This window comes from Arachis stenosperma, chromosome 3, assembly GCF_014773155.1.
Source record: "Arachis stenosperma cultivar V10309 chromosome 3, arast.V10309.gnm1.PFL2, whole genome shotgun sequence".
In the NCBI taxonomy this organism is placed as follows: domain Eukaryota; kingdom Viridiplantae; phylum Streptophyta; class Magnoliopsida; order Fabales; family Fabaceae; genus Arachis; species Arachis stenosperma.
In genome coordinates this window covers 8,122,729-8,194,817 of record NC_080379.1, presented here as the reverse complement: position 1 = coordinate 8,194,817, position 72,089 = coordinate 8,122,729, and the positions used below count along the sequence as shown (strand labels likewise).

The 72,089-nt window shown below is 30.6% G+C and overlaps 6 protein-coding genes across 9 annotated transcripts in view; 2 read left to right on the top strand and 4 right to left on the bottom strand.

Annotated features, from left to right (window-relative positions):
- Positions 1-1,990: 1,990 nt before the first annotated feature.
- On the bottom strand, positions 1,991-6,075 carry LOC130966089 (uncharacterized). Of its 2 annotated transcripts, none has more exons than XM_057890848.1 (13): positions 5,731-6,075; positions 5,499-5,596; positions 5,137-5,219; positions 4,851-4,977; positions 4,483-4,549; positions 4,115-4,212; positions 3,934-4,018; positions 3,507-3,630; positions 3,118-3,219; positions 2,880-2,944; positions 2,623-2,704; positions 2,415-2,494; positions 1,991-2,302 (listed from the first exon to the last, which is right to left on the bottom strand). In XM_057890848.1, exons 1-13 carry the CDS (start codon positions 5,970-5,972, stop codon positions 2,245-2,247), a joined length of 1,311 nt encoding a protein of 436 aa, XP_057746831.1. In that variant the 5' UTR covers positions 5,973-6,075; the 3' UTR covers positions 1,991-2,244. The 2 variants fall into 2 exon arrangements, with proteins under 2 accessions (XP_057746831.1, XP_057746832.1); XM_057890849.1 differs by having other exon boundaries at positions 4,489-4,549.
- A 534-nt stretch (positions 6,076-6,609) lies between these two features.
- LOC130968352 (beta-adaptin-like protein B) lies at positions 6,610-13,514 on the bottom strand. Its single transcript, XM_057893568.1, has 15 exons — positions 13,256-13,514; positions 12,375-12,572; positions 11,880-11,993; positions 11,523-11,773; positions 11,055-11,190; positions 10,768-10,947; positions 10,553-10,645; positions 9,935-10,146; positions 9,752-9,815; positions 9,460-9,639; positions 8,823-8,915; positions 8,086-8,459; positions 7,606-7,795; positions 7,322-7,525; positions 6,610-7,145 (listed from the first exon to the last, which is right to left on the bottom strand). Exons 1-15 carry the CDS (start codon positions 13,340-13,342, stop codon positions 6,846-6,848), a joined length of 2,676 nt encoding a protein of 891 aa, XP_057749551.1. The 5' UTR covers positions 13,343-13,514; the 3' UTR covers positions 6,610-6,845.
- Positions 13,515-34,963: 21,449 nt separating this feature from the next.
- Positions 34,964-38,650, top strand: LOC130965442 (hexokinase-3-like). Its single transcript, XM_057890204.1, has 9 exons — positions 34,964-35,238; positions 36,018-36,168; positions 36,299-36,481; positions 36,745-36,819; positions 37,276-37,431; positions 37,510-37,608; positions 37,693-37,820; positions 37,955-38,036; positions 38,122-38,650. Exons 1-9 carry the CDS (start codon positions 34,964-34,966, stop codon positions 38,488-38,490), a joined length of 1,518 nt encoding a protein of 505 aa, XP_057746187.1. The 3' UTR covers positions 38,491-38,650.
- Positions 38,651-38,830: 180 nt separating this feature from the next.
- LOC130969842 (ubiquitin-conjugating enzyme E2 20-like) lies at positions 38,831-40,792 on the bottom strand. The gene is made up of 6 exons (XM_057895738.1): positions 40,345-40,792; positions 40,205-40,232; positions 39,895-40,122; positions 39,350-39,413; positions 39,190-39,249; positions 38,831-39,092 (listed from the first exon to the last, which is right to left on the bottom strand). Exons 1-6 carry the CDS (start codon positions 40,443-40,445, stop codon positions 39,046-39,048), a joined length of 528 nt encoding a protein of 175 aa, XP_057751721.1. The 5' UTR covers positions 40,446-40,792; the 3' UTR covers positions 38,831-39,045.
- A 645-nt stretch (positions 40,793-41,437) lies between these two features.
- On the bottom strand, positions 41,438-53,986 carry LOC130970707 (DDT domain-containing protein PTM). 3 transcript variants are annotated; one of them, XR_009082096.1, is made up of 11 exons: positions 52,083-53,986; positions 51,372-51,980; positions 49,820-50,978; positions 48,872-49,151; positions 48,660-48,784; positions 47,378-47,838; positions 47,243-47,271; positions 43,516-44,196; positions 43,119-43,318; positions 42,433-42,505; positions 41,438-41,987 (listed from the first exon to the last, which is right to left on the bottom strand). XR_009082096.1 is itself a non-coding variant. In XM_057896872.1 (10 exons), exons 1-10 carry the CDS (start codon positions 53,693-53,695, stop codon positions 42,500-42,502), a joined length of 5,163 nt encoding a protein of 1,720 aa, XP_057752855.1. In that variant the 5' UTR covers positions 53,696-53,985; the 3' UTR covers positions 41,989-42,499. The 3 variants fall into 3 exon arrangements, 1 of the variants encoding a protein (XP_057752855.1); XR_009082097.1 differs by having other exon boundaries at positions 41,438-41,899; XM_057896872.1 differs by lacking the exon at positions 41,438-41,987 and having other exon boundaries at positions 41,989-42,505; positions 52,083-53,985.
- An 18,089-nt stretch (positions 53,987-72,075) lies between these two features.
- The window catches only part of LOC130970815 (uncharacterized), a 1,225-nt gene continuing 1,211 nt past the window's right edge, over positions 72,076-72,089 (top strand). The window contains exon 1 of the mRNA XM_057897010.1: positions 72,076-72,089. This exon is cut by the window's right edge and continues 364 nt beyond it. The gene's annotated coding sequence lies outside the window, so the exon portion shown is untranslated.

Sequence of the window (72,089 nt, the reverse complement as noted above, 5' to 3'; positions counted from 1 at the left end):
TTGTTTCAATTTCTATATAATTCGTGAGAGCTAACTACGGTTTCCCAAACATACATGATACACCACGGTTTTATGCACACACCATCTTCTTCATAATATGTAAACTTTTGCTGCCAGGCACGGTTTATGTGTATTTGGGAAACCGTGGTTAGCTTCCACGGATTATATAGGGTGTGTTTGGCAAACACGTTGGGGAGGAGAGAAGCACGTTTGAGTTTCTTAAAAGTTTCACTTTTTTGTTTGGCCATTTTTATCTTCCTGAACGCATAAGTGATTCTGCTTCTAAACGCACGTTTAGGAGAAGCTAAAATTTGTAGCTTCTGCGTTTCACTTTCATGGTTGCTTGTTGTCTTTGGAAAATTAGGTGAAATTTTATTTCTTTTTTACTAAACCTACCCTTCATTTTCTTCTATAAAAAGATACTATTAACTAACTTTCATAATAATTTTTTGTAGTTCTTCTTACTTCTTCATATTTATTCGTTCCAAATTTTTTTTTATTAAAATAGTTCAAATTTGTTTTAATCACTAGCAAATTGAATATTTCAATTTTTTATTATTTTTAATACTCATTTTTATATTTTAATTTTTATATTTTTTATTGTATTTTTTACTTATATTTTTTATTATATTTTTTATTTATATGATAAATATTTTTATATTATTTGTGTAGTGTTCTGATTTCTCATGTTATGTTTTTATGAATTTTTTTAATCATTTATTATACTATTTTTTATATGTATTTTTTTTATGAAATTTTTTTATTTTTGTTTGGCTTTTTTATTTATATCATTGTATTTCTTTTATTCATATGACAAATGTTTTTTTTTAGGATATTTTTGTTTTTTTACATGAATTCTTTTTTTTTTTCTATCCTTTACTGCATTATATTTATGTTGCGTATGAAATTTTTTATTTTTTTAATTTTATTTATACGAATTTTATTTACTTTTTATTATATTTTTTTGTTCATATGATATATGTTGTTGATTTTATGGAATTTTTATTATTTCCTATGTGTATGGTTTTTTTCTATTCTTTGAAGTACTTTATTTTTGTTTTGTATTATTTTTTTATTTTTTATTCTGACTTTGTAAAATTTGTAATTGTAATTATTATATACTATGTTTATTATCAAAATTTTGTATAATATAAATTATGATCCTATAAAAAAGGACAAAATAAATAAGAAATTAATTATAAGTAACAACAAAACCATAAATAATGAAAATTTATAGTAAAAAATAATACTAAATTAAAGAATACTAACAGTACTAGAAAATTATAAAATATTTTTTTGTTTGATATTATAAAATTTATAGTACTCCCTTTTATATTTTTATTTTTTATTATATTTATTTTATTTATATGATAAATATTTTTATATTATTTTCGTTAGTATTTTGATTTTGCATATATAAAAAAATTATTTAAATTGATGTTTCTTTTAGTAATTTTTCATCTAAAAGTGATTTTGAGTAGTATAATCCAAACAATATTTATTTTACTACAATCAATTTTGATATAAAAATTGCCAAACAAAAATCACGTTAACCCAAACTTACTTTTCATCAAAATCAATTTTACAAAATCACTTTTATCAAGGTAGAGAAAATCGAGATTTTACGTGAAATCGAAAAAGTAAATAAAAAACGTAAAACGTAAAATCTTAACAAGATTTAAATCGTAAAATCGTCAGACTTAGTACAAATTTCATAAAATCGATAAACTCATTTAAAATCGTAATATCGGAAGATTTTAAGAGTTAAATCGAGATTCCAGCTACTATGACTTTTATGCAAACTCCCGTTTGCAAACTGAAATCCAAACACACATAGAAATTGAAACAAGACATACACGTAACCAATTTTCAATTGTTGTAATTAGGTAAAGGTTTCTCACATTTATTTTATATAGGTAAATTGCCCTTTATTTATATTTATAGTATTATAATAAAAAAAACTTTAAGAAACATCAAATACGTATGCTGAAAATTTTAAATGTACACGTAATATGATTAGCTAAAGGGTGTACTAGCAATGAGTTAAACAAATCAACTCAGCATTATACACTGGTTACAAATAAATAGTTTATACAGGAAATTCCATTAAATAGTTCTTCTATTCCTACGAAAGAATGAATCATCTCTCAAAGGACTAATGGACTATACATTCATTACATTGTACCCTACAGTGTAACATGAGAACTTTGCCGGATTTCACGTTTGCTTTGATACGAACAAGATTCAAACATATATTCCTAACCCGAGCTCCTTTGGATTTGTTTCAATCGTCCACGGTGACCTGTTTAGTACCAAAGAGAAGAGAAAAGAAAACAGCATAAATTCAAAATATCAAAGAAAGTCACCAGTTATAACTAAATATAGAGCTACATTTTGAAAGTTCATGAGTTCACCTGTTCATTACAAAATTAAATGTTCCCTGGCTAGCACGCTGGAGAAGAACTTCTCTGGCCTCAATTGCAAGTCCTTGAGCCTGCATGTGGAATTTGATCAAATAGTTGTAAGACAAAAAGGAAAATTCTGAAATCTTAAGGATACAGGTCTAAAATAAAATGTGGCCAAAGAATAAAGAATGATTGATAAAACAATGTATATGCATACTTCTTCAGGAAACCAAACACCAGGTTGTGTGCTTCCTTCAAGAATCGCAAGTGCAAATGCTGCTGTTGCAATTCCTACAGATCTGGAAGAATGTACATACTATGTTGATCATGATCATAACTAATTAATAGACCATATATTCAGTCTTTATAAAATTAACATCATTAAAGGATATAAATTTTACTGCATTATTTTTCCATTAATTAAAAATCATGCAAAAATTTAAAACGAGAAGATAAAAAACCGGAAAAACTTACACGGAAAGTTTGCTATGACTGAAGAGGCCAACCTTGCTGCGGCCACTTGAAAGCTCCAAATCAACCTGTCCAGAAGATAAGATGACATAATTGGCTACGTTTTTGTTAGTTTCTTGTATCTTATTGAACATCATAACAACAGTACTGCAATGTTTAAAGAGGAAAGAGGAAAAAAAAAAGAAAGGAACAGAAAAGGATTTTGAAGGAGCACTAGTTTCATCCTACTTATTTGCCTCACCCTCATTGATACACGTTCCCCAGCAATCCCATCAACTGCTCGAACAACAGGATCAAATAACTCAACCAACCTTTGGACTTTACTCCTGTCTCTCAAAAATTCCTGCATAATTACTTAAAAGTATTCACATTATAATTAATCCTCTCTTCGGCTCATAATATCTGTCACATTTAATTAACTTTTTTAAGTATAATATGTCGATCCTTTCTCGCAATTAAAAATATATGGTAGCTGTTTGTTTTCTGTCGGGAATGATAAAGATAAACTATATACCATCATGAATGTACTTTCTTGTATGCCAAGTGCAAATTCTGGGCACAATTCATTGTATTGAGATGACATGTTTAATGAAAACTGTTAGCAACAGAACTTATGGTTTGGGAGCATACCGGAGGAAAAAGATTGGTCATAGCTTCCATTCCCCAATTCCAGAAAAATGGTGCCGTTCCGAATCGAGCACTTACAGTTGGCACTCCTAGAATCTCATACGCACTTTTAACCTCTGGTAAATTCCTGAAAACCATGTATTGAAGTGGAATCCTAATTTCTGAAGAAAGCAAATATATGGGGATAATTAAATGAATTGGTTGAAGAATGAAGATCACATATCATATCATATCATAGATGAATATGATACAAACAGTTCCATGATCTTCTTGTGCAAGTTTTGTAAACTGAGCAGAATATCATCTCCACAGCTTTACAACTTAACTAATAATATGTAAAAGACTCAATTACGGTGTATAATTATTTTTCTTTTTAAACACAGTTCCACGGGATGTTTAGATTTCAAGCACTTCTATATCTATAACTTACAATAGATAAACATCTCTTTTGCCAATCCCTTTTCCAAAATCTACATTGAGCATTCCACTATATGGCTTCAGTTTGATCTTTTCTCCTAGTTGAACATTCCAGCATCATCATTTAAATCCTACAAACAAAATGGTAATTAACCTAGATAAAAACAAAAAACTTAAACTATGTAGACAACAACCTTTGCTATATGCAATCACTTCCTCTCCCAACAACAAGAAGCTAGTAGCTAATATGGTTGGACCAGCACCACCAGTTCCAGCTGTATAGTATGAGAACCTGAGAAAAAGATAGCAAATTATAAGTTGATAAATCAACAAGAAATCCCAGAAAATAAAGGGTCTAACACCAGATAAACTTAGTCATCACTCATGTCCTATTTTAAAATTCAGATTTTCATTCATTTTTCTGCTAAGCTTAATTTGTCTCAGCAGCAAAAAGAAAAGGCATATATACATTAGATTGATGAAATGGTTTGTTATGAAGATTAATGAAACTAGAATTGACTATAAACAATTTAGAGAGAGAGAGAGAGAGAGGATCGATCACCTTAACCTTTCTGGTTTATCTTCTTCAGTTTCAGTTTCTGCAGCACGGACTAGCTCTGCTGCCATGACTAAAGACAAAATTGTAGAAAGTTTTAGCAATACATATAGCAGCAACTGACCACTAAAATTACAATATGCGCTTCAACCCATATTGCCAAGTAAAAAAGAATGGCAAGCCCAAAATACATTCACAACAACAGCTTGTATCATTCTTCATAATCATCTGAAAAGAAAAATGCATTGCCGAGTAACAACTTTTGACATACACGTATTTTCCAGGTCAATTTAATATGGATTATTTGAAAAGTTATTCTTGCCAACACAAGAATACAGCATATAAATAAGCAATTAGCACTTAGCAGTAAGCACCATTGCTCACTCCAGGGTATATTCCTCCTGTTGTTATAGCTGGAACATTCGCAGCTAACGCTCTGCTCATAAAGGACTTTGCACGCACTGCATAGCTTGTGTCATCGCAAACATCAACATATGCAGTCTGCATCATGAAACATATCGAAAATGATAGTCAGGTGTTGCAAACATGCACATTTAAAAGGCAGGAACCAAGATATATGCCTGCATGTAGGTGCGGAGAGATTTTCAATATCATATATAACATAAGCAAGGATTAAATGTTGAATATAGAATATGGTACCTTAGTGTTTATGGCAGCTTCAAGCACACTGCATTTTTCTGCTTGTTGGAATGGCCCCGCGGTATGAACTACAAGATCCACATCTGCATAAAGCAGAGCTTTAAGATATCATTATCACTGAATTTTCCCATCAATATCACTATCACTCCAAACATATAAGCTTACATAACCGTATACCTGTATTACAATACAATATAAACTTTACGGCATTATCAACAACATCAATTCACCACACAAAATAAACAAACAAGCAAGCAAGTAAATGAAAAGCCAGTTGACAAAATGTGACGTTACTGCAACTACCTTCTTTTAAGTTTTAACTAACTAATACTGTACAATCTATTTAGAGTAGTTACGATTACCTTGCAGAGCAGTTTGGAGTGAATCTTGATCATTGATGTCAACCTGAGAAAAACCAGAATTGCCCCCGAGTTTTGCAACCAGAGCTTCACCTTTCTCTCTGTTGTTACCATACTTGAATAGAATTAATTGCTCTTATTCACAGTAAACTACGTTAGTAAATAGTAATTGTTATATACATAAAGATGCTGCTGAATAGCAGAGCAGATGATAACATGGAAGAGAGAGAGAGACCTGTTTCTGCCGGCGACGAGGATGCGGAGATCGGGGCAAAGGTTGGAGAGAGCAATGGCGGTGGATCCACCGACCCTACCTGTTCCGCCAAGAACCAGGACTCTCGAGTTGCGGGTCTTCTCCGGAAGCTGAACCCTCTCAAACTCAATGTTCCTGCTGCTTGTTTGGAGTTGGCTCTTGACTTTGAGCTTCGAATTCAGTGGCAACCATTTCATATTCAACGGCACTGCAGCTGGCGCCATTGAATTGAAGGAATCAATGAACAAAGCTCCCTCTTCTTTTTCCTTTTTCTTTCTAATTTCTGCACTGTATTATCAACTTATCATCTGCTCGTTTTCGTTATCTTTTGTAATTTTGTTTATATTTGGCTGTTGTGCTGACGTGGTCACAAACGCTTCTTACATACTTGGCAAAATTGACGCCACTAGAAACTAGAAAGTAGAAACCGTGCCATGTCGTCCCTTGCACTTACAACAAACAACGCATTACAACAATGCTGCGTCCCATTCAATTTAATTAATATGTTATGCTTTTTATTACGTACTAATTTAATGGCATTTTCAAACCGGAGAAATTAAGTATTCATCGTTTGAAAAACTGCAATAGAATCTCAGTCAGTATGAATTTTTAAAGACAATAGTAGCATATTTCAAATGAACTGCCACTAGAGATCAATTGTGTGTTTATGTAACTCGATAGAAATTTCTGCAATGTGTAAGTTCTTGTGCTCTAAGGTTCTCGAATCGAAATTTGAAATGTTTGTCTCTCCCATTTACCAACTCTCCATTTGATCTGAAATCTGAATAGAATGTTCGTTTCATAATATACTTCATCCATTTAAAACTCTACTACTGTTTGATAATCTAAAAAGTTCTCCAATAAAATCTAATACAAAAATGCTAAGAATCGAAATTATCATCATTTTACAAAGAAACCAGAATATTACACAAGCCAGCCAACCTCTCAAAAACGCCGTCTACAGGTCCAAAACTATATATCAATGGGTGAAATTTCTTTTTTGGAACTTACAAACCCCGTCCAGAATATGTAGCGAACATGCTAGCAAAAGCAATGTATAAACAAATTAAATTTAATAACAAAAACCAAAAACAATGTTAACTCTTGAGAAGGGTCTCAATGGCTTCAAATAAAAATGCTGACATTTCAGGGCTTGGCGTCTTGATTGCACTCTTGACGCCTGGACTTCCAACCACTGTGGTAAGTTCAATTAATAATGGTATCCCTCGTGGCATTTTAGCTGAGAAGTAAAATACATCTTGGTTTGCATTCTTGCGCTTTGCAATGAAGAACACATTTGATGCAGCCAAACGCTCCAGTGTTGCATCCACACTGCCAATCACTATGGCCGGGAAGTCCTTAGAAACCTCATTTGAATCAGGAAGAGACCTCCATGTCTGCAAGCACAGTGAATAATTCGGTTTTAATCTCTAAATTCAATTATTATTCTATGTTTAAAGATTCACATACTACTAGTCTTCTATGCTAAAAGAATCTTTGAAAATGATTTAAAGAATGGTAACTTATAGCCATTAACCAACATGATCAACAAGGGATCCAACTAAAGCCATACCTCTAGGAAAGCTGAACGTTCCATTTTACCGTCCTCAGTGAAAAATACATGGAATGGGATTTTATCGTTAAAATACCACACAGGCTGCTGGTTGTTTTTCACAGCAACCTGCAAAAGCGAGTTAGGAGGACCTTGGGACATGTTCTGGAACATAACCATAGGAAGGAGTGTTCTAGCCGATGTGCCCGGTTGCAGTTGTGGAACCTGAAAAACATTGAGCTACATATTAGAATTTAATTTAAGTTGATAGAAATATTCGTAAAAGCCATATAAGCAATAATAACCTGTAGGGGTCCACCAGCTGCAAGACCAAATGTATTCTTGTTAAATTGAATCATGAAGCCATCAAGTGGGACCTGAGTATTGTTCTCAAACAACATGCTGTAAAATACTTGACCATCTCGCCTAGTCAATTGTGCACTGATTTGTAAACCCTGACCAGTTGAAGCTGGAAGTAAAATAGGCAATGGAGGCCTGCAAGAAGCACAAAAGATATAAGATAATTCCATCGAAGGCAGAGTAAGGTTTCAGAAATTTCTTGACCATTACATATGTTTATTTATCCAGAATGCACATAACCCTATTTTAATATATTATAATACATCACAGCTTCATGTAAATCATTGTCGGCCACTATTTCAATACAAAAGCAATAATGTTCTAAACAAGCAAAAAATTAGAACAAAATATAGCCAACCATCTTATAGGAAATATCAAATAAGCAAGCCACAGTTTTGTGTCAAAATTATACATGTTTAACTCACCCAGAAGGAGTAGCTGGTTCATCAGTAGGAACAAGACTATTATCCATGCCCATCAAATCACCAAGTAAATCCGGCACAGGCACGGCAGGTGGAGGTGATGGCGGTGCAACAGACGCCGGGGTTGAAACAGCACCATTGGCAGGATTTGCAGAAGACGACTCAGAATATGCTGTTTCACTTCCCTCGGGATACTCTTCATCTTCAGCTTTCTGGGCTGAGGTGTGTGCACGGGTTACAAATGCATCTGGAGGCTTGTGATAAACTGAAGATAATGTAGCAATGTTGACAAGGAGCTCATCAAGTAGAGACGAATCAAGTTGGTTTGAGTCATCAGTTATCACAGGTTTCTCAGCTAACACAACATCCTTAGCTGCCTGAGAAAGACAAGTTAGGACCATTAAATGTTACAGCTCAAAATTGATATTCAAAGGAGAAGTCAAGTAAGAATTTGAAGGTTAGAGAGAGAGAGAGAGAGAGAGAGAGAGAGAGAGAGAGGGGAGTGGAGGGAGAGGGTTTGCATGTAGATAAACACTAATTATCAACTAAAGGTTGATCATAGGAGTGTGCTTAATACTTTGCATAGAATGGTAACACATTATGGACTCCTCCTTAACGAGTTAAAAGAAATAAACTTAGTTGTGCATCTAATCTTTAGTGCACTATGCACCTCAACTAATTAGCATGTTCTGACACAGATGCAGACAACAGAGACTTAATTATAATTCAAGAAATCAAACCTCAGGATCAGTTGAGAGAAGACGCCAATATATGTATGCACGATCTCGCAAATCAGGATTATCTGTCTCCATAGTGGCATTGTTCAAAACAACCTGTTCAAATAATTATGAAGTGAATTAGCATAGTATCATATGATGGATGCACATGAAGAATTGCTGAAACTTTCGGAAATTAATAGTAGATTCCCAGAACCAACTTATACAACTAACAACAAAATGGTAAACTTTTTGTTTTGCTTCCAACAATTTTAGGAAGAAGAAAGTATCATGGTCCATAACATACAGACAAAGGAATACACACAATTATCTAAGATATATCAATTTAGACTATAATTTTGAAGAAAAAGATCTCACAGATAAAGGTTTGCATATTAAGTAAAACAGAGGTTCTACAACTCAATTTTGACAGAGAAAGATCAATTTGTTTGACACCCTTCCTGTAGAATTCAGAGATGGCGTTTTGAGGACACACTGAAAATGGGGTGTGAAAGTGCTGTCTAGATAAAATTATATCAAGAAATTTCACTATGCTCTCCATAAAACTTCTAATTTTAGAATCTTTTCGAGAACTTCCATTGGTCCATAAATAAGGGGTTTAGTTTTTGACAAGTATGTTGTATGCAATATGAGGCAGTACCTGAATCATCTGTTGTGGGCCCTCAGTTGGTTTCTTAAGGAAAAGTTTGACAGTAGCGGTCAACAATTGTAGTTGGACTTGGGCAGGCTCTTCTGGGAAACTTTCTAAGAAACTTTCAAGAAGCTCATCAGCATTGTCAATTCTTTCCGCATATTCACCAATAATCCAAATCATTGAAGCCTATCCGCAAAGAAGACGAGACAAAAGACACACACACCCCAAAAAAAAAAAGAGGTAAGCATACATGGCAATGCATAATGGCTATAAGAAGGACATTCAGATAAATTAACACCTTGGCTTCTGGCTCGTCCAAAGTGTCTAAGCTCTCACAAAGTGTTGCAATTATGGACTCATATCTGCAAAGCGGAACAATGGTTCAACTAAACTCTGAAATATAATAGCATTTGTTTTGCTTTCTTCCTCCTTGCACCACCAAAAATAAATAAATATATAACAGATGAGAAAAGGATAATACGTGTTGGGGTATCTTCTAAATATATCTTTGATAACAATGATTGCCTCTTGAACCACATAATTTACTTTTATCTTGATTAACTCGAGCAAAACACTAATGCATCTTTCAGCAGCTCTCTCTAATTTGATTGCACAACGACCAATTGCGCGAACAGCCTTTCTAACAAAATCGACATCAACTTCAGTAGCATACTCCTTAAATTCCAATAAAACCTGCAAAATAATAACAAAGGACTAAAGAAATCAAAACTAGCCCTTTGCTTAACAAGTTAATATAATACATGAAGATGCAGCCACTGATAATTAATATGCAACTGTTAAGCTGCAATTCAGCACCAAGTGAATGAAAGATATACAAGTCTCATCAGTGTAACAAGATAACCTGCTATTTATAAAGAACATACAGAAAAGAACATATTTCATTAATGAAAGGACAGAAGGTACAAAGACGAACTACATAAAACAAGAAATAAGTAAAAATAGCTTGACATGAATCTCAACCATGGGACACGATGAGTTACTACAACATCTTTGGCCGAAAGGTATCTGTACAGTTTTCACGAAAATGCTACACTAATCATGTTCGGAAATATGAACAGCAGTATAATGTAAAGTTTACCTGGTCTATGTTTCGGTCTGATGCAAGCTTTATCATAATTTCCAACTTTTCCATTTTCACATAGATAGGATCATTGTACTTGCAGAAAAACACCTGCAGATATATAATAGGAGCTATATGATAAGCCCAATCGCCAAACTAGAGAAGACAAGTTCTTCACTAGTGCCCAAATGTGCTATTTCTTAATGAAGAATTCAACGGTTTTAGATCACCACCTTAATTTCATGGGCAAGAATTGTGGGTCTTCTTTGTACTATAAGATTGATATTCCGCAGGGCAACATATTGTATTTCCGGTTCTGCAGAGAGTAATGTCACAAGAGGAGGAGCCATCTTTTTACAGAGATTTCGAACCACATCAGTGCTGGTGATGAGCTCCATTTGTTGCAGGATCATCTACATCCCATTAAAAACTGTAGTTAGCAAACCACATAAAATGTGATCTTTAATGTGTAATGCAAGATAATAAGTAAAGGGGAAAAAAATAAATAAATAAAATTTACCTTAACAGCTGATAGTACAACTGCACAATTGGCATGCTGTAACCTTGGAGTAACTCTTTCTACTATGTTTTCAGCCTCACGAGCATCGGCTGCCTTGTATCTAGAGAGAGCATCCAAGATAAAAACTTGACCCCATCTGGTCATTAAGTAAAAACAAGAGATATTAGCTTAACTTAGAACAACATGGAATCGAATACGGAAATAGAAATGACAGGATGATGTACATGACAACAATAGCCCATTAACTGCAAAATAAACAAGACATTTTTAGCATGTTTCTGGTCCATGATACAACTGACTAGCTCAGGAATCAGGACCTTGTCAGGACTGGACTTCATCAAGATCATGCTCCATTTTCTTTCGATTATAAGCTCCACATTTTAAATAGAATGGTTTAAAAGGATATATCACCTTAAAGGGAACAAAATCATGACTAAAATTAGCTGTTAACAATACAACTAAACTTACTCTGTACATTCATTTAAAGCAGTGAGGAGCTTTGAGAGTGTGTGACTAGTGATCTCAAAGATGGGTCTACTACTGTGTTCCTGAATTTCAGCAAGTGCTGCAACAGCATTAGCTACAACCATTGGATTATTATCGGATATCAAATCCTTCAGAGAATCCAAAAATCCCCTGTCCTCAACTAATTCTGCATTTATGTCATAAAGCTTTGCAACGCAAATGGCTGCTGTCTTGCGAACATATGGATCATCATCCTGCCAATAAATATCATGCATAAGGGTTAAAGATGAGTAGCCTAAGAAAAACAGTCGCAGTTATCAACATAATCAGAAATCAAATTTCAGAGAACTATGTAAATACCTTTAGGCATCTTTGAAGGGGGTCACATAGATACTCAGTAATTTTATCAACTCGAATACATCCCATTGTCCGCACAGCTAAGGCTCGAATTAAAGGATTTGGATCTTGTGAATCCTACGCACCATTTTATATAATAAATAAAAAATAATCGCATCAGTCAACACTCAACACCAGAAATTCAGAATCACTTACAACAGAGAGTGTTCAGAAATGATTCGAAATCAATATGGCTTCACTTGAGATAAAAATTTCTGTTTTTCTTAATTAGAAAAATAAAATAATAAACCACCCTGAACCAGGGGAGTAGTTTCTGAATGAATAACTCATGCTAAATATAAGGTGTAGTATAAATTGGCAACACAATATGGGGAGCATCAGAGTGAGCAGGGTATACATAATCAAGAGAAACTACAACTCCAAGTAGTTAATGATCGCAAAGAGTACTAGGGGGCAGAAAACAAATTAACAGAATAATTGTCATTCTAGCTTTCTTACCTTAACAAATGTATTCACTGCAAGTATGGCAAGATCAGGCTGGCTCTTTGCATAATTTATGAGATATAAGTAGACCAACTTCTTCAGCTCCAAATTTTCAGTTTGCATGCAATTCACCACGTCTGTAAACAAGGATGAGACATCCTTCCCAACAGTCATTGCAGCAATCACCTTTTTCACAGCATCTTTTCTTTTATCCTACAAAACATGGGAGGAAAAAGTAAGAAAAAGAAGTAAGTTTCACATTTTTAATTAAAATTCAGTGAAATTTTCATTCAACCAAGTGAACAAAAAGAAAGACGACCAAAAAGGAAGGGCAACGATGTCAAACACATAAATGTAGAGCGATTCAGCATCAGAATAACAAAATAGCAATCACCATATGATCAGTTTTCAATCTGAACATACAAAAATTACATATTTAACCGACAAAATTCACAAAAGCAAATCAGGAACACAGCAGTGAGTTTCACAGTTTAAGGCACTAAATCTTCGGACTAATGTAAAACACAAATCAAAACAAGAAACTCAATCAACATTGGTATAAATCAGAATCTTCTCACTCATTCAATCGTTATCCTTTCCAGTTGCCAACTTCCGTGATGCTTATCCAGAGAATCAAGCTCTAACTACGACTTCGAAAAACCTAACGAAAACCTAAACTGCGCGGGAAGCACACAAATGCACTAAAATCAAGCATCCAACTCGGATCCAGAATCAATACAGGAATCTATAAATTCGAACACATGGCAAAACTACAAATTGAAGGAAAATCCCTACAGATCTACGGCGCTCGTCGCAAGAAATGAAATTACGGTGAACGGAATAAGATCGGAAATGAAAGGATCGCAGAAAATGGAAGGAGTGAAGAGAAGACCTACCTTGTACTGAGAATTGAGCTCCTCTTTGAGCTCAGGGATCTCACCCTTCTTTGTTGTAGAGAAATACTTGGAATCGTTCCGACTCATCCTCTTCTTCTTCTCCTTCTCCTCCTCCTTCTTCTTTCCTCAGCTTGCGTCTTCTTCCCCTTCGGAACAATGAAATGGAAGCAAAGGAAGAAAAGTAAAACCGATCCGATTTTTGTAAACGTTTTATTCAGCTGAGTCCAGCAGAGAGGGAGGTACCAGGAACGACGTCGTCTTTGCCATTAGCACCCAGTGCATAAAAAAGATTGATGCTTTGTCATTTGATTTATTTTGAAAAAACAAAATGATAGATGAAGATATTATGGTGCATAGTAATTTTAAAATAATTTTGCTAAATCACCAAAAAAAATAATAATAATTTTGTTAGAAACTAATTTTTTCTACTCAAAAAATAATGAATAAAGAAGATTAAATGACAAAGAGGAATTTAAAAGAGAAAAAAAATGAAGGTTAGCTAATTGTTGGTTAAAAAATTACTTCTTAATTTTTTCATTTAAAAAAATATCTATGCTCAAGTGAATTAATTGTATATTTGTATTGAGAAAAGATAGGAGTCTCAATTTTAGTGGAAAAATAATAAACGAAGTAAATTTCTTAAAAAACAAAAAGAGTGATTTCTTAAATTTTCAAAGTAAATCACTAAATTGAATTTCGCGAATAATTTTTTTCTATTAACTGACAAAGTGAACTTTAACATAATTCTCGTACATCTTCACGTATCATCTTGCAGCCTACTTATATCAATTAATTCTTTATTCATACTTTTCAATGCTTTAATATTTTTTTTCCCTCTAGCCATTTGAAAGTTGCTCAATTTTAATCAAATGCAAAAATACTCTTATCATTGATTTCAGAAATTGTTATTTGTTATAAGTTGATCATATTAATTGATTCAATTCAAAATCAAGTATAACTAAACTAAATCAAATTATATAAGGACAATAGGAAACATAAAATCAAGAGTAATTCTCGAAACAGAAAACTAAAAACACACCCAGTGTAAGGAATTAAGGATAGTATGAAGCATTAACCATATGCAAGTACGTCAAATATCAATGCATGCTACCATGCTACGGCAGCCGACCTCTAACCACATAATGAATTAACATTTTTTCTTTTTTTTTTTTTTGGTCAGAAAATAAGCGATGAGACTATGAATGAAATAATGAATGATTATTAGTGGGCCTTTGGGCCCATTTCCCTACCAAAGCAAAATTGGTCGACGGAATTCCCTCCAACCACAACTGGTATAACTAAAAAAAAAAAAAAACCTTCACTTTTAGATTTGACGCAAAAGAAATAATAAAAAAGGTTTGACCGTTTATACACCTACCTGCTTCCAGCCTAATGTGTTTTATTTTACTTTTTGCTTGTTAATTATACGATATATCAAGTGTCAAGACCAATAATGTTGAAAGTATATTCTTTATGCATAATAGAGAAACACAGGTACCATTTTTTATCCTCATTTTTTAGTGGGTGTTCAAAATTAGTTGGTGAACAATACAATTCGCGAGTTAGTTAAAAACTTAGCTGTTATCTAAGAAAAACTTGTAGTTTCATTTAGAAAAAAAAAAATTGCCGGGTGTAAGGTGTGAGTTTATTGAGTATTGGGCTGGAAAACTTTATATCCTATATACAATTTTTAACCATATCATGTGTGTTAAAATTTAGTTATTAAATTATTTATTTGTATAATATATATTAAGATAAAAAATATATTAAAAATTAGTTAAATAATATATATTTAGAGTGATACTATTAGTATAAGTGTTTTTTGTTGGGTCAACCGTGGAGAAATCAAGCGAGAGAACATAAGATGAGAAGACATCACATCCAACTCAAAACCTTAAAATGTCAAATAAATAGGTCTCTCATCTTATAAACTCCTCGCTCTTCCTTAGGGGAGGAGGGGTGCTTCACCTCGTTGTAGGATCAGAAGAAGCAGAACTCGGACCCTGCAAGTTGTGTCCCTCCGGATGTAAAAAAAATTACCCAGAACAAACAAAACGGAGGGTCCGAATTCCATGTTTCAAATTTCAAATTCCATCTGCTGCAAATCGGACCATGCGATTTGTGAAGCAAAATTTCATGACCAAAGAACTCGCATGGTCCGAGTTGTGTACTCTGAGTTTTTTCAATTTTTTAACACAAATCGGACCGTCCGATTTGTGTATTCTGAAATTTTTTTCAACTTTTTCAACACAAATCGGAGGGTCCGATTTGTGTACTCCCACAATTTTAAAAAACACAAAAAATTACCATGTTAAAGTATATCACTTATTTTACTTCCATATCAAAATTTTTTTGCCACTAACTTCAACACTCTTCACACTTGCAACATTAACTATCTCTCCCTCAAGTGTGAGCCTCCACATCAAGCATCAACTCCACTCTAGCTCCTCCACCACATATGAGTATTCGTCTATCACACCGCCGCAAAACACCGCGAGACACGTCGCCCGAACCACCTTTGCCAGGAAGACTTTCAATACTTCACCTTAAATATCCTTTAAAATTACCAGACCGATTAACCATTTGTTGGGCCAACCGTGGAGAGCTCTCGACTACCGAGAAAACTTTGGGGAAGAATCAAGCGAGAGAACATAAGATGATAAGACCTTAAGGTGTCAAGTAAATGTGTCTCCCACCAAAAACCTCCAATCAACATCTCCACCGACCAGAATGAAGAACAAGATGAGAGAAACTCGTAGTTAAAATTTCAAGCCGATCCAACGGTGAACAAATGAGAAACTGTCATTTGAAATTTACTGCTTTGGAAAAAAACAGAAATTCGGTTTCCCTTCTCTTTCTCTTTGGTGGCTACACTCTCTTTCTCTCAAAAAACCCCAAAATCTTATTAGGATTGTGGCACAATGGATGCAAAGAGATACCCTCAAAATGTTAAGTTTGGACCTTACAAAAGAGAGAAAAATCCAACATTTTTTTAGTTAAGTCTAATTAAGTTGGCACAAATCCAACAAATAAAAAATAATTTTTTTTCTAAAACAAAATAAAAAATTTATTATTTTCCTAAACAAGATTTTTGAACTTTAATTTTTTAAATACGATTTTTTTTGTATTTGACCCTGGCAAACTTTATAAAAACTAGCAAATTTGCTGTACCTTCTCCCGAATTTCCCCTTTAAAATTTTTAAAATACACGTTTTTAATCAATGTTATCGTCTTCAAAAGAGTATATAGATTTACAAATAGTATATAAGAGTATACAAAAATATACAGACAATAAGCATCGCTTCTTCAAAAATTTTTTTAATTACAAATTAAGAAAACAAGTCATATTTAACAATGGCAACCATTATTATCGTTTCAAAAAATATACGAATACACCAAAATAAGCCATATTTAACAAAGATTTTTTTAATTATAAATTAAAAAAATAATTATTTTCCAAAAATAAAACCCGACTTATTTCCATGTACTCTTATGTATTCTTATGTATTTTATTTTTAAGATAATTTACTAAAATAAAATTTTTGAATTGTAATATTAGCGAAATATAACTTTTACAATTTGGATACCAAAATACAATTTTTTAGAAATCTATACAAATTGTTGAAGAAATTCCACAACTTCTAAATACATATAAATCGTGGGTGGAGTTCCACAATTTATGTTCAAAAGTGATTTGCATAGTGAGCATAAACAATCTTTTTTGCATAAATTGCAAAAGCCATCAAAATCTCTTCTTCCAGTCTATTACTTAATCTTTTATTTTTTTTTCTTTTTTTTATCTTTTTCTCTGTTCTTGGCTTGTTTATTTTTTTTGTATTAGTTTTTTTTTGTTTTTTTTCCCTCTTCTTCCTCTATTTTATTTTTATATTATTATATTATATTTATTCAATCTTACAGTAGCCATTTTCTATTAATACAAATATAAGAAGATATTAATAAATGATATATATATTCTGTGTATGATTATTAAGTAGTAGGTAAGGTTAAAATGTAAAATGATAGACTTGGTATATATACTACCCACAAATAATATGAAAGTGTGATATTCTACAACTAACATCAAATTCATGAGTTAGTAGGTAATAATCTAACTATTTTGTATGAGTCTAATTTAATACCCAATAAAAAATTCATATATTATTTAACTGCCTTTCATAAATCCATTGAAATAACATGAGTGAGGATAAAATAACATGTCTATAATTTTTATAAATTATATATATAAAAAAACAACAAAAAAATTAACTAAGGTAAAAAAAAGAAAAAAATATTAAAAATACATATTCTAACTAATATATTCAATATATTGTTTAATTAATTTAATAATTAATATTAGTATATAAATAATATAATTGAAGAAGCAAATATTTTTTTTTCAAGAGTACATAAGAATATATAAGAGTACATAAGAATACACAGAAATAATTAGTATTTTATTTTTGATAAATAGTTATTTTTTTAATTTATAATTAAAAAAATTCTTGTTAAATATAGCTTATTCCCAGTGTACTCGTATATTTTTTGAGACGATAATAATAGTTGTCATTATTAAATATGACTTGTTTTCTTAATTTATAATTAAAAAAAAATCTTGAAGAAGCCATGCTTATTATTTGAGTATTTTTTGTGTATTCTTATATACTGTCTGTAGATCTATATACTCTTTGGAGACGATGACATGGATTAAAAACGTATATTTTAAAAATTTTAAAGGAGAGTTCGGGAAGAGGTACTGCCAACTTGCTAGTTTTTATAGAGTTTGTCGGGATCCAATGAACTTGCCTAAATATACAAAAAAAATCGTATTTAAAGAATTAAAATCTAAAAATTTTGTTTAGAAAAATAATAAATTTTTTTATTTTATTTTAAAAAAAACCAATAAAAAATATATATACATACGGTACCATTTTTTCTTTTCAAACTTGATAAGCACACAAATTTATTTACATAGTATATATATTAGCACAAAAATTTTTGCACACAGTGAAACTTTTATTAATATAGTATAACTTTTATATATAACACATAAATTTTTATCCATGGTATATAACATATATATTTTTGTCATGAATATAATTTATTAGTTGAGTGAGTTAATGTTTTAACTTTAAATTTTTTTTTTGTGCATCAAAATTTTATTTGCTATAGGTAAAATTTTTTTATAATATATACCAGAATTTTTGTGATGTATGTATATTATTAGTTGGGTGTCAATATTTTAGATATATAATTTTTTGAAAAAATTTGTATTATGTACCAGAATTTTAATGCTATACGTATTTTATTAGTTGGGTGTTAAATTATCAATATTTTAAATATGTAATTATTTAATTATTTTTGTACTGTATATCAAATTTTTTGTGATATGAATTAAAACTTATGTGTTTTAATTTTTTAAATATATAAAAAATAAAAAAGACAATAATTACAATTATAATGACAATGACAATGATAATATTGTTATTGATAATGAAACAACGTATATATACGTATATTTAAAAAAATTGCATTATGGCTTAATTAAATACTTAATTTAAAAAATGTTTAATTTTATTGATATATTTATATATAAATATATAATGACTTACTATAACTAATTTTCAATGTGTATACCATTTTTATTCTTTAACATCTTTTTCAATTATTTACTAAAAGATCGAAATACATATAACTCTATAATTCTCTATCTAGAACGTGAAAGTCCTATTCACAAAGATTCTTCGTAGCTAAAAGAATGCTTGTTAGTTAATTGGTGTTTATAGATTAAAAATATTTTTTTTTTAAAATAAAAAGGGCAAGGTGGTGGAGTGGTGGTACGGTGTGTGCGTTTCTAGCTTTTGTGCATCAGGGAGCACAGCAGAGCATTACAGTTGGACTTAGCGGGCGCCAGCTGGCATTGTCACTGTACGGATTCTAAGACGCAGCTACGGTCGCCGTTCCTGTCTTTTTCCTTGCCTTTTTCATCAGTAAAAATTTACATATATTTATCTTGATATAAAATTATTAATTAAAAATTTTAATATCTATTAACTATTAAATTTATATGACAATAATTATATATAAATATCTATTTTTTTTAATTGATTTCCCCTTAATTAGAAAAAGAAAAGAAAAAAACGCAACGTGATGTCTCTGAAAAATGGTACTCCTATTATATTATGAAACTAATTAATTATTCCGTCTTTTCCACTTTGGAAATAAATCATGAGGAGCCATATTAATAAGGGAGGAAAAATTGAAGTACCAAATCCCTTTGAAAGGTCTTTCATGTCACTGTCACCACCTTAGGTTAATATTGGATTAGCAATGAGCAATTACAAATTAACAATTAATAATATGCAATAATAATAAAACCCATAATGTGCTCGAAAGTTGGTGACAACTGACAAGAGTGTGGTGAGTCTGGGACCAAAAGACCCTCGAAGGTGTAATGAATTTGCGGTCTTGCCATTTGTCACTCTTTCACTTGTTTGGAACATTGGGTGACGATCATTTTTTGATCTGAATCTTGGTCTGCGTGCATCTAAATCAGTCTAATAAATAAGTGTGAGATTACTAAAATGCCTTCGTCGTTCGGTTGTGTACCTCTATGCCATCTCAGTAAATAGATCAAAATTAGTTGGATCAATCTGATTAACATTATTCAAAATTTAGACAGCCAAAACAAAATATTTGTTAAATCCTTTTCGTGTAGGGGTTGTTTGGATTTATGAAAAACAAAAAAAAATGAAAAAACAAATTTTTTGTTATTTGGATAGAAAATGAAAATTAAGTGGAATAAAAAGATATAATGTAGATTTTATAAAAAAAATTATAAACGAGATGTAAATAGAAAAAAATAGATAAAAATTAGTGAATTATAAATTTATTCTTTAATTAATAAATAAATAAAATATTTAAAAATATTAATATAATTTTATATTATTATAATTTTTTTATTTAAACAAAAGAATTTTTTATTTTTTTATAAATTTTTTTTATCTAAATAACACACAAATAATTTTATTTTTTTATTTTTTATTTTTTTATATCCAAATAAAGTGTTAATGCACGAAATTCGATTTTACTAAAAATCAATTAGGATGTAGTCAACTAAAAATTAGCTGATTAAAAAATAAATTCGTTATAAAATAAAAATAATTTTTTAATTTTTTAATTTTTTAAATTTTAAAATTAAAAAATTAAAATTATTTTTTAACTATTTGATTCTAATTTAATTATATCCTAATTAATTTTCTAAATTTTTTCCACGAAATTTGATGAGCGGAACAGGGGGTGATTGTCATTTTCTTTGAGAGGGGATATATATAGTTATTATTTAATTAATATCAATATTAAATTATTTTTAATAAATAAAATTTGCTAATTTATATGTATAAATTTCAAAAAATATTAACATAAATTATATTGATTGATATATACAAATTTTTTATAAATATATATATATAAATTATATATTTTTTATATATAAAATTATTATAAATATGGATATAAATTATTATTGACTAAATATTAATAAAAAATTATAATATTCATTGGACATGTAACATATTATATATATATATATATATATATATATATATATATATATATATATATATATATATATATTAATTTTGGCTATTATTTTTAATAAATAAATTTCATTATTTCATGTGTATAGATTCAAAAAAATATGGGTATAATTATATTGATAATTGATTTATATGTATAAATTCGAGTAAATATATGTATAAATTATATATTTTTATATACAAACACCTGTAAATATGGGTACAAATTGTTACTGATCAAATGTTGGTCCAAAATAATAATATTTATTGATGTTTGTTTTGAACTTTCGATACGATTATTAATTTATGCATACCAGTATGATATAAAAAGAGGACAAATAAAAACTTATCATGTAGATTATATTTATCCACATTAACATTTATTTTATATTTATTTAAAAAAAATATTATGTTACTATATACAAAAATATCTTCATTAATAGTTATAAAAAGACAAATATATTATTTTAATTTTTTTAAATGATTAAATAATTTTTTTATTTCTATCACACAAATACTCTTTTTCAATAACAATTAAAATAAAAAGCAAATCATCAAATTATTTCAAAAAAGAAAAACAAAGATTAATTAATCCTAAAAATAATGCTAATTTCAAAAAAATATATTATCTATGTTTGTTTTTGTATTTTACCCTAATTCATTGTTGTTGCTCTTTACCCTAACCCACCCAAAAAAAATTTTGTTTGATTGTGATTCTCTTCTTTTTTTTCCTAATAAGAATGCTTTTACTAAAATATTTTCAATATTAAAAGTGTCATCTTTTTTTAAGTTTAAATATTGCAAGACCCAAATATAGAAAATATACCATTTTTATTAGAACAGAAATAATTCGGTACAAAATTTATAAGAACCTCATCAATGTCAAAGGTTTATCTCCCTATCACTCTTATATTCATTGATTTTCACAAACTGAAAAGTCAGATTTTGTGTTTACAGAAAAGCCAATAAACCTCGTAAATCAATAACAAAAAAGCTAATATACTTTAGATGACGCGAGGTAGGGGACAACAACCCGACGACGTAAGGCAAGACAGAAAAAGTACGACGGTAAGATGCAGGGCAACAAAAGTAGGACAAGGCGAGGCATAAGCGATAACAGGACGGCGCGAAGCAGGAGAGCACGCAGTAGAGACAAGTTGGGAAGCAAGCAACCAGCGAGCAAGATGAGAGAGAAGACTGGGAGAATTGATTTTTTTGGGTAGGTTAGGGTAAAGAACAAAAACAAACACAAATAATAATTTTTTTTTAAATTAAAATTATTTTTAACATTAATTGATTTTTTTAAATAATTTGATGATTTGATTTTTATTTTAATTGTTATTTAAAAAAGATATTTCTGTGATAGAAATAAAAAGGATTATCTAGTAATTTAACAATAATAATTAAAAGGATATATTTATCTTTTTATAATTATTTATGAGGATATTTTTATATATATAATAATCTAATATCTTTTAAAAAAATAAATAAAAATAATAAATACTGATGTGGATAAATAGAGACTCCACGTGACAAATTTTTATTGATCTATTTTTTATATTGTATTAGTACGTATAAATTAATAATCGTACCGAAATAATCATTATATTTATGAGTAACGTAATAGTGCTCTCTTTATATACATATATATAAGCTAAAAATATTAAGTATTTTTATGACTTTTAAATTATTTTCTTTGTGAACTAATACTTTTATATTTTTTATGATAAATTAATTATTAAGTTACGAATTTTATTTTGTATTTTAATTCATTTGATAATAATTTTGTTTTCAAAATTTTATAAGATAAACAATTTTATTATGACAAGTCGGTCTCTCAAAAATGGATTGGAATTATGGTTCTGCATATCGAACCGGACTGGCCGGTTCAACCGAAAAAATCGGAAATCGGTAATCTAATCGGTCTGGATAAGGTTAAAAATCGCCAGACAAAAAACCGGCAAAAAATCGGTCGAATCGGCGGTTAATCGATGAACTGAAAAAACTGTCCGGTTTTTTAGCGGTTTTTGGTTTGGATATTAAACTTAAAAATGGCGTCGTTTTGAAGGTAAAAAAAAAAAAGAAGCAGCTAAACGCACGATTGGCAGGAACCCTAATCCTAATCTCAGTCTCTCAACTCTCAACTCTCACACTCTCAGAAGTCACGAGAGACACCATAGCCACCACGGGCAGACCCACCGTCGCATAGCCACCTAAGATGGAGCAGCCCCTCTTCGCCATCGCCTAGCCACCACCATCGCCACCGCATCCCACATCCCACAGCCCTTCTTCGCCGTCCTACAGCCCCTCTTCGTCGTCGCCAAGCTCCTCTCCTCCATCGTCGTCGCTGAGCTTGCCTCCTCCATCGTCGTCGCCGAGCTCGCCTCCTCCATCGTTGTCCTTACTCGCCGCCGGTAATACTCTGCCTTCTACCTCGCCTCCTGTTTAATTGTCGCCTCCTCTTTCCACCTCGCTACCTTCTGATTTTCTGTGATTGATTTTATGATTTATTAGCTTGCGCTTTGTTCATGATTTGTTATCTGTGCTTGATTTTATAATTTTTCTGTGCTTTATAGTTTGCGATCTGTGTTCATGTTTTGTTATCTGTGTTCATGTTTTGTTATCTGGATTCATGATTTGGTATTTGTTATTAATATCTGGATTCATGATGAGGTCATCAGAAAAATTCTGTGTGAGGTCATCAAAAAAATTCTGTGTTCATGATGAGATTATCAGAAAAATTCTTTGCTCCTTTACATGTTCACATTGTGTTTCCATAAAATTCCTTTAATGTTTAGCATTAAAAGTAGATGGCTACATGAATTGCATGTCTCTTCTTGCAATGCTGGTAAACTGTGCTACATGAAATACTATTGTTGCTAAGATAGGACAATATTCAAGAACTGCAAAATTCAAGATATTTACAACAGATCAAATATCAATTTTGTGCCTTAAAGAGCTACAATTCTTTGGTTGGTTATATAGCCTATGAACTTGTAACACTTGGGATTGATGGATTTGAAAGGATTATTAAAAAAAAGGCAACAAGGAGGTACAGATATATATGCCTGAAATAATCATGAGCTTGATGCATACTATTGTGCTAAAATTCAACTTTGCTTTGAAGAAAGGGGTTAGCAAGGATGTACCTAGATCATTTCGTGATAAAGGGTCTAATACTATGTCAAAATCTTAAATTGTTTAGTGACAGCTTATGATACATTTTATACATTATGGGTTTGTCATTATGTGCGTTTTTTTAGTTATAAATTTTGATGTTTGAAGTTGTTTGTGAACTTCTAATATTAAGTTATGGATAATTTATTATGTGAATTTTAAATTTTATTAAGTTAGAAATTATTGAATTTATATATTTAAAATTATTTTTAGGTTTTTTAATAATTTTATTTAATATTTTATTAAACCAGTTGAACTCTGGTTGAATCCTGATTGAACCAGTGAACCATTGAACCAGTGATCTCACCGGTTTATTGACCGGTCCAGTTCTCGCAACCTTGATTGAAATCGAATTTTCAAATTGCCTTCTTACATAGACAAGCTTGGTATCATTTGTCGAGTTAAACTTTAAAATAGTTTTTAAAATTTATGAATTGCACTGATTTAATCCTTGACTAAATAATTACATTATTTGTGTCTCTAAAATTGTAAAATATGCATCTAGTTGGCCCCCTCATCTCATTTCTGCCCATTTAATCTTGCTACCGGCAGTGACGCGACAAATGAGCACCACGTTGGAGCTTGCTTACCTCCACCGCTCTTGGACCCTAATCCCGTCAGAGCTTGCCTCTGCCATTGCTCAAATAAGAACTATCTTCGTCAAATGCAGGCCTTCGTGCTTACTGCAGGTCTTGTTGAAGATGATATACTCTCTCGCGATTCAGATATGCCTCTGCATCGCTTGATTTTTTTCTTCTTATGCCTACTTCGAATTTTTCATACCCATATGCACTGCCCTAGCATCTTTGTCTACAACAACATTATATAGACTTTCTCTTTTTCTAATCTCTCTCTTGGCCGGTGGAGCTGTTGAATCGACCTTCTCGATAGCATTGTCAATCTTCTAGAGCTTCCTGGAATTAAGTCGAAGCCATCTCAATCAGGCTCTAATTCTCCATCGACAAACACTGTGATGTCGAGCTCAAGCAAAGTGGTGCGGTTGTCGAGTTGGAAATTGCTGGAGAAAAAGGCCTGGGAGGCACCACCGTGAATTGCAAAAATGGTAAGATGGTGTCTTGCGAAACACGGTTGATGTTGAGAAGATTCTATAAGAACTCTGGAGGGATGCTGAAAGCGGAGGCAAGCTCCGGCGGGATTAGGACCCAAAAGCGGTGGAGGCAAACTCCAGCGTAGTACTCATTTTCCACGTAGTTATTGGCGACATGGTTAAATTGTCGCTAATGAGATGAAAGACCAATTAGATGTATTTTTTATAAATGTAGATATGTAAATAATGTAATTAGTAAGTTATGGACTAAATCAGTGTATTTTATGAATCTCAAAAATCATTTTAAAGTTTAACACATTATTTGCCACTCTAATTAATACAAAATAAAATGGGTATGTCTAAAACGAGCTCAACTATTATGTGCTTATTGAATGAGCCACATTTATAAAGGCCGTTAGATTTTATTAGATAAAAATCAAAGGCTAATATAAAACAAGAGCATTGATGGACGCTAATAAATATAGAATATCCTAGTACATAAATAAATGCTTTAAATGACAATACTTTAAACGGCAACAAAATCTTTTATTCTTAAATAATTAAATATAAAATATATAAATATAAAATATATGAGTATTTTTTATTTAATAAAATTTAATTATTATGTAATTTTTTTAATATTAAAAAATTATATTAAAATAATAATTTAAACAGTAACATAAAACTATAAAATCATTAAAATTTATTTTATATTACTTGATAAATAATTAGATTATTATATTCAAAATTTATTAACTAACTATTTTTATTAAAAATATTATTATATAATATAATTTTTTATAAAGATATTTTTAAAAAATAATTTATTTAAAATATTATATATAATACATGAAAATATTTTTTTTATTTTTTAATTTTTTTAGAAAAATAAAATAAATAATATAATTTTAAATACATACCTAAATAAAAAAGTTAATATTTTTATGTATTATATATAACGTTTAAAATAAATTTTACTTTTACAAATATTTTGATAAAAAATTATATTATATAATAATATATTTAACAAAGTAATTAGTTAATAAATTTTAAATATAATAAACTAATTATTTGTTAAGTAATATAAAATAAACTTTATTTATTTTATATTTTTATGTTGTAGTTTAAAATATCATTTTAATATTATAAAAAAAATTTGTATATAATAATTAATCTTAATGGATAAAAAACTTATATTTTTTTATTTATATTTTATATTTTTTAAAATAAAAATTTTTATCTTTATATAATAAAATATGTGATAATCTTCTTTTATATATATATATATATATATATATATATATATATATATATATATATATATTAGGGATGGTAAAACAGGTCGAATTCGTCGGGCCGACCGCCGAACTCGCTAAAAAATGTGGGTTGGGTTAGAATTTGAAATCTGTCAAATCAAAAAAATTCGCTAAATTATGTATATATGTTCTAATTATGTCACTTTATTTATTTTATTTTACAATTTCGTATATATGTTCAAATTATGTGACTTATTTTTTAAAATAAAGATGGTTCTATTGACAAATATTATTTTAAACAATTTTATTGAAGTTAAAAATTTTTAAAAAAATAATAAAAAGTTATATTATAATTTGGCTATTTTTTATTTGTAATTAATTGTTTAATTATTATTTTTTAGTTAATTTTAATTAATTTTATTTAAAAAAAAAACAAAGTCAAACGACTAGCATTTTGTACCCACTTTAGTTGGCGGGGCGGGCTGGCCCGTCCCGCTTAAGGTGCGGGGCGGGTTGGGGCGAGCCGGCCTAGTGAGGCGGTCCCAAAATCCTAGCCCTCTTCGCCTAACGGCGGGCTGGCGACCGGCGGGCATAGCCCGCCAAATATCCTCTTTTTTTTTTTTACTTTTAACTATTAAATAATATATATATGCATAAAAAATCTCTCATATTTTTTACTTTTAACTATTATAATTTCTAAAAGTATAAACAAATTATAATTTTTATATTCACAAACATTAAAGTCTTTGTAATTATAAATATCTAATAAATATAAATATAAACCAAGTTTTCATCCAAAACATAATTATAAATATTGTTCCCAAAGCAAAATAAACATAATCCAAAACATAATTATAAATATTGTCTCTAAAACAAAATAAATATAATCCAAAACACTCAATTTTCAACTTTATTCTCTTGTAAGTTAGGTTGAAGAAGTTGGACTTTGACCAAAAAATTGTAAAAATACCCCTTGCCACCCCTATATATATACTATCTAGTAATTTTTTATATATTAAATAATTATAATCATATAATAACATTGAAATCAGAAAACATATTAAATCTATTACAGTATAATTATTTAAAATATTATTTTAATATAATCTTTTAATATTATAAAAACATTTTGCATAAAAATTTTGTGAATTTGGCAAATTCTTTTAATTTGACCGGTTTCAAATCCTAGTCCGACCCACTTTTTTTAGCGAGTTCGGCGGGTCGGCCTGACGGACTCGACCCGTTTTGCCACCTCTAATATATATTAAGAAGATTATTACATATTTTATTATATAAAAGTAGAAACCTTTTGTTCTAAAAAATATAAATTAAATAAATACAAAAAATATAAATTTTTTTATTCATTAAGATTAATTATTATGCAAAACTTTTTTATAATATTAAAATAATATTTTAAGCTTTAATATAAAAATATAAAATAATTAAAATTTGTTTTATATTACTTGACAAATAATTAACTTATTATATTTAAAATTTATTAACTAATATCATATAATTTTTTATCAAAATATTTGTAAAAGTAAAATTTATTTAAAAAATTATATAAAATACATGAAAATATTAACTTTTTATTTAGGTATGTATTTAAAATTATATTATTTATTCTGTTTTTCTTAAAAAAATGAAAAAAATAAAAAAGTTAATATTTTCATGTATTATATATAATATTTTAAATAAATTATATTTTTTAAATATTTTTATAAAAAATTATATTATATAATAATATTTTTAATAAACTTAGTTTGTTAATAAATTTTAAATATAATAATCTAATTATTTGTCAAGTAATATAAAATAAAATTTTAATTATTTTATATTTTTATGTTAGTTATAGTTTAAAATATTATTTTAATATAATTTTTTAATATTATAAAATTTTTTTGCAATAATTAATTTTAATAAATAAAAAATACTCATATATTTTATATTTAATTATTTAAGAATAAAAAATTTTGTTGCCGTTTAAAGTATTGTGTATTAAAATATTGTCATTTAAAGTATTTATTTATGTACTAAGATATTCTATATTTATTAGAGTCCATCAATATTCTTATTTTATATTAGCCTTTAATTTTCATCTAATAAAATCTAATGGCCTATATAAGTGTGGCTCATTCAATAAGCACATAATGGTTGAGCTCGTTTTAGACATACCCAAATAAAACTAATGGATACGGACATCCTCAAAATTAAGAGTTAAAATTCTCTTAAGCGAAATTTCAAAACAAAAAAGTGACAAATTTATTTGTGAGATGAAGTTTTATGTATTTGTGTAATGTGCATAATTTAGAGCTTTTTCGGATAATAAGTCAATTTGATTTTTTAAATTTTACCTATTAAACAAATTGGTTATTGAGCTTTTAAATTGGTTAATTTAGTCTCTGAATTTTATAATTATTAAACAGGTTAAATTATATAGTTATTCCTTTATTTTTAGTAAAATTATAAATTAGTTTTTACATTTTAAAAGTTTGTAATTGGGTTTCTAAAAAAAATTAAAATTTGTAATTTAGTCTCTGCCGTTCAAAAAGTATTTGATTTAACAGAATATTCTCAACACATTCTCTATTTTAAACGTGTGAGCTGCACATATTTGACAATAGGAACCAATTTGCAATCTTAGTGAAAGTATCGAGACCAACTGTGTAATTTAACCATTTGAAAATGTCCAAAAACTTTCTAAGCTATTTGAACCCACCCCGTCCCTTCTCAGCTCTTTCACTCTCACTTTCTCACTTTCTAAAATGGCACCCCAACTCTAGTGTTCTCTGTCTCTCACCTCGGCTCACCATCACCGTGCCTCTTGTCTCCGTCATCGTGCTAGATCCACTAATAAATTAAATTGCTCTTTTTATGTTGATTTGTTACTATTTTTTTCTTAGACATTGAATTGTTCGCTTTAAGCATATTTGTGATTGGAATTGTTGTCTTTCATTTATCAGTGTTCAGTATTGGGATTGGAAGAAAAGAAAAAGTCACCACATGAGAGAGGCGAAATGGAGGAAGGAGGCGAGACCCGACTCGTGAACACAAATGCGGTGGATCCGGCGCGACGACGATAAAACGAGGTGAGAGACAGAGAGCGCTGAAGACTGAGGTTGGGGTATCGTTTTGGAAAGTGAGAAAGTGAGATTGAAAGAGCTGGAGAGGAGCGGAATAAGTTCAGATAGTCTAAAGAATTTTTTGTTATTTTCAAATAGTTAAATTATATGGTTAGTCCCCATATTTTTACTAAAATTGTAAATTGGTTTTTACTGTACAATTCACATGTTTAAAATAAATAATATTTTGAGAATATTTTGTTAAATTAAATACTTTTTAAATAATAAAAATTAAATTACAAATTTTATTTTTTTTTTAAATTCAATTATAAACTTTTAAAATGTAAAAATTAATTTATAATTTCACCAAAAACGTTGAAACTAACCGTATAACTTAATCTATTAAACAAGATAGTTACGTGATAATCCTCTTACATATATCATATTTTTGTTATTTTATACATCGTATAGAATTATGTTAGTTACGAAATTTTAATACATAAATAATTTTGGTCATTGTAATTAAAAAAATAATATTTTTATTTCATAAAGTACGGAGTAATTAATTTCTGATGTTCAGGTAATAATATGATTGGAAAGAAAATGAAGTAGCTCCTAAACTAATATTATGATGAAAGATATTATGTCCTTACTTTATTTCTCATACATTAAGTGGACATAAATCTTTTGATAAATTTTGCTAATAAGTATTATATATATACTATTTAAACATACAATATGTATAAATTTGAATGAAAAATATAAATTTATTTTTTAAATTTTTTACATATTGAATGTATTAGGAAAAGAAACTGGAACCTTTTACTTACATTCTCTTAACTAATGTGCTTATGATGTTTTTACTACATCATATTTTTATTTAGATACATTACCTCTCTTATAAGGATCACATATTTTATTTAAAAATAAAAAGGTGCTTATCAATTTAATCCCCGATATATAATAAGTGTAAATAATATACAGACACACTAGTATTTATATATAGATTAGACAGATAGTATCTTGAAACTTTATGTCATGTTCCATCTTATAATTTAAACAAAGAAAACATCGGTTGAAAAGAGTGTTTCTTGATATTGACGTTTACACTTAAATTATTTATAAAATTTTAATTATATTAATTACGTTTTTAAAATTAAAAAATGTGTCATATTAATTTTTGATCATTTTTTTGTTAATGACATGTTAATATGATTTAATAACGTGAATTATTAGTAACATATATTATTTTATAATTTAGCTACGTATAATAATATAATGATTGATGAATCAATGATATATATATCACATGTCATAATATTATTATTTGGCAATTTTTATTTAATATATTCATTCCTATTCTTTACATTGTTTATGCTCTAGACCAAGGTTGCGAGAATCGGATCGGTCAATAAACCGGTAAGGTTACTGGTTTAATGGTTCATTGGTTCGACTGGGGTTTAACCAGTTTAATTAAATATTAAATAAAATTATTAAAAAACCTAAAAATAATTTTAAATATATAAATTCAATAATTTCTAACTTAATAAAATTTAAAATTTCACATAATAAATTATCCATAACTTAATATTAGAGGTTCACAAACAACTTCAAATATCAAAGTTTATAACTAAACAACTTCATAGATCATTAAGGAAGAGAAATATAGTGATACTAAGAAACCCAAAAGAATTTAAATTGGCATGGCTTGTGTACATATCATCTAGCAACACTTAAATTGTGTAAAGTATAAATAGATTGAATGATACTATTCAAAACAAAGGTATATTAGTACAGACAAGCATAGTTTGTTGATACATAACAACCAGTTTACCATATGCAGGACTTTGAAATTCACTCACTCAGAAATAAGCATTTAAGAACTAGCCGAGCCAAATACTTCTACTTATCATGAACTGAATCGACCTGTTATCCCAGCTCAACAATAAATTATCGACAAATAGTAAAATACTATGTTGCTAGATCAAACCCAAGTTGTAATCTTTCTTTGAACCTATATGACTCTAGAGATGATAATACATAAAACATGAAAGACAAGCAAAACAGCTTCAAGTTCATTCCCAATGTTCCCAAAACAAAAACTTTACATCAAGCCAAAAATTCATAACAAAATACTTTCACAGAATACCCATTTAGAATGGAACAAGTGCTGCAAGTTGCAAAACACATTACAAACATTTCAATTGAAGCAGCAACCAAAATCACAGAAGCAGCAACTAAATTCACAAACATCACTGATGAGGCGAGCTCAAAAATCATGAAGCAATCAAAATAAAAAATCAGAAGCAGCAACCAAATTCACAGAAGGAGGCGAGCTCATAAATCATAAACAGAAGGCAGCAAATAAATCATGAAACAACAAACAGAAGCAGCAAAACATATTCAAAATCAAAAATAGCAATCATGAAAATAATGAAACAGCAAACATATTCAGAAGCAGCAAAAAATTAAAATATTCATCATGAAGCAGCAAATAGAAGCAGCAAAACATATTCAAAATAAAAAACAGCAATCATGAAAATAATGAAACAGCAATCATAATAACCTCAGAAAATCAAAAACAAAAATCAAGAAGGCAGCATAGAACAGACGAGCTCGTAAATCAAGATCAAAACCTCAGAAAATCAAAATCAAGAAGCATAGAACTCATAAATCATAATCAGAATTCAGAAGGAAGCAAGTTCAAGCATTGAGCAGACGAGCTCATAAATCAAGATCAGAACCCAGAAGGCAGCAAATAAATCAAGAAGACAAGAACAGAGTCTTACCGGCGAATGAGGAGGCGGGCTCGGCAAGCTCGGCGACGTTCAGCGACGAGGAGGCAGGCTCAGCAAGAAGCAGAACGCGGTGGTGGTCGCGACTGCTGTGGATGGCTGTGGGTGGCGAATGAGAAGGCGGGCTCGGCGACGTTCGGCGACGAGAAGGCGGGCTCAGCGAGAAGCAGAACGCGGTAGTGGTCGCGACTGCTGTGGGTGGCTCGGTGGTTTCTGGAATCTGGAGCTTGGTGGCAATGGTGGCCTTGGTGGGTGAATGGCCGCTGAATGCACTTGGAAAGGGAAAAGGGGAGATTAGGGTTAGTAGCTAGTGGGTTACGCGTATGCCATTCTCTTTTTTTTTTTTTTTAAATAAGCCAAAACGACGTTTGACATCTCAAGTTGCAAATTATAAAACCGCCAAAAAACTGGACGGTTCTTCCAGTTTGCCGATTAACTATCGGTTCGACCGATTTTTTTACCGATTCTTTGCCAGTCGGTTTTCGACGTTACCCGGACTGACTAGGTGATCGATTTTCAGTTATTCTGATTGAACCGGCCAATTCAGTTCGGTTTTTAGAACCATGCCCTAGACAAACGAAAAGCGATTAATTCCTTCTCGAGTTCTCTTTAAACCATAATTATTAAAATATGTGTATAAAATATCTATATTTCTTTTCCAATAATTAACGGAAGTCTCAGTCTAAAACCTAGAACTTAATGTATGTTATGTATGTTGTAGTATGTTTTTGGTTTAATATTTTTATCATACAAATTTATATTCTACTTCATTGAATGATATTTATGTGTGTGTGTGTTTTTTTCCCTCATCAATGTTGGTTCTGTTTCAAGCATATATTATCTAGAAGTATCATTTGGATTTGCTTCTTTTTTTTTTGTGACTTTTGGATTTGCTTCTTTATTTTATTTAGAAATGGTTAAAAATTTATAATAATCTTTTTAGATTGGTATAAGTCTCGATCAAATAGGAGAATAAGCGTCTTTAATTTGTAGTCAATTTTTTCTGAGATTGCCATCAAGAATTAATTACAAATTATATATTTTGTCACATGTATACTAAATACACCTTAATTTAATTAAAAGATTAATTATAGTGGATAATATATAGATAAATAATGTTATGATACATAGTATATTTGTTCACGATAAATATATCATATATCACTGATCGATTCGTCGTTATATTATTACACGTGATGAAACTATAAAATAATATATGTTACTAATGATCCATTTTATCGATAATTAAGGTGATATACTTTTGTCAATCTAAAAAATATAGTTAATACAATTAAAATTTTATAAATAATTTTAATGGAGGACCCAATTTGAGATACTATTTTGGTACTTATTAACTCGAAAAAAGTAGCTATCGATTTAATATGACCCCCAAAAGCTGAAATGATAGAACTAGCAAAGAGCAGAGCAATGTCATTGATCTGTTTCCTACTTTGGAATAGGTTCTTTATAGTCTATGGAGAGTTGGAGACAAAACAACACGTTAACTTTCAATTCAACTAAGGTGAATGCGGTTTGTTCTCCTTTTTTTTTTTCCTTTTGAAAATGTGACCGTGCCGGAGTATCCAACATTTTATTTCAAGCTTCAATAGTATATTATATTTGAACAAACATTTAACCTTTTTGGCATGTGATATTCTTTTGCCCTTGAGAGAAAAAAACAAAATAAAAAACAAAATAGAAAATTTATCAAGTATTATCTGCTACATTTTAAGTGAATATACTATTAATAAACTAATATTCCATAGCACAAATATAAATTCATGAATGCTCTTAGCAGTTTTAATTGGTCAAATCCAGTGCAAAGTCGACTGAGTTACATAAATCTGCAATTAAAAAAGTTTAAGCCAGTTATGTTGAAGTTAAATTTTAGCCACACCTTATAACTATTAAATTATGATTATTGTTGTAATATTTTATCATATATGTACATAAATTTAATTTTAATGTACTGTTAGTCTAAACTAATTTTATATATGTATTTAATTACGTAACGTTATATTAGTAAAAATAATTATATTTTATTATGTGAATAATCATCTAAAAAAATAAATATAATTGTATGACTATAGAAAATACTTTATACTATTAATATATTAAAATTATACCGATATGTATATTACTTATTAAAATGAGATTAAATATAATTTATATATATTTAACTAAAATTTGAAACAAATTAATCAACTAATAAAAAATTAACTATTAAATTATTTATTATGTATTTATATATAAATAATTAATTTAGTAACTAAGACAGAATTATAGAAACTCAACTAACATAAGTCAAAGTACCGTCTAACCTAAAAAATCTAGTCATTACTCATTTGCACGGTAAAAATTAAAAAGTGTAACGTGGAAGAAATCCGAAAATTTAGAACATGTCGGGGACACAAGTGTCTTTTCACACACCTCATAAAAAGTTTCCCTATCGGTCCCTCCTTCCAATGCAGTCCCATTCCTTAAATAGTGTTCAGCCGCCGCGTCACTCTTCTCTTTTTCTCTTCTCTCTCTCTCCACACGTTCCGGCATCTCTCGCCGGAGAACCACCGTCAAACTAGCCGGAACTTAAATGCTATTCGTTGAAGCTCGTTTACTCATTTTCTACTGCGGATAGTAATACCTATTCATTATTTATTATTATTATTTATTACTACGTGCATGTCAAAACGACGACGTTTGGTGAACGATCGGAGGGAAGTGGAGAAACGGCGTCGTATGATGTAGTTTGATTAATTGATCGGTTGAGTGGTGGTGGTGGTGGTGGCGGGGGAGGTTATGGAGAGAAAAGTGGTGGTTGTTGTGGCGGTAAGCGTGGCGGCGGTGGCGTGTGGGATGGCGGCGGCGGCGGTGGGATGGAGGGTGAGGAAGAGGAGGGAGTGGAAGAAGGCGGTTAGGGTGGTGAGGGAGGTGGAGGAAGAGTGTGAGACGAGTGTGGAGAGACTGAGGCAGGTGGTGGACGCCATGGCCGTTGAGATGCACGCTGGTTTGGCATCAGAAGGTGGCTCCAAGCTCAAAATGCTTCTCACACATGTTCATAATCTTCCTAATGGGTAAAAATCATTTCTTTTCTTCATTTATTTATTTATTTTTTCATTTTTTGGTTCATGGAACTTTGTTTTTGTTACATATAGCTATTTGATTGGACAATAATGTACCACTCTTCCTTCATTTATTTTTTTTTTTCAATTCTTTATTTCGTGAACCCTTTGCTTGTTTTATTTTTATTTTTGTTAAATGTATATTAATAATATTACTGACACGAATTTACTTCTTGTTGCTCTTAATTAATACCGCCCTCAATTTTTTATTAGTCTTTTATGTATTTTTTTTATGTTTGTTTATGAGCTGTATTATATTTATAACTAGTTCATTTATTTTGTTCTTTGAGTTTCTTCTCATAGGTGTAGATGAAGTTCTTGCATTATTATTATTACGTCTTAGAACTGGTCAAGTAGGATTTTTTTTTCTTTCTCTGGTGTACATATGATAGCATTTACTTTTTCAACAGAAGCATTTATGGTTTTGTACTATAGTTACACTGTTCTGAGAATTTTGACATGTGATGCACGGTTCTGAAAATTTTGAAAGGGTTTACAGCATCCATTATTATGTTTTAGTTGATGATACCTTTATAGTTATTTTGATCATTGCTGGGGAAATATGGGTAAAAGAATTCATCATGTGAAGTTTGGAGATGGTGCTATAAGCATACACAATGCACTTAGCAACTGTCATTTTCACTGTCAACATTTTATTTGCATCTTGTCCCTATGATGTTGCATGAGAGTTAAATACATAAGTAATATATAGTTATAATTTTTTGGATCAGGTCTGAAAGAGGAACATATTATGCACTAGATCTTGAAGGTACATATTTTAGGGTCTTGAGAGTTCATTTGAATGGTCAACAATCTGCTATCTTGGAACATGAAGTAGAACTACAAACTATTCCCCAACATCTATTGACCAGCACAAGCAAGGTGACATAGTTTATCCTCCATAATTTTGGTGTTCTATGCTTCTTTTATTATTATTATTATTATTGTTATTATTATTATTATTATTATTTTAATATAGTAGTATCTAATTAAATGATTTTGCTTCTTGAAGGATTTCTTTGATTTCATTGCTTCTTCATTGAAAGAATTTGTTGAGAAAGAAGGAGATGATTCAGAGCTTTCAGTGGCCAGAAGAAAAGAACTTGGCTTTACGTTTTCCTTTCCCATCAAACAAATATCTGTTTGCTCAGGCATTTTAATAACATGGATAAAAGGGTTTTCCATTGTAGATATGGTTAGTAAATTGACATTTGAAGCATTTGTGCATGGTTGTTGTTTCATTGTAATAGAACTTGATCACTATCTTCCACTAGTTATTTGTGCATGCTTAATGTTTGTTTATGTTTTATGTATTCCCTCCTTAAGTTAGAAAATTGATGTGAAAAGCTATTCAAATTGGATTGGCTTTTTGTTTCTTTTATTTTTGTATAGTGAAATAAAGATGAGTTCCATATATTTGAATGACATGCTAAGTACCAAAAAATGTTTTGTTGTCAGGTAGGAAAAGATATTCCTGCATGTTTGCAAGAAGCCTTGGTACGAAAAGGCCTAGATTTGCGGGTAGCTGCATTGGTAAGGAAGTAATTTCTTTGTCTAAGATTTCGATCCATTTTGCATTTGGTGTTGTTACCGCTAGAATTTATTTATTTATTTATTTTTATTTCTTTTTCGTATTATAATACTTAAATGAGATAAAGGATTGCACTTAAACATGTTTAAATTTTGTGAAATGTGGACTGTTGCAATAATGTTTATCCTTACCCTTCCCTCTTCTGGAATCTTTGATGCCAAGCCCAGACAATTGTATTATATTACATATCAACATTGCTGGCTATTGTGATTATGCATCTCATTCTATAGTTGCTTGCATTTTTCTTGGGAATGGACATAATGATTTTCAACATGCTATGTGCTTTGTTGAAATTTAGAGTGAATGTTTGATTCATTTTTTCTGATTTTATGTAAAACTAGCCTTTTTTATTAGGTTTGATTATTTACTTGAAACATGATTGTGTTCATTTTAAACAGGTTAATGACACTGTTGGAACTTTAGCCCTTGGACATTATCATGATGCTGATACTGTGGCTGCTATACTGATCGGGACTAGTACCAATGCCTGTTATTTGGAACGAACCGATGCTATTATTAAATGTCAAGGTCTTCTCACAACATCAAGATCCATGGTAATATATAGATCATCATTCTTTTGTTATTTTCTTATTTGTTTTGAAACTTATTTCATTAACCTTTATGTTTATTAGGTTGTGAATATGGAATGGGGGAACTTTTGGTCATCTCATTTACCAAGAACATCGTATGACATTGATTTAAATGCTGAGAGTCCTAACCCAAATGATCAGGTTCATATTCTGTTTCTCCTGAATCAATCCTGTTGCCTAATTGATTTGTCACGACTCAAATTTTCAAGGTCTAATTGGTTGCAGGGCTTTGAGAAGATGATATCAGGAATGTATCTTGGAGACATTGTGAGGAGAATCATTCTCAAGATGTCATTAGAGTCGGATATTCTTCGACATATTTCTTCAAAGTTTTCAATGCCTTTCATACTGAGGTTTGTCCTTTATATCATTCATACATTGATTATCTTAATGTATCATCATTTTGTTCATATTGATAGTTATTTTATAACAGCGAGACTGTGAATTTATATAATTTCATTCAACTATGTCTTTGATGCAACTTTAGTACTCCTATGATCGCCGCTATGCACGAGGATGATTCCCCAAATTTGAGAGAAGTAGAAAGAATCCTGAAAGACATCCTTGAGGTAAAACAAGTTGGATACCATATATTCGCTCTTAAACAATTCGAATGTCTGTTACCCTTTACTAATCATTTTTGTGTTGTCTTAGGTTCCTGATGTTCCTTTAAAGGTAAGAAAACTCATGATGAAAGTATGTGGGATTGTGACTCGCCGAGCCGCTCGGTTGGCAGCAGCCGGTATAGTCGGTATCTTGAAGAAGATTGGTAGGGATGGGAGTGGTGGCATCACAGGTGGAAGGAGAAGTGATATGAAAATGAGAAGAACAGTTGTGGCAATTGAAGGAGGCTTGTATTCTAACTATACATTGTTTCGAGAGTACTTGCATGAAGCTTTGCATGAAATATTGGGTGAAGATATTGCTAAGCATGTAATTCTTAAGGTTACTGAAGATGGATCAGGTATTGGTACAGCATTGCTTGCTGCTTCACATTCATCCAATAATGTGGATAGAATATAGCTGCTATAATTATATATTCTTTATTTATACATATAGCCCCTGTAAATTAGATTATTCTTCTTCTTTTTTAATTATTATTCTTATTTAATCTCTGTATAAAGGAAGATTCTGCCTATTCTTTGTTAAGGGATAATATTATTCTTGTCATTTATTTATTTCACTGAGAAGTGTTTAGGGTGAACATTCTTAGTCATTTGAGATGATTTGGATGGTAGAGAAGATTGAAGGGTATTTTTATCAAGCATTTTCAAAGTTTTATATTTCCACCTAAAGTTATATAAAGGTGCCCCTTCAAGTATTTATAATTATAAGTCACATTCACTTCAGTTATAGTTCTTTATTGGCTTATATATCGGTCAATTAACACACTTTGGTTGGGCAAAGTTGATATATAAAAGAGACATGCAATGATATATTAAAAAGAATTCAAAGAAGATATCCATGGAGCACCCAAAAATAAATATGGATTCATCCTTCCTCTTCTACAAAGCAGACATACAAAAGGACCTTCTCTAAACTAAGCTTCATTAGACTCCACCAATGTTGCTGTTAAAGCTAAGCACTTGTTGTTTTGTACAACTTCTGTACCATCTTCCTGTATTCTGTAGAACATATGCAAAAATCATTTTAATAACCCTTGCAACCCAATTGTAGTTAATTACTCATGTCATATAGATGAATTGGACCAATGCTTGTTACCTTCTTGATTGCTCCAAAGCTGTGCTGCTTGTGGATTTAGTGGTGAACTAATGTTTGGCTCTAAATTATGAAAAAAAAGGACTTCAACAAGAGAATCATAAACAAAAAAGCACTTTTCAAAATATGAATCCAGTGTCATTTTAACTTTGCCAATAATTACCTCCAAGCAGACTTTGTATGGATAGAAGAATTGTTCTAACATCGTAAGCAGATGACCATTTATCCTATGAAAAAAAACAGACAAAAAGATGACATAAATTTGTGTCCAACTACATTAATTTAACAATTAGTAATTAACCACAAGATTTTTTTTATTTTGGTTTTTCCAACATGGTATCCTTTATCAAGCCACATCAATGACTAATTCGTTGTGGATTTGAGCATCTTTTAAAGGTTTATTGCTAGTCATCGAGTTGCTGCATATACAATATGAGATTTGAACTCGTGACACTTATTTAAGTGGACTATTGAGCTGACTACTCGACCAACCCAATTATTTGAAACAAAAACACTTAAAGTAGTATGAAGGGAAGGACCTATGTTATAAGAGATAGGGCTGTGAGAAATTTTGTCGGTACTTATGAGTAAAACTTATTTCATCCCCTTGGTCTTAAAATTCTTCTGCATTAGTGTATGAAAATTAAATTCATATAATATTAGGGAGAAACATAAAATTAGCGCATGAAATAAACATTTGGATGATACCTGAAGTATGTCCAAGCAAATGTTGCCATGAAGATCAAGATTGGGATGGAAGCAGGTAGTTTCAAACTTGACTTTAGGAGGCTTGAAAGGATAATCATTGGGAAAAGAGAGTGACAACTTATACTCAGTTCCTTCAAACACTGTGTCCTTGCTTCCTTTAATTGTCCCTTTCCATAACATTATGTTGTCCTCTTCCGGAAATGCAGATATACCACAATCTCCACTCATCTGTCCCACAAAATTAAGACATTAATTAATTATAGAATTCCTCAAATAAAGAGAATAATGGAACTTTGTGTTTGGTGGTTACCATCAAAGCCATCAATTCAGACTGCAACCTGTATGTTTGTTTGTTCATGATGAGTTCAATACACAAGGAATTAGGAGTTACATAATAGAGAAGAGATTAGATAGAAAAGTGGTTGATGGATTTGATGTGAGGAAGTGTACCTTCTAAGAACAGAGTGAGAATCAACGGTCTTTGTAGGAGTGATGTTGGGCTGTGCAGTTTCAGTGTGAGTGTGGACATTGATGATGGTGTTGGTAGCCATAGTAATGGAGTTATAAAACTAGATTAATTAGTAAATGATAATGTTATTATTGTTGTTGATTGTTAATTATTGCTTTGAAAGAGGAAGAAGTAAGAGGAGAGAATATGAGTGAGTGAATTGAAGTGAAAATGAAGAGTGAGTTGGGTTTAAAAAGAAAGAAGAGAGTGGGTGGTAGCCGTTGTGGGTTTCAGGAATTTCAAGTTACCTACATAACACTATAACAGAACATAACAGAGGCTATTTTGGGATGGCCATGTATTCATTCAAGGAATAAGAACGTTATGCAACACACAAAAATAAAAGGCGCCGTTTGCGGAGCGTGTCGGATTGGATAACCCTCTCTCTGCCTTTTAAAGCAAAAGAAAAAAGAAAAAGCCCCGCCTTCCTATAGATAGGAGCCTCATTTTTTTTTAAAGGATGATCCAATTAAATTTAGTTGAAAACTCACGTTTTTATCTAAAGTTAATAGATAAAAATTATTAGATGATTTAATAAGTTTAACTAAATTTATATTTAATGACTTTTAACTTTGACAACTACATGAGTTTTTTTATCTTAAATTTATATATTTAGATAAATTTTAAAAAAACTTTTTTACAAAGGAAATTATGCAGAAGCTTTACAGAATTATTATGAGGCTATGCGACTGGAAATTGATCCCTATGATCGAAGTTATATACTTTATAACATAGGCGACACGGATTCACCACTACTTATGACTTTCGCCAATGGGGCAAACGAATTTAGAAACAATAAAGAAATAGACTAAAAATCGAAAGAATCCACTGCCAATTTTATTTAAAAGTTTAATTTAATGTAAAAATTTTTACTAATGTGATAATATAATAAAATATAAAAATACTTGTTTAACAAAAAATATTTTTATATGATATATTCAAATATAAAATCATTTTTATTTTTTTAAAATTTTATAATAAACATTAAAAAAAACTTTTCATTGAAACTTATCCAAACAAACCAAAATATTTTGAATTCAAGAAATATCGCTCCACTCTAAAGGGACACAATAAACAAGTAAACCAAATGCTAAAGCATTCCCATGGGGCCATGAAATCTGCTCAATGATTTGCCATTTCTCTTATAAATATGCTCCACCTTAGCTTCTCATCTTTGCATGTTATTATTCAGTTATTCACAATTATACAATTTAACTCGCAGCATAACTATATTTTACAAAAAAAAGAAACCACAATAAGGTTAAAACGTAAAACACTTCAGTCCATCAAAATTATTCCTAGCAAATATGATTTGTTAAGAATGATATTCAATTAATAGGCATTTCACAAAACAATTTTAGATCGCCAAATTATTTTACTCCTTTCACCACATGGACTAAATACTGTTTAATAGATTAAATATCCTCTCATATCTGGTTGGGACTTTGAACTTCGGGGCATGACCATTTTTTCTCCCTTAAAGCAAACACGAGAATACTGCAAATAGATTTTGGAACCCAAAGGGAGGGTTAAGAAAAATCAAACCAAAGTGGTAAGTGACACCAACTTTCTCAGACAGGCATCACTGCAAGAAAAAAAAATTCTATTACAGAGCAATATTCTATTTACTATCTGCTGTGATAATCATATTATGTGTTCTAAGATCTGCTATGATTTATATACTCCATTCCTAGTAGAAAGTTAACTCCAAGACACCATAAGAATTCCCAGTAAAGGAAAAAAGACCTACACTAAAGAATGCCACTACAATGAATTCTAATGGGTTAGAACTTAGAATACCAATGATGAATGCAATTGGTGTAAGAACTCTATGGCGTCTCTGCATTACAGTTATCTTAGCCTTTTTGGCACTAGCTTGTCATTTCGTTATTTTCATACCCTCCTCCAAGATTGTTGAAAATGAAGGCACAAAGTTGAACCATGATCAAGAAATCATTCCTTCCACAGTGACCCTCTCATTAGAAACACTATTCTATCCTGTTTTTACAAAAAATTATAAAATGTGGCACCTTATCTTGCAGGAAGAAAAACTCTACAAGAATGTGGCATCTCATCTCCACCATGCAAAGCAAATCATCAAACCTGGAATGAAGATAAACAATTGTAAGTATCTTACACGTAGCGAGAATTCATCACTTTTTTTCCCAGAAGCAATTTTGTTAGAATTGAAGAGAATATACAAAATAGACAAGCTAAATCTATCTCAGATCGGATATATTCACAGTCATCAAAGCCATTCAGAACCGAAAGATTAATCGTACTATCAAGCATGGGCAATATACATATTTTTTCACAAATAAATAAAAAGCATACATCCTGGAGTGTTTGTTCAAATATTTATCGCAGAAATATATTAGTGCTAGAAGTGAGTGCCGCCCTCTTGAATAGTTCCACGAAAACGAATACAACGCAACTAAATTCTCCAAACTCAGCAAAGTAATGCTTAAGTTATCAAATCTATAATCAAGTTACGCATCAAATCATCTAAAGTACAACTAATTCCAGAAGCATGTACAAATACGATTGAATAGCTAAAACATCTATTTAAATATTTAATGTTTCAAAACCTTTCAATGTGCAGTCACTAAGCCTAGACAAATTTTCAAACATTTCTTTGCTCAATTGAGCTTTTGTCATTCCACCTTCTACGTAACAAGGTCAATCAACAATTTGGGCTTAAATATGGCAAACATACCTCAGTCGGAAACTGGAGAGATACAGAATTTGATAGTTCCTCAGCACACTCTTTAGTGCTGTTTCCAGTGAGAGACAGTGCTTTACATGTCATATGGGGACATATCGGAGCATGCCTTTGAAGACAAACATGACACTTAAATCCAATTAATTGTCTGGAATTCTCTACAGTGAGCCCAACAGCATCCCCATGATACCAATCTGCATCGTGACATATGTGTTCAGAAGGCATGACAATATCATAACAAATGAACAACAGACAGGCGATATAATGCTTAAACAACATAGTACAAATACACTTAAAAGATTTGTCCATAATTTGTAATAAGTCAGCCTCTTCTTTTCCAATTCAACCCTAAGCCCCAGAGGGAGAAATCAAACAGAAGAATAACAATTACCTCCACATATGTCACAAGCAATATAATGTAATTCGGGTCCATCTCCAGAACAAATGCCGCATTTAGGATTATCAGTGGCAGCAGAAAAACCCTCAGAGGAGAAAACATGCTTTTTTTCCCGAAACAACACTACCCGTTCATCATTTGGCTTTCTAGACAACCAAAGACCATTATGCCAGTAGCTGCTACAAACGTTTGTTCTTTTCTTACAAACAGTAGTTGGCATACACTTCTCTTGCTGAGCAGTAGTTTCTTTCGGCTTCTGATTATTTGCCTTCTTTGATTTATTTTGCTTCCCCTTTTTACGTCCAACTTTCTTTTTACTTTGAATTCCTTTTTTCCGCCCTCCATTCATTTGACTGTACATGTACAATGATTTGGCCTTCCTAGTAGAACGACGAAGTGGTACACTTGGTGCGATCTTCTTATTAGTTTGAGATTTTGCCTTCCGTGCCTTACTCAAAGCCCTTTTATTGCCTTTAAGGCTCACCGACTTACTAACTGAGGGAGTATTTTTACATGTCTGTGATTCAACCTTCTGCTGTTTAGAGTCAACTCTCTTTCTTTTTGAATTAGTTTTAGTCTTTGCACGCATCCCACCCTCGCATCTGTGACATGAATATGTGCATTTAGTAGCCCTTGTGCCACTACATTTCCTTACATGCTTCTTATGAAAATGTCCTACAAATTACAATACAATGATCAGATGTTTAAGTACTACAATAGTTCTTGAAAAATAATAAACCCAAAAGATGTAGAAAAAGCATCAGAAAGAGCATATGAAAATAAAAATCAGTCCTTGGTAACACATACAAAATATAAACTATGCTCATGTTAATGAATTATCATTAGTTCAAAACTGAATAAAAAATAAATACTGATAACAATGAAATTTAATTTGTTCTCTTCAACTTCTTTTATTAGATATGGACCAAGACAAGTGTTGGTCTCTCTAAATATTAATAAGGTCAAGTAAAAGTTACCATAGTTTCCAAATTATATTAGAATTTAATATCTGAAACTTCCTATCCTAGTAAATCAAATTGCTTAATAAAATTCCATGTTTAGGGCTTCCTGCTTATCTGTTTCACTTTCGATTTGTATTCATTGCAGAAGATGACATTCATTAATTGAAGAAAAAAAAAAACAAACATAGCACCACAAAAGGCAATTTTCCTCACTGTGTGTGTTATGAGCTTTGTTTACTCATTTTCCCCTTCTTTCTTTTAAAGTATTCTGTGGCGAGTGTTGGGTGTGTCCTAGATCTTTGACTAGGTTTGTCAACTTCGTCCCGCTGGATGAGGACAGAAGCCAAATCTTCATGGTAATGTACAGTTTATTCCCTTTTTTTTTTTGTATTCGTTGGAACATAATTCTTATGTCCTTAAAGTAGATCTTGTGGGATAGGATTAGGCACTATGCTATGGTTTCCTGTGCATAATCGTTTCAGTGATGTCATTTTTTATTTGTTCTACATTTTGAGGATCCCTTGTCCTCCATGCATTTTACTTCTTTTATTTAAAATAAAATAACATAAAGGAAAACCCCTGTATGGAACATGTTTAAAATGTTATATGGCATGCATCCAGAGTTGCCATTATAAGAAACTAAATGACGTAGCACACATGAAAATATAATTTGAATTAAGTACTTGAAGGTGGATAGCACAATTCTCATATCAATTTTTAGGGAACTTATGGGGAGATATTTCTTTTATTTCTCTAGATGAAGGTTGGTGTGTCCTAGATCCTTGGATCAGTTTTGAGGGCAGCTCTCATGGTTTTTGAAGGAGAGCCTAAACCCAGAATATGGTGCTTTTGGCAAGAGCAGACTTTCTGCATCTTTAAGTAGATTTCTACGACATCAAATGGATTGGGTAAGACTCGATAACCTGTATCATTTGGTGCAAAGCTCACAATCTTTTCTAAGAAGTTTCTCTAACTGAGCTTTATTTGGGCCGGAAAACATCCTTACATTGATATTTATTGTTCCTCCTCGCTTTCTGTACTATCACTTCATCTCAATGAATTCATTCTATCAAAAAGTAAAGTATTTTAATATTTATTCTTTGCAACATTTGTGTCACAAATATAAAACCAAACTTGGGACCTTCACCTAACAACTTAAACTTTTACAAGGGTAACAATTTTGGCTTTCATGTTACGAATTAAGCTTACAAAGAGCTGTTCATTGAAAATTTACATAACTCAGGATTTGCCATCCAAAGCAAATGTATGCACATTGTTAAACTTGGCAAAACCCAACCCTAAACTTTGGATAAAAAAGGAAAATATCGCTCTAGTTATAATGAAGGAAACTTTGCTGACATGCATAGTTGTGGTAGTCAAAATTGCAATCCAAGTCGTACAATCATAGGATTCTACGTGTTTTCATTGTTTCTCCGATCTGGTTCCTAACTCTAAACTTGATCTATTGGATTTAAGGTAATCATGTACAAGCTTGTAGAGATTTTGATTTGTGCATTTTCACTGCATGTAACCCTTCTAATCGTATGCGACTTCTAGGTCTAGCAACTGAAAATTTATCCCCGTCGAACCTAGACATTCACCCAGCAGCCACCCACATTAATGTTCTCACTTCTTCTGAAGCCTATTCACTGTGACCTCACAACGTTTTTCTCACTTGAGTAGGCAATGGGACCATTTTTTGTGATGTTAGTGACAAAGCTGGGGGAGCAATTTTGTGGAGTTGTGGGTGGGTGTAACTTGTACAATTGTTAGTTCTATCAATTGTTTGTTTTTGTCTTACACTACCTGAGCTAAATGGGTATTACATGTTTTTGGCTTCTAATGCCTCCTAAAATTGGATGCCTATGTTCTGATGTAAGGTTTGTCTTATGCCCAGAGGTTTTTTATTATAAGGCTTGTAAAGAATCATACAACCTCAAAAGACAACAATATATTACAATGTTCTATAATTTTATATTTTTTTAATTATGTTCTTATTATGCTTTTATATGTTACTATATAAGTATCTATATACTAGTGAATAAAACTACATGCAAAAGATAGAAGCTTCCATCTCGTGTTACGATTCCATGTTTGACATTTTTTAACTGTTATTGGGTCCAAGGTAAGGTTTATATAGTAAACTATGGACATATAATCAACTATGCTCCAAATCTATCATTGACATATACTCGATATAGAAGCATGTATTTTATTCAGACCTTATAACTCCATAGAGAACAACGGCATCAGTTAATCTATATAGTCAATTCCACTTAGTGAAATAAACGTAATTATCTCCATATAACTTGGCCATGTTTTAAACAATTTTAGGGTTGTCACTTTAATTTTGTCCATAAATTGAATCTTTTTATCACTATTGTCAAATTATGGAGCAGTCTTTTATATTTCTTTATGTTGAACATGAAATTATAAAAAAATGAACACCCCAATTTAGTTAAAAAGAGTATGTTGAGATGTCACTGGAAAAACATGACTAAACACTTCTGCTTTTCTATACTTTGTCAATAACATCGAAAAAAACTGTACAGCAGATTTGACAAGCATGTTTATGACTACATCCATATGCTAGGACATTGAATGATGACAATACAAGATTCGGTGAGATACCACTTAAAGCCACAGTAGTGGAGAATTAGATGGATAAATTAAAAGATACATGTGAAACAAATTAAAGCCAATGTGCATTTCAAAATCAAGAAAAATAAAAAGGCCATATTGAAAGGATAAAAACACACCTTTGCAATATTGGCAGCTCACAGCATCCCTGCAATTTTGAGATAAGTACATACATAAGTAAGCAACAAATTAAGAAATTAATAAGGAAGAAACATCTCACTGCACTTATCAAGATGAGTGAATACTGCAAATACCTGATAGGAACATCTTTGTTGCAGTGCCCACACTGATGACAATCAGATCTTTCCAGTCTAGAAAACAAATACGGAAATCCTCTTTGTTGAGGAACCTTCCTATTAACTCTACCAATCTCAATAGTTTTCCCAAGTTTCTTTACATCGGACTTCCGAATGATTCTTTTTTCCTCAAAATTCTTTAAAAGATGCATGGGTAAATAAGATTCTTCCAGCCAATATTTTTTTCTCTCACTTGAGGGTTCTTCCAACACAGAACCATGTTTGGTAACGACATCAGGAATAGCCCTTCTCTTCCCAAAATCAATAAGGTACTTCACAGATTTCCCTTCAGTGGACTTCCTGCGTACAATTGCTTTCTTGAACAGTCTAACTGCTTTTCTAGATTCCTTGTCCAAGACATATTGAGGATGGCTATTTTCAATATCACGCCACTTTATGTTTGAATAAAGCTCTCTAACCTGAAAATATGGCAAAATCAACAGCGGATTACAACTCGTAATTATTTCATTACGTCAGAATTTCATCAGCTTCTACCACTTATGAAAGGCCAGTGTGTAACATTGAAGGGAAGCCACAGCTGATACATGCACAGATTTTCCTGTTTCCAATATATTGGAATATAACATTTACCCCTATCTATTTTTATCAGGTAACCAGAGTGGGAAATTCGTGCTTGGATTCCATGGGGTGAAACCAAGGTTGTCAAGTGTATAGTTCCTAGGTGAGAATGGACAACGGAGCTAGGAACGTACAGTGTAGGGTCATAGCATGAAATGGGAGTTCCAATCTATTTTATAAATACAGATGTACTTGCACAAAACAAAAATTCTAAATATAATCATATATCCATTTGAAATGGATGATTAATGTCATAATATGAGTTTGTACAGAAACATCATAATAAAACAAAGGCCTCAATAGTCAATTTAACTAAAACAATAGCTTCTTGTACTTCTAAATGTAAATTCCAACCTAGCAAGTTGTACAACAACCCAGACTTATTGTAAGCCCATCCCATAGTTTCTCAGCTTTCTCACTGGGGAGAGCCTTCTTCTTAATAGCTTACAAAACCCATTTGGAATCTAAGATATCCTCAACAACCAAGCACTTTGTTGAGACAATAATTAATTAGTGAACAACCAGTCTCCAAATGTACGAGTTCTGTGCTTTTCTAATTTGGAAACAAGGATCCAATAAACTATGTAAACATTCATTTTTCAAGAGTTTCAGTTATTTAATAGTTGAGCAAAAATAAACAGAAAAAACAAGTTCCTCATACCTGTACAGCAAGCTGCTCAACACTTGTTGACATCTCAACAGCAGCCCGCCATGCAATGCATTTGCTTCGCCTAGCAAAATCTGAATTTTCAGGATACAAAATGCCTGGAATCTTTGAGCAACCCCCTGCAAAAATTCCAAATAAATTTACGACAATCATTAAGATGACGAGACATCTTACACAACTACCATACATGAGAACAATTTGCTTACCTTGTCTAGCAGCCTTGGCAACCAATGAGCGGGGCAAACTCTTGCAATTAAACAACTGCCGGGAAAGCTTACCACCTCTCCACCAATACATTCCCAAACCGCTTGCATTGTTTGAAGATGGATTGGGTTCAGCATCAGAAAACCTAGCCCTTTTCTTCCCAATACCATGCCTTGTGCGTAAACTGGCCACAAAATGAATAGCTGATCCCATGGTACCAATAGAATCCACATGCTTTAACCAATCTGCTGCAAAAGCAAAAGGCCGCAAATTGGATTCCAACTGCAAATTTTTATATTAGACAATGTTAGACAAAATATTGAGGACAACTGAATTCAGAGAACAGTATAAACTCGAAAGCTAGATGATGTTACCCAGCCAACCAAAAAAAAAGATATGCTTCTTTTGTTGCAAGTATCATGACATCATATAAGAAGTAATCTGTGTGTGTGTGTGTCTAATAAACATAACAAAAGCCTGTATATTATTTTTATATAAAAGATAAATGACCAATTAGAGAAAGTAGGTAGAAACAATGAGGATTATATTATGTGAAGTCATCATCATCATCAACAAGAGAAAACAGAGTAAAAGATAAACTGCTAAAAACTAGAGATTTTGGAAGAACAGTTCAAATATATGGACACCTTTCCCTTTCTCTTGCGCACGCGCTTATATATATAGCAACTAGAAAGAAACAGAATAAAACCCTTACCATGGTCTGGGTTAAAATTCCAATCACTTGTGTACTGTAAAAACAATATTTGAATTAACAGATATCCTTTTCCTTTACACTACCAGCAAATGGTAAAAAGAGTATAGAATTTATCAACCCAAGGCTTTAGAATAAAAGACGAGGTGAACAATTATGTCAACCAAATGAGTTTCTACGTTGAAATCGGAGATGAAATGGAAAAGGTGCTGATGCCGGAGAGAAGGAATATCCTTACAATAAGCAATAACTTTTTAGCAGGACGAAGATCACCGGTCTTCATAAGCTCCTTATGCCAAAGATCAGTTTGTTGTAAATTCAACCATGGACCCAACAAAATCCCGCGTAATCGATCCTCAAGGGAGAGAATATGACAGATGATATCCCTGAGATGTCCATTCTGGATCTTGCTGGGATGAAGTCCACCAAAAGTACTTTCAGACACTTCCCAAACAGGCTTCATTACAGAATTAAACAAGCAATCCCTGTCATCATTTGCAACTTTGCAAGAAAAGCACCACCCACAATTTTCCTTTTGGGCAGCTGCATGCTGGTTTTGAATACTTGGCCAGCAGAAGCTTGTAGATTTCTTCATAATGGCCTTGACTTGCTCTGAAATTATGTCGTCTTCAGTCAATACAATATTCTTATTTATCTTTTCAGGTGACTTACTCATCAACTCATGTGCAATTAATGAGGCCGTTCGGGCAAAGCTATAATAGTTTACATAGTCTATTCCAAAAGGCACATCAGAGGTATCCTTATCTTCAGGCAATTGGGCACAACTAGCATCCACAGATCTTAATTTCCTCTTATGTTCCACATCTAAGCTAGATGATACCAAAGAACTGTCACCAACTGGATGATGTTTTTCTGGTATCCCTGACTGATTCAAGGACTCATCAGATCTATTGGAATCGTAAAGCCCATTCATTTGAACATTCTCGATGCCTGGTCTAACTTGTGTGGTATCAGCTGATCCTTCTGAAACAGCACAGGGACTTTCTATAGTTGTTGCTGAATCCAAGCGATTCCCAGCTTTAGGAAACTCTTGGCCAGGATGATTACAACAGTCAATTGTAGAATTTTCATCTAACTTTCTTTCATCAACCACACGATTATTCACCAAACATGCTTCTGAAAAAGTAATGGGAGCTAAAGATGTCTTCATTGCAGAAGATTCACCCTTCGCACGAAGGTTCTTGGTGGAGCTTTGGTTCAAGACGACCAAGTTACTAGTCTCCACACTTGGGTTAGCAGGGATATCCCAATGCTTGTAGATAGCCGTTATTAAGCCTCCAGACGAAGTATCCATAGACTTTAAAGCTTCAATCACTAAATGTAGATCATTTCTGTGGTAGTAATTGAACAAAGACCCCTCATCAGATGAGTCCGACCTGCAAAAATTTCAGCATGCAAATTAACTTTGATCGTGTACAAACAACATACAAAAGTATAGAGTGCGATGTACAATGACAAGAAAAAAAATGCACTTAATGGTTCAAGATCATTCATCAATGAAACTACACTTAGAGTAAGTTTTCGATTGAAATGAAAGTAATCAGAATGTCATCTAGTTAGATGCCAGGCATCAATCATGTCTGATAAGAAGGGAGAAACAGTAGACCAACCTAGCAAACAGCCTAAAATTACTGCTGAAATCCAAGCCTAATTCCTATAAAAGAACTTATGTCACTTGACAAAGAATATTTGATAACAAAAGACACTTAACAAGTGGTGGGGGCAATGATATGAAGATTACCTAGAAAAGGAAATAAATGAACACTTACACTAACAAGTAACCATAGCTGCTAAAATAAAGACGACCATGAATATCACTCCCTATCAAATCTGCTCCTCGAAGTGACCTACGTGATTTCATCCATGCCCTATGTGTGCCAATTGCACACTCAGGGCAATACCAGTCCCCTTCAGGCAGATTGTCACTTGCAATTCCAACACACTTGGAGTGGAATGCAGCAGGGCAACCATCACAGCATATTAAATTACCATCCATCTTGCAAAGGTAGCAGTCATCACTGTTCCAGTCAGTGTCATCTGCAATTTCCTCAGTCAAGCAGGAGCCACCAGACACATCTGTTCCAGCTCTCCGTTTCTTACAAGTGTCAAAATACATATTCTGATCAGAACCAACACTGTTCTCAGTTATCAACGATCTCCTGTTAAGCTCAGACCTTATTGCTTCTGCTTCGATCATATCATCACAGAGATACTGAAGAATCCCAACCTTCACATTCACAGGTTGTTTGTAATAGTCAGCTGTGAAATTTGAGTAGTTAAGATTAAAGCTAGTTTTAAATCCTGAACCATGAATCAGAAGGTACTCGGCCATGAAAATAGGCCATGTGACAATGTCCAGAAAATCCCAATTAAGATTCCTACACAAAAAGTTAAAAATAGAAAAAATGAAGAACTTATGCAGAGAACACAATTAAACATACTGACAAGGATGACAACAGAAAAATTCAAATTAAATATACCTCAGACAATCAGATGCAGATTGGATACCCTCATTGGAAAGGTATTCCAAATGCTTTCTCAGAGTTTCCAAAATAGAAACATGAATGCTATCAAATAATACACTGGGGGTTTCGGACTTCAAAGCAGCTACAAGATCCTCCAACTCAAATGGACTCAAAAATAATAAAGTACTGAATGACCTTAAACAAGCATAAATAGAAAAGACTTCAAGAACAGGAACATCATCTAAATTTAAATTTTGGGAAGAAGGGGGTAATTGCAACTTCGCCTGACAAATTTTGGACTGTTCATGACCAGATATTACAGTTACAGGTTTTTCTTCTGCCATGGCACTGGTTTCCACAGACACCATAGGATCATCCATCTCCAGTGACACTATGACGCTTGAAGCATGTTTTCTTGCTAATGCCCGGCGAGAGCTCCTCCTTAAACCTGTCTCTGGGGTATTATTTAGTTCATCCGCTATTTTTCTTCTTTTCCTTCGACCCCTTCCTTGTTTGCTAAGACTTCCTGTCTCCTCTTGGTCTTCATGAGTTACGACTAAACCAGCTTCGCAAGGACTATCCATTTGCTGAGTCTCCACAGAAACAACATCTGAAACCTGAAGAGAGCCAACAGCTGCTATATCGCCTCTGTTATCGTTGTCTTCCTTTCCTTCAATCGAACACAAAGAAGCATCTGTAGCTGCATGGTTGGCAGAAACATGATCTACCTCTGGTGTGAAATCTTTGGAAACCTCAATCAAATCGCTACGAACATCATCAACTTCCATAGATCTCTGATTAAGATTTGTCATGTCTCCTTGGAGCTGACCCATCTTACCCAATATGGCATTTGCCTCATAAATACCATTGCCATTGGCAACATCGCCGCGGGTTTCCTTTACATCTTCGCACACCTCGACATTCAAATCAAAATTACATTCCCGCTGCAACTTCCTGCCGCCCAAAGATCCTCCATTCATGCTGACATCATCGTCATTATTGACATCCAAATTCAAGTCAATACAATCTCTTCTCGTTAAACCAACCTCAGTGCCATCAAAAGTCAATAAACCACACCCATCATTAAGATTCAAATCCTCATTGAGATTAATCCCAGAATTCAAATCAAGCTCATCCCTAAGACAACTTCCATTTACGGCTACATCCTTATTCAAATTTAAATCCCCCTCAACCCCAATTTCCCTCCCAAGAGTTCCATCACTCACAATTAACTCCACACTCCCATTCGCATTAGCATTCCCATTTCCTAGCTTTTCCTCAATTCCAAGACCTAATTCACCGTTCACTTCCGAATTATCCCTAATTTCACTAACTTCCAAAACTAAATTTCCATTGGCATTACCTGAACTGTCTCCAGCTCCGGCCTTCTTCTCAACACGGCGGCGCTTCTTAGGCTTCCGGCCAACCCGAGTCTTTGGCTTAGCGAGCTCCGGCTGAGCTTGTTGAAGAAGCAAAACCACTTCGTTTGATTCCAGCTCCTCAGAATCGCCGTTGTCGTAGAGGATCTCGACGAAACTTGAAGAAGGGTCGTAGGATTTGACGGTTCCGGTGACAAACCCAACACCTTTGACCTCTTTCTTCACGATTTTGCCCACAAACTCCATCATGAAGAAACTAGGATCATAGCAGGGGTTTTTTGAAAATTGGATGCAAAGGGAGAAGTGGGTAGAGAAGAAACCTTGCTTTCGAATTGGGCACGCACAGAGAGAGAGGGTTTTTGGGTGGCTTTTTATGGTTTTTGGACAAAAAAAATGTGAGTGTCGTTTGTTTAATGGAAACGAAAGGGAAGAGGGAGAGAAAGGATGCGGAAGGAAGTTACCAAAATCGAAAATGCCACTTCTTTCTCTCTCTTCTCTCTCTCCAAAGTGGGTCAAAGCAAGTAGCAGTGCTGGGAGAGAAATCGAAAACAGAAATCAAGTGATTTTTTTCCCGGAAAATCAATTACATATATTAGATATCTTAAAAATGATTGTAGAAAAATACTCATTAGAACTTCCTGTTTTTAGTTATCAGCAATATTTTAGAAGTATGTAATTTTTTCTTTTGTCATGAGATTAAAAAAAAAAAAAAAAGAGAACACCAAAAAAAAACTTTTAAGAACTAAAGACATAGTCTCGTTGCAGTAGTGCAGACAAATTGCGACAGTATAAGAATCTAATTAAAAAATGTATAAATTTAATTATAAATTTAATAAAATTATAGAAATTAACTAAATAATTAAATTATGTTATTTTATAATATATATATATATATATATATATATATATATATATATATATATATAATTAGTGTAAAAGGAAATTATACAGATTTCAATCATATATGAAATTGGTGTATATGCCTTTTGTTTGACCTCATTAATTATTAATATTTAGTGTTATTCAATTTTATTTTATTTAATTGTAACTAATTTGGTAAATTGAGAATCATCATCGTGCTTGCTATATACAATACTTTATTAATTAATGATAAATCTTTAAATAAAATTTAAATTCTCATAAAAATTAATCCTTTATGTGTCAAATTAAAAAATACTATACGAAATTAAAAAAAAAAAGATAAATTGAGAACTAAACTTTGACAAAGCATAATAGTAACAAATATTGTAAAACAAGTTAATATTGACCAAGTTATTTTTCATGATTTGTCTTCGTTAGTGTACATTGGGTTACAATTTGCAGAGTTTGGTATTTTTTATTTTATTTTATTTTTCTTTTCCTCACCTTCTTTCAGTTGCTCTGAAAGAGCAAGAGAAGTTGAGCTCTCAGTAGTCAGTAGCTCATAGTTGGTTGGATGGAAAATGGAATGCCTTGTGTTTGTTGTTATTCTATTTAGTAGTATTCATTGCACCGCTATATAGGAAACACCTCCCAATAAATATGTGTAACGTTGAAATAATATTATTGATAATAATAAATTGGTGGTATATGAACAATACCGATCGGCAGCCATTACAATGTAATATTATAATATAGGGGAAGGAAAAAGGAGGGAATTTTGTTGTTTGAACAAGTGCTTAAGATAATCAGACTTATACTCTATTAATATTTAATAATAAGGGTTGTATTTTGTAACTGCCTTTTTAACATTTTTATTTTTATCTTTTTTAATTATAGAATGAATAATAGCTTATACTATTCTACTATGATTTCTTCCATAATTTTTTTAAATTATATACTGAAAAATATTGTGTGTACACTAAAAATCACTCATTATATATTTGTGTTTAAATAATATATTATTTAATTTATTTTTAATATTTATATTATATTAATACAAATATTCTATACAAATGATAAATTTAGTGATTTTTTTTATGTTCATGCAGTATGGTCAAATTTATACTCTGAATAAAATTTTCAATTTAGCTTAATTTTCTCTTTTTACTATTGTGCCAAAAGAAAAAAATTGCTCGAGCTTTTTTATTTGTAGCCCATTTTATAAACATATCTCATTATATCTCATTTTATAATTTTTTGGATCAAGTTTTTTTAAACTAAAAGAGTTGGTAAAATAATAAAGTAAAAATTAATAAATTTAAATTAAAATAATAAAATTTATATATAATAAAAATTATAAATTTAATGATAATTAGCCTTTTATTTTATTGTGTCATTGATTTTTTATTTTAAAAGATTCAAATTTTAACTCTTTAGAATAGGAAAAGAGGAAGACAGGAGCATAGACAAGAGAATTGCAAGAGAAAAAGGGGGAGAAAGTTAAAAAGCAAATTCAAGAAAAATAAAATATTGAGTGAAGGACAAATAGTCCCTGACTTTTTTAAATATTTTTGTCCCCAAGGATTGAAAATACATTCATGTTTATGACCCTTTCAAAACGCAGACAAATTTACCGCTCTGTTAAAGTGACTCCATTAGACTCAACGAAAAACGCTGACATGGCTTCCGTGGCGTTGACCTGACCGTTACGGGAGCACACGTGGCATGTAACTTTTTAAAACAGGACATATTAGTCCTCTCACACTAAAACATGTAGCTTTTCAAAACAGGACATAGTAGTCCTCCCACCTAGACCCCCAATCTTTCACATTTATGAGCCATAATCCTTCTACAGAAATGGTGAAGTGGGTCACTGTCCTCAGCCACCTCCAACCCTAACCACCTCCTACCCCTTGACTCCCTCTTTCACCACCACCTACGTTGCTCCTCTTCTCCTTGCCCCATCCCCCTCCCTCTCCACTCCCTCGCTTACCCTAACACTCTCTACTCCCCTTCCCATGCGCACCCTCCACAATCACTGTGTCATACTGTTCTGTTCTAGTCTCATCTTCGCGCTCCCAAGGGAAGACCGCCGCCATCAGTAGTTGGTGACTTGGCCACAATCAAGAAGTACGACAGAACCAACCTTTGCAAGGATCGCTATTGGAACTCAGCGCTGCCTCCACATGAAACTGATGATTCTGGAATAGCTTTTCAAGGGGTTATTAATTACTTTGCAATTAACCAAAGTGTTGAAACTATAAAATAATTATAAGAGTGATGATTTCGGTTAAGGATCCATGATCTATGGTTTTGCAATTTTAATGAATAAAAAAAGAGACGCCATCATTGTCTGAGCAACCAACTGAGTGAGACAGAGCTTTCCTTTGAATTCACTCCATCGAAGCAAATCCCAAAAAGGATCCTTCATTTCTCACACACTCACTTCACAATCTTGGATTCAGAAGCTCCAATCCCTCTAAAAATCAATGCTGGCAGACACCCAAATTGCCGCCGCCTGCTAAATCCAACTCCGTGTTCGCAATGATGGTGGACACCTCAACGCTTGGCCGCTTCCACCACCAAAGACTCGAATTCAAGCGCTGTCTCCCCGCAATCATAACCTCCCATAGAACCCTCTTCACCGTCCTCTGGATCGCCACCTTCGCCTCCGTCTTCATTTGGCAGAGGAACATTGTCGTCGGAGGCTTCTTCCTCTTCGGTTGGACCCTCCCGCCGTGCCCGATTCCCAAGCTGAGGCCGGTGGCTTTCAACTTGATGGATTTCAGGAGTGTCGGCGATGGTGTCACCCTCAACACTGAGGCATTTGAGAGGGCCGTTTTTGCGATTTTCAAGTTGGGGAAGAAGGTGGTGGCCAGCTTAATGTGCCTCCCGGTCGCTGGCTTACTACGCCCTTCAATCTCACCAGCCATATGACACTTTTTGTAGCTCAAGATGTTGTTATTCTTGGACTTGATGTAAGTTGTTAATTGGTTGAAAATCTAAATCTGATTTGGTTTGAATCTGAAATATTAGTTGAAATGGGAAATTAAAGTGTGTTTGGAGGGGTGGGAGAGAAACGGCTTCATTTTGGTGGTGGGGACTAATATGTCCTCTTTTTAAAAGATACAGTCCACGTGTCATCCCGTAATGACTAGGTCAGCGTCACGGGATCTACGTCAGTATTTTCTGTTGGATCCAACTGGGTGACTTCAATAGAGGGGTAAATTTGTCCGCGTTTTAGAAGGATCAGAGATATAAATGTATTTTCCAATTCTTGGAGACAAAAATATCCGCGAAAAAAAGGTCAAGGGACCTATTTGTCCTTTACTCTAAAATATTATAAACTTGTTTAACAAAGAAACAAAGATAAAACTAAAACTATTTTATTTGTTCAGTGCATATTCATTACATCAAGATATTTTACTATTTGAATAACAAAAATAAAACACTGACATGATTAAAAAAAATTGGATCTTCTAAATTTTAAATTTCATTTTAGAAGGTAAATATGATTTATCATCATTTATTTCATATATAAAATCAAGAGAATATATAAGAGAAAAAACATTTAATAGTGAGAGATCTTACTTTATCCTCTAAAATAAAAATTTAAAATTTAGAAGATTTAAATTTAAAAAAAAATACGGCTGAATAAAAATGAGTAGCTATTAATTTATGGAGTACATGCACTTTTTTATTTATCATGTTAGATATATTTTAAATATGACACTAATCGATATTTATTTGATATGTATATCTTTTATATTCAATTGTGTCTTAATAAAAAATTATTTTTTAGACACACTTAAATACTATTACGTGTTAGTATGTCAAACTTTATTCTTAATATGCATTTTTAAAATAAAGAGTAAAATATCGTTTTTGTTCCCAACGATTAGAGTAAGTCCCAAAGTTGTCCCTAACATTTCAATCGTATTATTTAAGTCCCTAACATTTTAAAATTGACTCAATATTGTCCTGCCGTTAGGGATTCGTTAACAGAAGTGACGGTGGGACAAAATTGAGACAATTTTAAAACGTTAGGGACTTAAATAGGACGAAAACGTTGGGACAAAAACGATACATAGAAATAAATTTTAATTTTATCATTCAATAATATAAATTTTTTACTGTACATAATATTCAATTTTTTTTAATCACATCTAAGTAAATTACAATTAATCACATTACTTTCATTCTAAATAATTTTTTTTACAATTTTACACTTAAAGTGATAAGTTAATATAAAAATATAAAAAAATTTATTTAAAATAAAAGTAATGTGATTAAGTGTAATTTACTTAGGTGTGATTAAAAAATTATTGAATATTATGTACGGTAAAAAATTGATATTATTGAAGGATAAAATTAAAATTTATTTTTATGTATTGTTCTCCAACGTTTTCATTCTATTTAAGTCCCTAATGTTTCAAAATTTTCTCGATTTTGTTCCGCTGTCAATTTTGTTAACGGATTCCTAACGGTCAGGGCAACGTTGAGCCAATTTTGACGTTAGGGAGACAATTGAAATGTTAGGGACAACTTTGGGACTTACCCCAAATGTTTGGGACAAAAATAATACTTTACTCTAAAATAAATTTAAAAATAATATATATTATTAATTATTAAAATAAAAAATATTTTAAATACTTTATATAATTAAAAAATTATTAAAAATAATTAAAAAAGTTCATTTATATTATATATATCGTGTTCCTGTATTTTATAAAAAAATTAAATTTGAATGTATATATGTCTCATGTCCATACATCATAGCTTTTAACAATAAATCATCTTTGAATATAGTTAAAGTAAGATTAGAGAAATATTAGAAGCCATCAAAATTTATTATTTTTAGTCATTACTTTAGTCATCAACTTAATTCATTTATTCTAATAATCAATAATATATTTTATATTTTGATTTTATATTTTTAAATATTAATAGTTAATTAATAATAAAAATAATAAATTTTTATAATTCTTTAATATTTTTTGTAAGATTATTTAAGAAGATACATATATCTTTAATTTTTAATTAGAAGCTTGAGTTAGAATCATATATATATAAGGAAGGTGAATTTTAGTATACAGAGCAAAAAGTCATACAGATTTAAAGATTTGTTTACACCACACTTTCTAAAGTCACACTTTTCACTTTAAACCGTAACTCTTCACAAAGAAAAGCGTCACCTAATGGAAAAAAGTAAATTAGAAGATTTAAGAGAAGAAATAATTAAGTTATCAAAATTAATAGATCAAAAATTAATGATTTTAACTAATGTTAACTGTAATGACACCGAATTCTTAAAATCAATACAAAATGATTTTTTTCAAAATCTTTATTTTACTATAAGTTTTATTGAAGGACTTCAAAAACCTGAAAAAACTTATTTTTCACACGGAATTTCTAAGAAATGTTACCATGGAAATGATTCCCCACATCTTTATCATACTTTTAACCCACAATTAAATTCTATAGTAGATATGTTTGAAGAAATATTAGTATTCATAAAATTTCAAAGAAATAAGGAAAAAGAGAATCCCAAAGAAGAAAAATTTCAAAATATAATCAACATAACAGATTTAAAAGTAAAACCACTACTAAAATTATGAATATTGAGGGAAAATTAGAAGAAATTACAATGCTTTTTAAATAATTAAAAATGGCTCAAGAAAATAATATTATGGAACAAGGATTTCAAATAGAAGAAGAATTAGTAAATTCTGAAAATATAGAAAATGAAGAACACATCCTAGATTATTCAAGTGACGAAGAACCAGCAATTCCAATACAAGTAAAAAATGAAGCTGGAACATCTAAAGATAATCAATCTCAATTTAAATGTAAAACAGGTTTTGATAATTATGCTTTTAAAAAAGGGTTTATAAATAAAGATTCAAAATATACAAAAATACCATCAAAATACGTTCCTAAAATCCAGGAAATGGAAGGAGAAAGAATGCTTGATTTAGACTGTAAAAAGAATGAAAAAGAAATTTTTGAAAATTGGTTGAATTCCTTTTTATTAGAAGCTTTTACTAATCCAAAGCTTAGTGATTTGTCTGGAAGAAATATTTGGAATTACATAGGGTTTCATACTAAAGGAACTATAAGAGATTATATGACATCAATAGAAAACCAAATAATAGAAGATTTAGCAACAAAAACAACAGCTTATGATAAGATATTATATATAATGATGATTCTATATAAAGAATTTTTTGGAAAAAATATTATAGATCATAGACAAGAAGTCTATAATAAAGAATATCAAGAAGCAAAAAACCATTTAGCTAATATTCAGATATATGATCTATGTAATGTGGAATCTTATATATGTGAATATAGAATATATTATTACAAATTAAAAGAAGAAGATAAAAATCATTATCTTAGTATGTATATAACAAAACTTTCATATCCTGCTAATGAATTTATAATGGGAAGATTTATAAGAGAAATAAATAGAGGGACAATTGAAAATAATTTTGGTGGAGCAACCTCTGCAATAAGAGAGGAAATAAAAGAATGTTGTATGCAAGAAGCGACTCAAAAAAGATTTGCAAATATAATTAGAATTTACTGTCAGGATAATGAAGAGATACCTCAAAAATATGGTCTTAATAAAAACCTTCAAAGAAAAAGAAAATATCAATTTAGAAAAAGAAAATACTATCCAAACTGGAGAAAAAAGAGGTATTTTAGGAAAGAAAATAACAATAAAAACAAAAGACAAAAAAATAACTATTGCCCAAATAAAAAAGAAAATTGTAAGTGTTGGTATTGCCAAGAAGAAGGACACTATGCAAATGAATGTCCAAAAAAGAAGGATAAAAAGAATCTTACTAAACAAATAGAAATTGCTAAGTCTTGTTTCATGGAACCATTAGAGGAATCTGATGATAACTTAGACTATATTTTTGAATATGTCTCAGAAACAGACTCAGAGATTGAGTAATAATGCCACATTTATTACTATAAAAATAACAGAAAAGTTTATAAATGCTTTCATAGATTCTGGAGCAACACAATGCTTTGCTAGTTCAAATATAAAACTTGATTGGAAAAAATTAAAGAAACCATTAAGAGTTAGAATAGCTGACAAATCAATACATAAAATTGACCAAAAAGCAGAGATGGCTGAAATTTTTATTCAAAATTATAGGTTCATTGTTCCATCTATATATATGTTAGATTCTATAATGGATTTTATCATAGGAAATAATTTTTTAAAGCTATATCATCCATTCATTCAAGAATTAACATATATAGTTTTAAAAGCTCCACACGATTCTTCAATAAATCAAAAATCGAAACATATAAAAATACCAACCACTACTATAGATAAAATTCTAAAATTTAAAATATTTTCTATATTAGAGACATGTTATTTAAATTTATACTTTCAGATAAAAATTCCAAAAAATAATCTTGAAACAAAGATAGAAGAACTTCTGGATGAAATTTGTGTTGAAAATCCTTTAGATATTAAAAATACAAATAACGAATTAGTAAACATTAAATTAAAAGACCCTACAAAAGAGATAAATGTTCCAAATAAAATTTCTTATTCCGCAAGAGATAGAGAAGAGTTCTCATTAGAATGTAGAGATCTTTTGAAAAAAGGAATTATAAGATTAAGTAAAAGTCCTCATGCGGCTCCACCCTTTTATGTTGAAAACAATAATGAAATTAAAAGGGAAAAACGAAGAATGGTCATTAACTATAAGAAGATGAATGAAGCAACTATTGGTGATGCTCATAAACTTCCAAGAAAAGATTCTATTTTAGAAAAAATCAAATGAGCAACTTGGTTTTCATCTCTTGATGCAAAATCAGGATATTGGCAACTTCGTTTAGACGAAGAAACAAAGAAATTAACTGCTTTTACTTGCCCAACAAAAGAATCAACAAGTGTGTTGCTCTATGAATGGAATGTATTACCATTCGGATTAAAACAAGCCCCATGTATTTATCAAAGATTTATGGAAGAAAATCTAAAAGAGTTAAATGAATTTGTTTTAGTGTACATTGATGATATACTAGTTTTTACAAAACAAGATAAAGAAGATCATCTCCAAAAATTATTAATATTTTAAAAAGATGTAAAGAAAAAGGATTAGTTCTTAGCAAAAAGAAAGGAAGAATAGCAAAACAAGAAATAGAGTTTCATGGATTAATTCTATCCACCCAAGGAAAGCTAAAACTTCAACCAAATGTTCTAGAAAAGGTAAATTTATTTCCTAATAAAATAGAAGATAGAAAATAATTACAAAGATTTTTGGGGTGTATAAATTATATTTCTGATCAAGAATTTTTAAAGAATATAACAGAATACACTAAAAGCTTATTTCCAAAAATAAGTACTAAAAAAGAATGGAAATGGGATGAAAAAGATAGTATGCAAATTCAAAAAATTAAAGAATTATGCGAAAAATTTCCAGAACTTTATATTCCAGAAGAAAATGACTATTTAATAGTAGAAACAGATGCTTCAGACATAACCTGGTCAGGTTGTCTAAAAGCTAAGAAAGCTATAAAAAGTTTGGAACAAGAAAAAGAATCACTAGATTCTAAATATTCTCCAAAGGAATTACTTTGCAGGTATATTTCAGGGACTTTTACTCCAACAGAACAGAGATATACCACTCATGAAAAGGAAACTCTAGCAGCAATTAAATCTCTTAAGAAATGGAAAATTGATTTACTACCCAGAGAATTTACATTAAGGACAGATTCAAGTTACCTAACAGGTTTCATACGATATAATTTAAAAGTTGATTATAATCATGGACGACTGGTAAGATGGCAATTATTTTTGTTACAATATCCAATAAAAATTGAATATATTAAGGGTGACAAAAATGTTATTGCAGATACATTGACAAGAGAATGGAGTTCGTGTACAACGCATTAAATCAAGAAATTCAAAAATATCAGCAAGAACTCGAAGAATGCAAATATTGTCAGCAAATAAGGACACATATCCAATCTCTCAAGAAGGCTATTGAAACAATGAAATCAACCCAACAAGCAAAACCATCAGAGTTCAGCCAGCTAAACATGGTGGACAAACCAGGTGAAGAAAAAATTCCAGAAAATAAAACAATTGCTGAAATTATTAAAAAATCCACATAAGACAAAAAATATTATGTAATTTATAATGGCCCCATGAAAGGAGTATATGATGCCTGGGAAAAAGCAGCACCATTCACGCATCAATCAAAAATAGTTCATAAAGGAGGATTTTCAACATTAGAAGAGGCAAAGGAATCCTTCAGGGAATATGAAGCTCTTCATCCAGAACAAACTCTAAAAAGAGCAGATAAAGCTCCGATTCAAGCCCAGAGAACATGAATAATGAGAAATATTCCTAGAAGAACTGAAATCAAGGAAAAGAAAAGGGTCTGTAGATTAAATCTCAGAGAAACCCTTAACATAGTCCTAAATTGGACTGAAAAAAATGGCAATTTTGGGATATTATCCTATTACCAAAGAACAGCTAACAAAACTGGTTATATTTCCAGATGCTTCCCCATCGGACACATACCAGTTTTTTCAGTATGGATTAATTGATACAATTTTAATTTTTAATGATCTAAAAATTATTAGTGAGTTTCCTGCAGGATTCGTTGATGCAGTAAAGAGATTTAAAAATATGATTGACAATGTAAATCCAAGGGATATATCCCTAAAATTTACGAATAGTCAACCTATTTTTAATGAAGAAGAAGAATGCTTGGTTCCAGCACATCAAGTAATATTCATGTCCGTCTTCCCAGGAAATTTTCAACCAATTGATCAAATTCAAGATCTAACAATCTACAGTCATGAAGGTAGACTAGCCAGCACACTAGCAAGGGTCTTTGAAAGAACTCAAAAGATAACAAGGGAATCTCACACAAGAATCAATTATAAAAGCAGAAATACTCTACTTGTGTCCAGTAAAAGAAATAAAATTGAAGAAAGAGAGATGAGACTCTTGGTAGAGTTTGAATCTGCATTCTACAATCTATCCAGACTCTTAGAAAAACTCCCTGAAGGGATAAAAAGGAATCTCTGCTATTTGATAAAAAACAGAGAAGACCACAAGTGCCAGTTGTGTGTCTCAGAAATATCTGAAGAAAGCAATAATGAAATGGGATCCACCCACATGATAAAAGAAGAAGACAGCTCATCCACCCACATAAAAGAAGAGGACAGCGCATCTGAAGCATCTCTCGACATTATTGCATAATGACGTAAGCGCTTAAGTCATAGAGCACCAACAATGTAGCTGGTGCAGGATAATAAACAATGACGTAAGCAATGACGTCATAAGAAGGGTAAGGATGGGAATTGTCCATCAGACCCAACCATTGTAAATAGATTGCTTAGGCAATTGTAGAAGGTATCAGAAAACAGAAAGCAGGAGGCTAAGAGTACTCATATGCTAGGAGAGCAAGGAGGAAGCGGCCGAGGCGATTCTGTAGTCTGAAAAAAGAATTCCCTTAGGAAAAAATAGTTTTAAACTCCCCTCTGGAGTTAATATCTATAATCTCCCCTCTGGAGATAAAAACATCTTATGTAAAATATACTAAATAAAGGAAGTTTTTCTCCAGAAAGGTACGCCTTTATCCTAATCTCTTAGTTATGAATTATTTAGAAAGTTTAGAATTAACGGAAGAATCTGGTTATTATAGATTATCTGCCTTATTAGATAATGAAAAACAGACTATTCTAAAAACAGAATTAAATCTCAAATCAAATGAAAATTTTAATAAACAAAATCTTTTAAAAGAAGTTTTTAATAGAAAAAATATAATATACTATGGAAAAATTCAACTTGAAGCCCCTATGAAGATAAAATCCGCCAATGGAGAACTTGAAATAGCTTTGATAAATGATGAAGAATTGAGTAAACAGATTGAGAAAATTAAGGATCAACAAAAAAGATCTAAAATTGGATGGATTCATATTAGTACTATACAAGTCTTAATTAAATCTACATATATGAAAGGAATTAATTCACCAATACGCTTAGCAATCTGTGAGAAAAGAATTACTGATGACCCAATAGATCAAATAATTGGAATTGTTCATGGAAACTTGGCAAACGTAAATGTTAAATTCAATGTCCATCTTGGATACGCTATACCTTTATCAACTGAAAATCTTGGAAGATCTATAAGCTTAGCTTATAAATTTCACAGAAAGAATCTAATGGAACAAGATGATGAACCATTTTCAATTACATATGCAATAAATTATGCTTTAACAAATAGCCATCATAGTATAATATTTAAAAACAGAGAAAGAATTTATGTTGATGAATTATTTCAGAAAAATTGTAAAAACAGAAATACCAAAATATAAAGCTATTGAAAACCCAGTTCTATTATTAAAAGAACCATCAGAAAAATTAGTTTCATCGAATTTTCAAATAAGAGAATCTAAAATTAATAGCCCTCTAAGTTTATCTAAGTTAAAAATTAAAGAAGAAAATTATGAAATAAAAGAACTAACAAAAAATGTCGAAAAATTAAATGAAACCCTAAACACTAAATTATGACAATAAATAAAGAAGAAATATATGTAACTTATCAAGACAAGAAACAAGAGCTATTTGAAAGAAAAAATCGTTTGAATTATTTACAGTTTTCTGAAATAAATCAAAGAGCATTTGAAGCCCTAAAAATAATCTATGACAAGTTGAAAAGAGAAGTTGAAGAGCTAGAGAAATTAATAGAATCTTTAGAAAATAATGATGAATCAATGATAGAGTTTGCAGAAATTTTAAAATAAATAATAAAGCATAAAAAGATTGAAAAACCAGAAAATAAAATAAAAAGAAATAGGACGAGAAAATTAAAAGGTAAAATAAAGGAGTATAAAAGTGAATTAAACAATCTTCAGATTGAAATTGATGATCTTATAATAAAAATGATAGAAATAAGAATAAATATAAACAAGTTGGAATTAAACTTAAAAATTTTATAAATGCCTGGAAAACCATATTATGACTTAAAAGAATTAAAGCTGTTGAAAGAAAAAATGAAAAATGAAATTGAAAAATTAAACAGATATTTAGAAACAGGAGAAAGTGTAGAAATAAAAGAAGTTATTGAAGATTTGAGAAATTATATTAAAGAAAAAGACAAACAGATAAAAGATTTTATATACAATAATCCATGCAAAAAAGAATATTATAAATTAAAACAAGATTGAAAAGTTATGAATCAAAACATCAAAGACTAGTAATAACTGTAAGAGAAATAGTAGAAATGGTTAATACTTTTTATCAAAATCCTTTAAATAAAGCACCTATACAAATTATAAACTTATTCAAAGTAAAATATGAAGAATTAATAGAAATTTCGAAAAAGAAATTAAAAGAAAAGTCAGAAATTAAAAATTGGTATTAGAGCCAAGTTAACGAGTAAGGGTAACACTTTTTCTTTAAGCAATATTTTTAGTGATACACTTTTAAATCAATAAACAACCAAATAAAAAAAAATCTGTAAATCTGTATCAAAACACATCTGTGCACTAGATGGACCCAAGAAAATTTTATGCTAAATCAAATTAGTCAACGTTTTATAATAAGAATCAAATTATTACCAAGAGAAGAAAGTGCCTATCAATTTATTGCATTGACCAGTCTCATTGCTAATACTTATTAATTCATTAGTATTAATAAAAAGAAACTTTTTTTTTTTCGAAAATAGATATAGTTATTCTCAAATTGATCACGTAATTTCCAATTTGGAAAATAATACCTTCATTCATCGGTACAAAACTATTTGTTTTGTTATTTTTTGGGCTGGCAAAACTATTTTTATTAAATTAGGAATTGCATTATCAATTTAAAACTTAAAAAGTGATCAGTCTCTTTTTGGAGATAGTGGGTTTTGGGGATCAATATTAAAGAGTTTATTGTTTTCTTGGTCGGTAGATGGAAAGAGTATTAATAAGCCAAGCATAGAAAGCTATTGGGCTTCGTAAAAAAAGATAAACATTGGGCTTTCTCAGTTATTTGAGTTTATTTTCCAGTTTTTAAAAAGGTACCAAAATCAAATAAAAAGAAAAAAACCAAACCGCCATTCGAATTTTGAATATCTTGACAAAAACTTCTTCACTTTTGTTAACGACAAAATTATAGTACTATTAGTCTATTACTATCCAACCCTAAATTATAAACCATAGTTTCCTAATTAATTAATGTAAAATAACTAAATTAACCTTCTCACCGGAAACCAACACCAAATCTCTCCCATCTGCTTTCTCTTATTCAAATCTCCATCATCATCTTTACAAGAAGGTCTCTCTCTACTTGCATTCCATCACAAAATATTTTTGTTAGTTAAATATATTTTAATTTTGAATTTTTTAATTAGTCCAACCATGTAGTTAGTACTAACAATGATATTTTAGAGACTAATTAATTTGTTAGCAAAAGAATTCTTTGGAGATTGGTATTTCAAATATTTTTTTTTTTCGGTGTAACAAGAAAAAAACACTCACTAAATATAAAAAAGAGATGTTAGGCTTTTTGACCAATGAAAAACAGGTTAAAATCCGAAAAAAAAAAGAGAAGTTGAGATAGATGCCAAAACATATCTTGATCTTATTACAATTTTAAGGGTCTTAATTTTATAACTTCATAATATCTTAGCACGCAAAAAAAAAAAAGAAAAAAAAGAAGAGAGAATGAAATTCGAACTTTTTTTTTTTCCATGTTGCAATAATTAAAAGACAACCATCACATTACTATACTATATAGTTAATAAAAATCCTGGGGGCAAAGAAGAGATACACAAATGAAGAATAGGCAAATGATAGATTAATTTAAAAAAAAAAGACTGAGGTGATGAAGGTGGAAGACGAAGAGAAATTGGGTGAACTGTGAATGAGTAAATATGTTTGTTTATGCTAGTTCTGATCATAAAGTGTATTTATTAAAAACTAGTATTTTTATCTGTAATAATATCACGAAAATATAAATTTTTTAAAATTATATTAATTTTATTGTGATATTATAAAAAATGGTATAAAAAATTTATAGAAACAAATTACTTTTATAAAAAGGTCACGGGGGATAAAAGTTTTTGTTAGTTAAGAAAATTAAAATCTTTGTAAATAAAAAAATCAAATAATAAGATTTTTAGTTATTATTTTTATGTGAAAGAGTTTAATCTTTTACTAATAATTAATTTTAATATTCATTATCTAAAATTTAAAAGAATTTAATGTGTATACTTTTATATTTGATTAGATGTTAAGTCTGTTACACAAATAGAAATAATTAATTTTTATGCTTATTATTTAAAAATAATATTTTTTCTTCCTATATATATAAAAATATAATTAGATAATTATCATAAAAAATTTACATTAATAGTTATAAAATTAACTCAAAATTAATTTTTTTTAAAAAATCAAATCTTGATCTTTTAATTACAACATTAGTATTCTCTCCAAATTATATGTAGTAAATATTTGAAGAAAAAAAATAAAAATATAAATTAGAAATATAAGCAGTAAAAATTTAAAATTAAATAAAAAATATGTATATAATAATATTTTTAATTTAAATTATATTATTTTATTAATTTTATTTTTTATAGAACAGAAAAATAGAGAAAAATAGAGAATGAGAGAAAAGAGAGAGAAAGATAAATAAGAAGAATGAGAGAGGGGTTAATAGTCAAATTAGTTACTAAAAGATAAGACATTTTTCAAATTCGTCCCTAAATATCTTTTCAATCAAATTGGTCATTCAAAGATTACGAATCAATCATATCTGTCCTTCAATTACCTCACTCACAATTTTCGTCAACGATTGATAATGTGAAATGTTAACTGATAGCATACATAACACATAACATGTTCAATTAGACGTTGACTAAATATATTTACGAAAATCTATCAATTTAGTCACGAAGTCATATTAGAACCAATTTGATTGAGAAAATCTTTCAGGGATGAATTTGAAAAATGTCTTATTTTATAGGGACTAATTTAACTATTAACTCGAGAGAGAGAGTTTATTTTAATTGTAATGAAAAAATATCTAATAACATATTTTAGTTTGTCAAATTACTAATATAAAATATAAATTATAAATTATATATATAGTGAAAAGGGTAGATATAGAAATAGAAAAAGGGAGAGAAATAGATACGAAAATGTAGGAAGAAAATTTATTAATTTTGGAGAAAAATATTTCCTCTCAATAATAAGACAGTTTTCATGTGACACATTTTAGTTATTAAATTAGTTAATAATATATAATATAATATAATTATATTTGAATTTTAACTTTAATATTTTAATTTTAATTTAATTTAAATATAATTAAAAAATGTTATGTTATACATTTTGATGATTAAATTTGTAATTAGTCTTTAATAATGATATATAAGAAAGATAAAGTGAGTGAAGAAATAAGAGAGATAGAGAAAAAGAGAGGAGAACTTTTTAATTTTGGAGAAAAAATTTTGATTTTAATTGTAATAAGAAAGTAATATATCGTATATTTTAATTGTAAAATTAGTAATAGATATAATAAATAATATGATTTGATTTTGTAGTAAGGAAGATTCTACTATATTGAAGACTCCTCCTTTCTTTAGATGCTGAATACACATGTACAGGCTACAGAATGACACGCGGTGACTGAGAAAGCATGAAAAAATTGAGTCTCTACTTTGTAGTAGATCATGAGTCTCATAGAGCAGCGTCTGTCAGTTATTTACACACCTGTTCATGATTATAACTGGGTTAATCCTTGTAGTAATTAAAATGTGTAGTGTTTTTGTAAATACTATTGGAATTTATTGCAAAAAACTGTGTTGGATTATTTTAAAAAAAGAGTAACTTGGAGTTAAAAAACTAATATGTTTGGACTTAGCCAAAATTTTTTTTTGTCTTACTAAAATGCTGTTTGTAGTAAATAATATAAGAGTTGAATTGGATTGACCAAAATAAAGAAAAAGAAGTTAATAAAAGTGATTGCTATTAACAATTAATTTTTAAGAAATGGTGTTTAATTTCATAAAAAAAATTAACACTTAATTTTCAGTCCAAAAATGATATTATCACCATCTTTCATCCTACCAATAAATATGGTCACAATTTTAATTATTAAATTACACATTTTTATAGATTTTTTAAATGACATTTTTATTTAAGGCTTCTCATAAAAACAACAAATTTTCTAACATGGTAAGCATAATTTTTTTTCTTTATTTTGGTCAATCCAATTCAGTCTTTATTTTTTTTTTTGTCTTACAACCCACTCTTAAATTATGTACTACAAATAGCATTTTAACAAGACTGAGATTTTTTAGCTAAGTCTAAACATATTAATCCTCTAACTCTGAGTTACTCTTTTTTAAAATAACCCATCACAATTTTTACAATAAATTTTAACAGTAGTTACAAAAACACTATACACTTTAATTACTGCAAAAATTAACCCAACATTATAATCATAAACAAGTGTGTGAACAATTAACTCTGTGAAACTTATAATCTACTATAAAGCAGAGACTCAGCTTCTCCATATTTCTTTATTCATCACGTGTTATTCCTATAGTCTGTACATTGTACATGTGTCTTTCGCACCTTAAAAAAGTCTTCAGCTTAATAAAATCTCCCTTGTAGTAAATGTACCATTTTGATTTCTATTTTTTTTACTGTTTAAAATTTATTCTAACCATAAATGATGTAGACTATCATTTTTTATTTATTGTTGAAACTTTAAAATGGACTAAAAAGATTATCTGAGCATATGTTTTTGGATAAGGATAAAAATATATTTACATCTCCTTGTCTTTTTCATTGTTTTAAACGACTGAAAAATTAAAATAAATACGTTTTTTTATCTAAAAATAAAGGAAAATACACGAGGGTTACTGGGTTAGTAAATTTTATTGTCACTACCATTCTTTATCATCTAATTATTACCACAAAAACCTTCATATTATATTTTTCTAGTTATGTTTTTTTTTTTAACAAAAAAAAGATGGATGGGTGTTTGTTATGTTTGGTTTTAGCCGCCTAAAAGCATAATTAGCGGGTAAAGTATACCGTTTAATTCAAAGTGCAAAGCAATGTTAATGCACTTGCAAATACTACTTTACATCATAATAAAAAATGCCAACTGAACACGTCATCATAATTTTTTCAGATGAGACTTGATTCTACTTCTGTCCAATCTTTGTAACTTTGAATGTTCTTGTTGTCCTGCCGTACATAGAAACGACCGTTATATATAAATTTGATTTGGTAAAAGTTTTTAAAAGATGTTGTGTTGTATTTTTGAAAAGCATCCATTTTTTATTTTGCGTTTAATAAATAAAAAAAATTATGTACTCGTGCTTATATTTTCAAAAAATAAATATATTTTTAAAGGTATTTAAGATAAAATTTTTAAATATAATTTATATTTGTTAAAAAATAAAAAAATTAATATAATTTTATTTATTAATTAATATCTAAATTTAATTTTTAAGTTAAAAAAATTTCTGTTGTTATTCTCTTAAAATATGTTTTTACAATACAATAGATAAGTTCTAAATTGTGTTACATAGTATATCTGAATAAGTAAAGACAGAGTAAATTGTAATTGTCCATGGTTAATAATTATGCATAAGTGGACAAAAACAAAACATTGCAACAACAGATACAATTTATGCAAAGAAATCTCTTCCTTCCCCCTTCCCATTCTCTATATAAACCAAACCAAACCTTGCATTTTATAGCAAATTAAAGCTACAATTTTTTTCTTTCA

Bases quoted from the DNA above. Each gene is read 5' to 3' on its own strand.
- LOC130968352 (XM_057893568.1), bottom strand. From the start codon at position 13,342: ATGAGTCGGAACGATTCCAAGTATTTCTCTACAACAAAGAAGGGTGAG. The intron at 10,147-10,552 runs GTAAACTTTACA...ATTATTTTGCAG, and splicing joins CAGACCGAAACATAGACCAG to GTTTTATTGGAATTTAAGGA. The intron at 9,816-9,934 runs GTATTATCCTTT...TCCGCTTTGCAG, and splicing joins TTTAGAAGATACCCCAACAC to ATATGAGTCCATAATTGCAA.
- LOC130969842 (XM_057895738.1), bottom strand. From the start codon at position 40,445: ATGGCTACCAACACCATCATCAATGTCCACACTCACACTGAAACTGCA. The intron at 39,250-39,349 runs GTAATTATTGGC...TTCATAATTTAG, and splicing joins CATACAAAGTCTGCTTGGAG to AGCCAAACATTAGTTCACCA. The intron at 39,093-39,189 runs GTAACAAGCATT...TATGTTCTACAG, and splicing joins GCTTTGGAGCAATCAAGAAG to AATACAGGAAGATGGTACAG.
- LOC130965442 (XM_057890204.1), top strand. From the start codon at position 34,964: ATGGAGAGAAAAGTGGTGGTTGTTGTGGCGGTAAGCGTGGCGGCGGTG. The intron at 37,432-37,509 runs GTAATATATAGA...TATGTTTATTAG, and splicing joins TCACAACATCAAGATCCATG to GTTGTGAATATGGAATGGGG. The intron at 37,821-37,954 runs GTTTGTCCTTTA...ATGCAACTTTAG, and splicing joins TCAATGCCTTTCATACTGAG to TACTCCTATGATCGCCGCTA.
- LOC130966089 (XM_057890848.1), bottom strand. From the start codon at position 5,972: ATGGCGCCAGCTGCAGTGCCGTTGAATATGAAATGGTTGCCACTGAAT. The intron at 5,220-5,498 runs GTAATCGTAACT...TGCTTTATGCAG, and splicing joins ACTCCAAACTGCTCTGCAAG to ATGTGGATCTTGTAGTTCAT. The intron at 3,220-3,506 runs GTATGCTCCCAA...GTAATTATGCAG, and splicing joins TGACCAATCTTTTTCCTCCG to GAATTTTTGAGAGACAGGAG.
- LOC130970707 (XM_057896872.1), bottom strand. From the start codon at position 53,695: ATGATGGAGTTTGTGGGCAAAATCGTGAAGAAAGAGGTCAAAGGTGTT. The intron at 49,152-49,819 runs GTAAGGATATTC...AAAAATTTGCAG, and splicing joins CTAAAAAGTTATTGCTTATT to TTGGAATCCAATTTGCGGCC. The intron at 47,272-47,377 runs GTATTTGCAGTA...TCAAAATTGCAG, and splicing joins AACAAAGATGTTCCTATCAG to GGATGCTGTGAGCTGCCAAT.